The 56,838-nt window shown below is 33.5% G+C and overlaps 1 protein-coding gene across 3 annotated transcripts; it reads left to right on the forward strand.

Annotated features, from left to right (window-relative positions):
• The first annotated feature begins 16,644 nt into the window (after window positions 1-16,644).
• LOC147073124 (uncharacterized) lies at window positions 16,645-43,987 on the forward strand. Of its 3 annotated transcripts, none has more exons than XM_085945244.1 (4): window positions 16,645-17,123; window positions 19,998-20,143; window positions 22,427-23,105; window positions 25,442-28,040. In XM_085945244.1, exons 1-4 carry the CDS (start codon window positions 16,919-16,921, stop codon window positions 25,747-25,749), a joined length of 1,338 nt encoding a protein of 445 aa, XP_085801370.1. In that variant the 5' UTR covers window positions 16,645-16,918; the 3' UTR covers window positions 25,750-28,040. The 3 variants fall into 3 exon arrangements, with proteins under 3 accessions (XP_085801370.1, XP_085801372.1, XP_085801371.1); XM_085945246.1 differs by lacking the exon at window positions 25,442-28,040 and adding an exon at window positions 42,943-43,987 and having other exon boundaries at window positions 16,792-17,123; XM_085945245.1 differs by lacking the exon at window positions 25,442-28,040 and adding an exon at window positions 37,110-37,532 and having other exon boundaries at window positions 16,792-17,123.
• The last annotated feature ends 12,851 nt before the right edge of the window (window positions 43,988-56,838 follow it).

Here is a 56,838-nt window from a genome sequence, read left to right on the forward strand (position 1 = left end):
TTTCATGTCATGTTGTGAACGGCTTAAACTTATAATTTGTAATGTCCACAATAATATGTTAAAAAATAAATTAATTATATTCTTTTTTTGTTGTTTAATTTAATAAAATGCATTTTTTGTAGTAGATACTTATTCCACTTTTAATCAATAAATTAGGACCGGTTTCGTCCGCCTCAGAGGGACATTTTCAACTTTAAAAGTGGAATAAGTACTACAGAAAAACTGTGTTTTATTAAATTACAACAATACAATGCAGTTCCACCATGAATTGACAGTTAACAAAATAAAAGTAATTGTATTATATATAGAGAATTCTTGCAGGTACCGTGTGGTGTCCATATTATGCAACATTTAAGGGCCTAACATTATCAAATAAGAAATGAAGAATTTCATTCATCTTCAGCGGTACGTAGATGTCCGTCGTCCAGTTATCCTGACGCCCAGATAGTATCGTCCAGTCGGTGGTGTTCAAATGGCGGCGCCAAACCGTTGTAGATCCTGTCTGCAGAGTTTTTTTGTTCGTGCATTTAATGAGAACATTGGTTTTATTTTATAGAACTTTTTCTGATCTATAGTAGAGTAAAATCGTATTTAATATAATGATGTTTCATGACTGAAGGTGAAATTGCAAATTCAAAAGATTGTCTGACCAAAACGAATAAATTCTGCTGCTTCATTTGCAATTTAAAAGTAAAATTATTATTCCCCTAAACACGTTTGGAATTATTATGAAAACCCATTGACTTCCTTCTATGAAAGCTTGCGCATACGTAAACCATTCAAAACCAAATATTAAAAGCTCTACTTTTATTGTTTCTTTTTTTAACCGAAAGAGGGTTTTTAAATTCTAAATTTATTAAAAATCCCACAATCGTATTTAGTCGACACTGCTGCAATGCGCAAGTTAAGAAACCTCATGTATTTATTTATTTATTTATTTAAAATGTCATGGCATTACAGTTTTTCTACTAATACATTGTACAAGAAGGTACAAAGAAGTTGGCAATACAATGATAATATAAGAAAGAATGTATCTACAAAAATGTATATACAGAAAGAAAAACGGTGCTGTTCGGTTATCAGGAATACAGCGGAAAACACATTTTGAAAATAGCCGATAAACTGGATTATTTGTTAGGTTAACCTAACCAAACCTAACCTAACCTAAACTAACCCAAACTAACAAATAATCCAGTATATCGGGTATTTTAAAAATGTGTTTTCCGCTGTATTCCTGTTAACCGAACAGTACCAGAAAAACAAGATGCTTAAATAAAAAAAAATATCAAATTATTAATTTTGTAATATAAACTTCACATCATCATAAGCCGGGGTCGATCCAATGCTGGATGAAGACCTCTACTAGCTCTCTCCACTCTCTTCTCAGTCCCCATTTCTTTACTGCTACGTACATCCACCGAACTTTATGCCTGTGGGTGTTTAGTACCCCTTGGTTACCTCTGTATGACGGCGTCCTGTTTAGCGATTGTCTACTCGCCGAGCGACATGTCCAGCATATTGCCATTTCATCTGCTTAGCGACATCTATCACATCGCGTACTCTTGTCTGCTTCCTTATCGATTGGTTTCTAATGTGATATTTACGCGTTGCGCTACTCGTAATTTTTGGACCTATCTCACATTAAGAGCCCATGTTTCACATGAAAGCGTGAGCGTCGATAGCACACATTGGTTTAACACTTTACGCTTAGGCGCCTAAATGCACTTTATGCAAACTTCACATAATATAAAACACTATTAAAAAAAATCATAATAAAATACACCAATCTTAATGGTAGTAAGAAAAGCCTAAAGACAGCATAAGTAACGCATTCTTCATGCAGTGACGTTCCGTAAGATTAGACAGGTAATACAGAGCTAGCAATTGGCATATTCTTATAGATAGCAATTAAAGGAAGGGAAGTGAATAATTGAAAATAGGTTTATTGAGTGATATTGTGTATGTATACTAACTATAATTAACAGTGGATATGCTTATCAGTATATTGGTGGTAATTATCTATATTTTGATAGCTAAAGTAGATTATGAACTGCTATTAAAAATAGATGGGAATCTTAGACTATAGATACATCTAGACGCCACCCGTTGCATTTCTAAATGAAGCCGCGTGCCTTGCGTTTGGTTTGTGGGCGAGCGAACGCATTTGTCTACAAATGTTCGAGACCATAGACCATTTCGCTAGTGCTCGTCCAAAGTGCTCGCACTAGACGCTCAGAATTAAAATATAATTTTCTATTTTTTTTACGTTATATAGTATTTTTAAGCGGTCAGAATGCAACCATTATGTAGAGATATCCATAATTTAAGTTATTTTAAGGAAACACTAGGTCACTGATATTAAAATATATAATAACATACAAATAAATTATCACGAACATGTATCAACTTACCTCTGAAACGTAATACCATCTGCTTGCTTATTAGTAAGGCTACCACATTTTAAGACAACACACAGAACCATCTTTTCTACTTAATTAACTAAAAATATATACCATTGACTTTATGTTTAACACAGTGCTCGAAATGGAAAATTTAACGAACAGGAACGCTCGACAATTTTCCAAAAATGTGTGATATTAGATATAATAATATCTGTAACATAAAAATAACTTTTAGTTTTACATGATGTACTTTTTTCATCATCATCTTCGCCCAATACACTATCGGCTATAACAATTAGTGGTAACACACAAATATAGAGTCATTTTAGTTTACGAAATCGTTTTCTTAAAAATACATTAATAATTATACAAATATAAATAACTAAACGTATATGAATCTAATTGGAGTGGGAAACATTATTAAAATACATGAAATAATAGACAAACTAATCACAATTTCCCACTGGTTTCGTTAGCAGTTTGAATAAAAATATGCAACTAAGAGTGGATAGAAATATGAGTGAAGATACTTCGGCTTAAACAAAATACATGCGGCTTTTTTCAAAGCTCTGATTTTTCGTAAATTCGAAATATTTTGATTAAGGTAAACTATTGTTTAATCAAATTAAAATCCATCGTATACGAAAAAGCAAGGGCATGGTTTTTAATAAATTAATTTAAAAAATATGTAATATGCAAGATTTACAAATGTAGCATTCTTTATTAAATATGAATCATTTTAAACAACCTCAGAAGTGCAGGTACATATTATTAGAAAAAAAAATATTTACATCATGTGGACATGTAGGATAATTTATTCTAATAGGTTTCCAATGTTATAGAAATTGTTATATACAGGGGAATTTTTCATATATTTATCCCATTGGATTCTGATTGATTTATTTAAATATTTAACCATCAAAGACACAGTTCATTCAACCCGAAAAATATCCATATAAAATTAACGCTTTCGCTGCTGAAGAGATAATGAGATTTTAATTGCCCCCTTTAAAATGCACGTTAATTACATCGATCGGCCGCCTGGCCATTACGCGCCGTGCGCGTCTTCCGCGTCCAAAGTATTAAAACAATAAAAATATATGAGGTAATGATTTTTTTTTTGTCACTCATTGTAAAATATTATAATAGATTACGATAAATAATTATTATCTGGCGATTCCGTAACGTTGAGTAGGTAGGTAAAACAGCGAATACGTAGATTGTGGTCACAGGGAAAAGCATGACTGTATTTACTATTTAATATGAAATATTTTACCTCCTAAGAAATTATTAAACAACAATTTAAGCTATTAAGTACCTACAAAGAGTTTTTAAACGATGTCAGAGCACAAGTTTTTCGGAAATTTAAAAATTTAGCAAAGCAGCTGCAATAGTTAGGTTTTTCCATGTATGCAATAATAATTATTTAGAACCCAACCCATCAACCTTGGTCGATCCAGTGCTGGATGAAGGCCTCCCTTATTTTATTCCATCTCTCTCGGTACCTACTTAGTTTTTCACTGCAAAGTATTTCCGCTGAACTATAAAAATATTATAGAAATATAAAAAATAAATTAGTGTAGAGCAGCAAAGCATGGGGGTTACCGGTTAGGTAATGGGAAACCAAAAAAACACAACTTAAAATGATTAAATTTGGAAAAATAAGGAGTCTAATTTTGTCGCTTCCTCTGATGAAAACGCTTATCATTGGCTGCATACAACTTAATAATGATAAACGACCAATGAACGACCCCGATTGCATTATGAAATACAAAAACTATAAACGCGTCAAACCCATGTAAATTTCGTTAACATAATAATATGATAAATGGACAATTCGGTCAATTATGGTTGCCTCGATACAAAATTTAAAGTTTCATTACAAAAAACAATTGCCTACTACTGCCGTATTGATCATAAACGTGCTCAAGAATTTCAACCCTCGGTAGGACAGATATAGTATACCTATCTCGGTAGATACTTAGGTAGGGCACGTAGTTTTATTCACACTATTTTTACTATGTTCTTTTTGTGCAATATTTAACAAATTAATTATGTCATTTATACAGTAAAGATAATATATGTATTTAATGTGTTTCATTCAAAAATTTAAAAGTTCCAGTGTGCATTATAACTATTACGTTATTAACTCACTATATTTAGGCATGTACCTTAACCTTAACTGTATTAAAATAATATGTATGAAATTGAAAAAAATTTGTTTCTCGTTTTATAAATTAATACTACAGTAAATCTACATTCCAATGTAAAATAGCTTCCACCTTTCCTTACAATCATAAAAACCTTTTTTTTTTTAAATAATTATTGTCCCATACGTGCGTGCGACAATGCAATAAATCTTACCCAGTGCATTTTTTTGTATACAATTTTATTGTTTTATCACCATTGACGCAAAAGGGTCTGTCTATTAGTGCATTCAATGCCAAATTCGTTGAAAACAGTATTGTCTTGAAAAAGGTTAGTTCTCAAATACGTTGTCTTACATTTACTCTATCACTATTTCAAAAAAACTTAAGTACATTATGTACGGGTCATAGAAAATTCAGTGGTTCTAAACCAGTAAAATTATTTTTTAATAAAAAAAAATATTTATGTTTTTGTACCTTTGTACCTATCAATTCATTTTCGTAAATTTTAAATCTAACCTGGAACGTAATATTAAGTATGACGCTTGAGGATTTTACTAGACGACTCGCTGTCCGTCGGATATTTTACGAACCGGTACGCCATTTTCGAGGTTTTAACGAACAGGAACGCCATCCTTGGAAATCCCACGAACAGGAACGGCGCTCCGGGGCGTTCCGCTCCATTCCGAGCGCTGGTTTAACACAAAAAATATCAATTTTAGCAACACGAGCTCGCAAGTTATCGACGCTATGTGAAGCGTTTCGCCCCGATTTGTTGGCGATACTTTTGGAAACTAGCTCACACATGTATAGACCTTTTATCTTACTCTAGCGCGTGTCGCAGAGATTGTAAGGGTGCCGAATACTTTCTCACTCGCACTCATGCATCGTTTTTGTTCAGGCCTTGATGGGAATGGCATTTTCAGTTGAAAGGAGCCATTTTACCCATGGGCGTCATTGCTTTCCTGCTTAGGGTGGACAAAGATTTTACAGACAGAAAACACGAAGAAATTTTCTTTTGATTTTCTTTCTCATAAGATAAGTAAAGAATCAGTATTATACAGGAGCGATTTCCTTTGACTCATAATACGACGCAATCCACAATAACTGTATTTAACATTATGTGATTTAATTTGATTTATTTTGCTTTTCTCTCTGCTATTGGAACCTCCACACATTTTTTTATTTTATATTCTCATTATACGTTATTGATCCTGTTTTTACCTAAATATGTTAAAAAAAAATCATATTAGTTATAAATAAATTGTATTATTATTGCATATCTACTTCGATACAGTTCACACACAGTTTTAATTGGATTACAGGAAAAGCACTTAACAGAAGAACACAAAAATGTTATTACACCACATTAAAATTAAAATTAAAACAAACGTTCTGCACACTACACATAAATTATACGGAACAATTAAAATACATCATCAAACAATGGTTGCTATTATAATTTTAATATTATTTACGTAATAATGTGTATCAAAGTATATTTTAGTATAGCATCAGCGGATTAAATTAATTTAACGTGCATTTGAATATTCATGAAAAGTTCAAAAATAAAGCTCGACACTGGGCATAACGGTTTTTATAAATGAAAAATATTTATAACGCTTCCCAAGGGTGTGCTTGGTCACGTGTTTGCAAAACGAATTTCCGGTTTTTTTTTTTTTTTGAAAAACAGAAAACTTACCGATGTTTCATGAACCGGAATGATGGATTGGAAATATGATTAAAGACTTCGTGGAATTAAATTAATATATTATTATTATAATGATTTTTTTTTATATTATGTTAAGAGAGGCGCGCTCACAAGGGGTCTGAAAACCCCCAGATCCGGATCCCCTAGCAACGAAAAAAATATAAATAATTTCGGTAAATAGAATATTACTTCCTCTTCTTCTTCGCCAGGACTTCATAATAGTGACCCAGGTTCGGTTATGAGGAATACAGCGGCAAACACATTTTGAAAATAGCCGATATACTGGATTATTTGTTAGGTTAGCCAACCAAACCTAAACTAACCCAAACTAACAATTAATCCAGTATATCGGGTATTTTCAAAATGTGTTTTCCGCTGTATTCCTCATAACCGAACTGTACCGATGATTTAACGGTCGAACTACCCTTTCAACGAGCTGGCCCTTCTTCTCTCGTCATTATTCGACCCGCAATGCCTGTGCTAAATTCGTAGCACTCAAGAATAGGTGGAACCATCTAGTCAGCGCGGATGACACAAACGGACGCTAATAATCGCATTCGATAACCACTAATTTTAAAAGCAGCAGGCCATAGTAATAGCTAAAGAAGCTTTAATAAGTAGTAGAAGTGAGTTACACCCGCTAGATTTTGTTAATCAATTAATAATAATTAAAGTTAAATTTAAATTAACAATACTAATAACGTTCTAGAATCGCAACCAAGTGGTTAAACCTCTTTGATTATAATAAGTACCTACCTACTGGCTTTCCATCAGCATCTTCGTATCTTTGCGAAAGGTCTATTCTAACCTAAAAAATTCAATACTCAGAAGACCATAACAATGAATTAATTCCAAGATAAAGCTGAATTATTAAACCCCCATATTGTTCAGAATATTGTGAACAATTAAGATATAAAGTGCGTCAAGTCTGTTACCGTCTATAAATCGTAAACAGAGCTAAACTTGAAGACATTGCTTTGCCTTCCATACAATATAAACTCATAACAGAACTATAATGTGTATTTCTGAATACAGAATTGTGAATCGCTCTATATTATTATTGTAAACTTGATGTATTGTGCTCATAACGACTTATGGCCCGATAACGTAAGCTTTGTGCTTTGTTTACGATAACTTAAACAAAAGTGTGAGGCTTTATTTTACGAGGTGATGGAAATCATAGACAAAATATTACTATTCGTACCTCTATCATCAGAAGTTTCATAATCTTTTTTTATTCGACTACATACATTAATTATTTTAGTATCGGAACCAACGTTGCCAACTTTTTATTGACAGTTCTAGCATTGTGGAATAGGAATCTGGCTTGCATAAATGCCATAATATGGCGTTAAATCTAACATTTTTAGACACCACAAACTGCTTAAATTTTCTCGCAAATAGTTAAAATACTATAACAGATTTACGTCAAAATCGATAATAATATGCTGATCTTTAATTTATTTTAATACTTATATTATTTTAAATGTTAGATTTTAAAAACTTATTAACCAAACCAGAATACCATCCCTTTTATATTATTTAATTTCAAATTGTCTGCAAATTCGATAGATGGTAACCACTTAACTATCATTTATTTTCGGCCATCTTAAACAGCAAATACACCAAAATTCGTCAACCGGTTCTATGCCTTCAGCGAGCTATCTCGCTTAGACGGGGACCTCTTAAAACCTTCTCGGTTACATGTTATTCACTGCCATGTTATTCCACCGAACTTTAATATTTCATCAATCCGTGGCGAAGGGTGGACGTAGGCTGTTAAGATCCGACATAAATAGTGCACACTAGTCAAATGTATTTGTTTTCATTTAACTAATACTACAATATGTAGATAGTGTTTGTTAGTTTTTAAAATTCAATTAAGCCTTACATAAGACATGCCATAGTAGATAATAGGTACGTAGTCAAAAATTATTCATTTATATATAAATATCTATAAATATGCCATTAAACCATACATAATTTTAGTTATTTTATAGATAGAAGCTTGTTTTTTATCGATCATGGCTTGGTTTAGCCAGGGCTCAATGAATTAAAACCAAATTATACCGTCTGTAATACTATGTACCAATGCTTAATTCAACGAAAACAAATAAGTATGACTGAAAAAGTGTGCACAATTTTTGTCGGATTAGCCATAGCATACCTTAACCATTATTATGTTAGTATTTATTATGTTAGTATGGTTTAGGCAGGGCTTAATTGAATTTAAAAAAACTAACCAGCACCACCTTCACATTGAATTCTTAGTTCAATGAAAACAAATAATTATGACTGACAAAGTTTAGTGTGCTCTATTTCTGTGAACAGCCTACATCCATCCTTCTCCACTGTCGTCAATCCAGCGTATCTTCAGGTGATATTCCAGCTATTTTATACCCTACGGCAGTGGTTCCCAAAGTTGACTGGTCTCCGACCCATCTAACAAAAATTTCCAATCTTGGGACCCACCTCTTAGCTGTCTTAGAGAAAAGAGGGCATAAATATTGGTAATGCTCAGATTCCCTAGTGGCGAGTCGTGGAACTACTTAATGCTGTCTTATTTGTTCTAATTGAAATAAAAAAAAAATTATAAGTGTTACCACCAATACGAATGAAAGACTGTTGAAATAAGAAACACAACTTAAATAAAAAAAAAAATATTACTTAAATACCTACACCTGCAAGGTTTTTTTACAAAGTTATTTCAATTTTTAGGAATTATAAATAGCTGAATGAAATATCAGATTTATCACTTCCTATTTTTTTAAATTTATGTATACAGTGGCGAGGGCCCACTCAATATTCGCTCGCGACCCACTGGTGGGTCGCGACCCATAGTTTGGAAAACCATGCCCTACGGTATAACTTGATCATCGAATTCGTCTAGCAACTGTCCTGTCTATGAGCTATGTATCCATCCCATCTCCTTCATTCGCTACGTCATATAATATCTATCAGTCTGTCTATACATTAGAGGAAATATATTATGTAAATATGTAAGAGAGAGCAAGACAGGAAAGGTTATTAAAAGGGTAAGGTGAGAGAAAACATACACGCAAATGCATTTTAGATTTGAAAAATAAACTGACACACCATGAAAAAGTCATTTGTTTTAATCGGGTCGTGAAAGAAAACAGAATGATAGTATACTCTCATAATACTTTGACAGATAATTGTAGTGTAGTACCTACTAGCATATCGCTACATTCAATAATGGTGACGCCATTTTTTTTTTAATAATAAATTATACTATTATATATAATATCGAAGGTGCGACTTTTTATATTGCAGTCATCAAAAGATATTCCCAGCCACTTTGCATACAAAATGACGACATAGCAGTGCCTATAATATATAGGTGACCTTGATAGGGATTTCCCCAAATAGCTAGTCCTGTTCGCCCATCTTGCTCACATCGCGAAAGCTCTGTCTAAAAGGCTGTCACAGAGCTTTATGGTAGAGCTTTTATTACGCCGTGTACTCTTAGTACAGCCAACGTCAAACTTTTAAACGTCAGATTCACGCTTTTAAAACCTTTCTTCTAATATTAATATACTTCAATCCGGTGGTGTCACATGGGGGTAAGCAGATAATTCAAAACAGCGAAAAGCGAAAATTACAACTTCTGACCGTAGGTTTCATTGTAGTGTAATGGAGGATTTAAACATTAGTAGTATTGCCCCAACCTTAGAGCATAGGTACACCATAAGAGCAAGCCCTTACTCATACCATCCCTGCACGTTGTATATTAACATTGCAGCATCGCTGCTGGATGAAGAAGAGTCAGTCATGATATGCAACAAGTATGCGTGAAGTCAGTGATGTCCCTAGACAAAATGCCGCCCCATTTTTATACAGTATTTTTTATCATCCTTTCATGACTCCAATATCTACGATATGTGTTGTATGGATACATTACTAACAAAATATATACCTACCACTACTTACATCTTATTTAAATGCCATACTTCAATATACAATATTGCGTGTCCACGATTTCAGATACATTTAAATATTTACCTGACAACTTTCAAAATTCACGAATAACTGTCAAAAATATTTGGATAAATTAATTAGGTCAGTATGTACCTACCTATAATTCGCAAATATGCACGTGTCATTGATAGTCATCAATGATGTGACGCCCAAGGACAACGGAAGTAAACTAGACATCGCGAACGACAAAAAAAATCAGGCCTGGTAAGCCTTTTATGTTAATTAATGCATTTTGTTTCCAACCAGTGAGCTCAATATTTTAAAGGAAAGATATTTCCGTTACTACTAAGTTTATATAGGTACCTATTTATATATACAATGATTCTCCTCGATTTGCCGCCCTTCGAGTAACTGCCGCCCCCAAGCGGAGCTAAATCTGCCTACCCCCACGGGACGTCACTGCGTGAAGTACCTGAGTAACAAAGGCTAATAGGAAAATGCCGAACAAACTGAATGAAGGATATTCACGTTGGCAGTATGACACCGCAAGTTTTCTAAATGTAACAAAATTGGCCTTTCTGACGACAAGTTTGAACGGCCCCATGGACCCAACAACTGGTTTGATCGACTTTTTTGTATAATATATTTCATGAAATTCTCAGAGGTTGTCGGGTTCCTCAAAGGCGAGGAGGCGGATGTCGGAGAGTTTCATCTTACGCCATCTCCCTGAATTGCTGGTGAAAAACTATTCATGAAGAAGCGAACTATCCATCTAATGACGCTGGATGCAGCGTTAAAGACCTTGCAGAAAAAATGGGATGCTTCCACCAAAGGAAGGCACACATATATGTTTTTTTCAAAATATCAAAAATGGCGAATGGAGATAACCGCTTTGACTCCAGATCATTACACCAGTCAATTCTTGACTGGACATGGTAGCTTCGCTGGCAGGCTCTTTGAGCTTGGTCTTGTTTTCCGTTCAACATGCCCATGTGGCGGAGAAATACAGGATGCAAACCGCATCCTCTGGAAATGTCCTAAAATGTGTACGGAAACAGAAAAGCTGCTCAAGTCGGTACAACTAGCTTTTGGGCCCATCGGACCCTCACAAAGACCAATTTCATTGCATTTAGAAATTTTGCGGCGTCATACTGCCAACGTGAAGATCTCTTCACTTAGAATGTTAGGCAGTTTTGTATTAGCTTTAATTTGTTACTTACAACAATTTTTAATATTGCCCCTACGTGCTAATCTCTCACATGGGTACCTTAAGTTAAAGTCATGTAAATTCAATCAAAGCACATTTGAGTGCATGGCGACCTTAGTCTTGGATAACTGCTCCTGACACATTTCTAGTCATAAAAAATGATGCTTCATACCAAACGTAGAGTCCCGTGATTCGCCCGATTAAGACCAGGTATGGTGTGGTGCGGGTGTTGTTTGGTAGGGCCATTAACTTAAATGGTTCGGATGAGCTGGAGCGCACCGGAGCGCAGTATGTAGGGTAGGCAAGTCGAAAGTTTGGGAAACTATGACTTTAGGTGTTCTTTTTATTCCTTTTTTGAAAACTGCCATGGTGCCTCAGTTTGTGCACCACTTCGAATCGCGGCCTCTTGCCATTGTTTCACCTACCAAACAACATAATACGCAGAATGTGGATGGAAAACGTCGCAATGCATTAGTATTACTATGTAATAGACTGGTAAAAGTACCAGCTCGTTGGGAAGGATTTAAATCGGGAGACACTTTCTCCCCCCGACAGCGAGAATGTGAGAAAATAATTAATTAAAAGCAGATCGACGTATCTGTCTACTTTTCATAAAATATTATCACGACGTGGTTTCATTCATTAGTTACAATACTTAGACAGTGATGGGAGCGGATTGAAACACTAAAATGAGCCAAGAAAGTTTATCGTAATATAGTTTGTTTAATAACTGAGGATTTAGGATAACAGGGGCCTATCTACAATAACAAAGCTTTTGGATAAACGCGAGTAAGATTTTGCTACTATGAAATTCATTCAATAAAGATGATACATCAGTGAAACGGCAAATAATTTTCAACTATAGGCGCGACGAAATTTTGGACTCGCTCGCATTCTGAGAGAGAACGTCGAGCTGGAAACACGTCACTTTGTTTCGTGATGGCGACGGGCGTATTAATTCTTAAATCGTGTAAAGATGGCTAAAAACGTTACCCATTTACTTTAAAAAGAAAACATATCAATGAATATATTATTATTGTTACTAATTAAACAATAAACTGAACATAAAATGGACGTATGTTGGATTTATATGACAAATAACAATTATATTTCGTTTGGCATGCGTCATTTGCACCTGCGACCCGCAATCCGCGCATCGCCTAGCCACGATCTTTTTAGACCGTGCCTCAACTGAGATCCAGAGATCCATCCATTAAGCGAAATTGGGAATATTACAATTTTTCAGAGTAGGCTTCGTAAAGATGAGTTTTTTGTCGCCATGGGTAGTAATAATTAATGCCAGAAGAAATTTTTACAATGTTTGTATTTTAAGATATTTCCCTTTCGATAATTCGTCAAATGATTAAATTCCGACTGCCTTTCTTGATACATTTTTGCCTCTTATCGCGAGGGATGGTTCCCGATACTGATGTCCATGGGCGGCTGGCTCCTAGGGTCAAATAGTCAATGACCTCCCAAAAATAAATATCTTACAATCTATATACATTATACAATGTCAATTATCTCCTATATATTATTATCCTACGCCTTTTTCCGTTTTGGCGAGCGATCGTAACGTGACGCACGCTAATTTGTGTGTACGTGTATCTAACCACCATACACACACACGTATCTCAACTCTCACAAGCGTTTCTCGGTCAATTTCATGAACGCCAAGATTCATATTTCTTAATAATATTTCTTTCTCTCTCATTTCCCATATGCGAGACGGAAAGAAAGCACAAAACACGCCTTTTTTTCATATTGTTTTATCGCTTGCATACACTAAATTTTGGTCATTGCCGAAAACGAGACAGCTATACTATTTTCAATATGTAAAATGAACCAGAATGATATAAATTTTTCCTTAAATGTTTCAAGAGTTTTGTTCTGTGGTTTCAAGGTCTCATTTGTGCGGCAAACCTTTTTATTCTTATTTGTTGTCGCTTATTATTTCAAACTGACCATTGTTCTCTGAAAGTTTCATATTATTATGTTATTAATTTGTAGTTCAGTTTAAATCCAACCTTTGAGTAAAACCCATCGACTGCATTTTCTGTATTAAACCATTGTGTACAAGTTACCGATTAAAATGTAATCTGCTATAATAATCATAAAGTTACCTTCTAATGAGATCAGTGGAAATATAAAAAGTGTTTATATATAAATGATCCCGCCATTCCATAACACTAGGTATTATAACGGAGTTTTTATTAAATGTGTTTGATTGTTTTAATCTTATGTTCTTAAATAGTATCAAGTACAACAGTTATTAGGTGTATAAATAGACACACAAAGTTTATTTTTTGACCTAATTTACAAAAAATTATAACGTGTTGGGTGCAATTTCGGTTAACGATGAGTTGACAACGCGAAAAATGGAATTTTTTTAAGGGTAAGTAACCTACATATAAAAATTTATAGTACTTCTTCTATAATGTATAAAAAGCTAATTTGCAATACGTCTTTTAAGTATACAACGAAAAGGCAAATTAAAATAATATATTCAAAATTGACCTACCCCGTTGCCAGGCTTAAGGCCGCTATTGCTGATGTCATAAAGAATTTGAATTTACATGTGCCTATCAATGATGTGTACGCCAGTTTATAGAATACAGACTCTAGGCGACTGGTTTTTTGTTTTCAAAAAATTATATTTCTGTATAAAATTGTACTTACATATGTTTTTTTATGTAGGAAAGTATATACTTAATATTATTTTCTTCTTTTCTCTTGTGAGGGTAATATTTGTCATAATATTATAAATGTCATGTTGTGAAGGTCTTTATTTTAGATTTGTTATGCCCACAATGTTTTGTTTTCTTAAATAAATAAATACAATATATTCATACATCGTTCGGACTCAAATAATTATTGGTGTGTAGCATTCATTACCCGTGATTAGTTTAACATTAATTAACTACGCTTCACAATTTACCACGTTATAATAGATACTTTATAATACAACTGCATAATAATAATATTATATTTGTGTATGGCAGGTTTTTGGATCTCGCACAGGGGCGGATAAGTAGATACCTTGGGGCCGCCCCTTGTTGACGATAATAAAGATTGAACAAATTCTTTTAATACGATCAGGAAACAATAGTAAACAATAATGAGAAGTGAGTTGCCTTCTGGGCGGGACTGTTAGAAGGTTTAAATCTTGAGTGTGGAGAAATATCCGATAAATCTTAACACGTCGTGTTAAAGAACAGTTTAGTCTTTATCGTAATATGCATTACAGTTTATCACGTAAACGATAAGCGCATTCAATATTAGTAATATTTAAGGACACTCGGCGCGCTTTGTATTTGTTCATAAAGTAATAAAGCGATTCCGGCTTCAAAACCATGGTCCATGGCGACTGGCTTTCACATTTCTTATTAATCTGATGTGGATATCATACTCATTGTAAGTCTCGATTTTAAGAGCGAATAAATAAAAAATACCATATATACATAGCCGCAATGTTTATAATTCAAAAAATTGAATGGTAATAAATGGATTGTTCGAAATTTAAAAACGAAAATTGAAACTGACAGTGTTGCCACCGCGTGGAAAATTATTTATGCTATAATTTCGCCAATAAAATGGGTAGGTTATCGCTGACCGTCAACGGGCACTGCAAGCCGTTATCTGAAGCATGCATGCCGCTAAATTACACGCCTCAGCGCCACAATAAAGCCGTTTTGTCCCACCATTATTGTTTAAATTTGAAGGGGAAACCATTTTGGCCAGCCTATATTTTTTTTTAATTTGATGACGAAGTACATTTTTTAATTTACTGTTTTGTTCAGAATTTGGTACAAATAAAATACTTACCAGAATTAAAATAATGTGGTATTAGTTTCAAATAATAATAATATCTTTTTAATTAACTATTTCTTTTATTCAATGAATAATTCTCAAGATTTAAGAATGTACGAGTACCATTCTACTTATTGAACATACATAATTTTGAAAAACACTTTAGAGGACCGCTGATGATGGTGTTAAAAGGCCAATAGTTAAATTTTATTAGCATAGGCCATAGAGGATAATGCGCGGGCGGGAAGGGGCGTAAACCCAAGAGATGTAAGTTCGATTCCTGCCGGGTGGCTTACTTTTTTCAAAATGTTTTTTTCTATTGGTTATAATATATTTTCTCAAAATGTTTTTCAAAATTATGTATGTTCAACAATATCTATTGAGGCATAAAATATAAAAAAGAATCATAATAATGTACATATTTAATTAAAATTTATCTGTACTTATATTGTATCTACCTACTACAGCATTTGATAGCGTTTCAATATTGGTAACAAGATTAAAAATAGCATAACGAAGCATTTTTTCACATTTTGCCATGACTTATTGGGTAGGTACTTATCCACTACCTACTATTTGCAATTTTACGTGATTGTTCATAATAAATAATATAAATAAAAACGTTTTTTATACTCGTAAAATTAAGTAATGCAAAACGTTTCAATTACATTATGAACAGAAAATAAATCTCATAGCATATAAGTGTGTTTTTTTTCTACAATAATTATTGAGTCTGTAATGTGATATAATTTCATAGGCAATGTAATCACTTTAATATATTTAGGTTCCCTTTCAACGTAAGATTTTTTTTATAATCAATTGAGTAACAGTGATTATAATATTATATTCACCTAAAATTATAATTTTATTAAAACTGACTGCTAATAATAAAATTAGGAAAAATAAATATTTATTTTCTATGTTGGGGGGGCTCCTAGTACGGCTCTCAAATAATTAAATCCGCTCCTGTCTAAATTATATTATATTCAAACATTGAATATCTTGGGGATCTCCAGTAATAATTATAGATAAAATTACTACATTATAATAATTGCCGTCAATTTATTTAATTTAATTTATTTAATGTTAATTAATTAATTCATTATGCTATATATACCACCTATACGTTCCCAAGCAATATGAATTTCATTTTCAATCGAACTTTGTTGGCGCCATTTTTTCGGTCCATAGACATTTTATGACATTTCAGCACACAATAATTTTTCCACTATAAAAACATTTTAATATTAATTATTATTCATTTATTTTTGAAATAGATGGTAAAATTGAAAATAAGTAATAAAATATTTGAAAAACCTATTTAAAAGTGAAATTATCACACTGTAATAATTGTGTAATAAAAGTTTTTAATTATATTTTTCTATTCTGGCAGTACTAATATTCGCGAAACGACGCATCTTTCAATTTAGACAGATTGGTGTCTATGGTGTCTCCGTGAGTAATGTCAGCTTCGTTTTGTTGTTATTTTTGTGCATTATCCTTAATACTTCCCTTTTATCCTATCTCCAATCATCTGGAGTATATTATTATTTAGATTTATTGGCACAGTACTATTCAATCGATGATTTGTTGTTTGAGAACGATGTTTTAAATACGCGAGTTATTGTTATGCAAATTTTGTAAATGCTTTTGAATTTGGAACGCTGAGTCGCCGGACTTGTGACGGTGTCATACGAATGAAATGGATCAACAATTTTCATTATCGTGGAAGAATTTCCACGGGAATCTGTCGAATGGATTCGCTGGACTCCTCGGCAGCAGGGAGTTCGTCGATGTGACACTTGCCGTCGATGGAGAACTCCTTCAAGCTCACAAAGTCGTCTTGTCAATATGTTCTCCTTACTTCAAAAAAATGTTCCAACTCAACCCGTGCCAACACCCCATCGGTGAGTAGTTTGAAATATTTCAAATCTCTTTGTTAAAATGTAACTAATTTTGCAACATACCATTTTACTAATTGCCTACTTTGTCCTAATAAATAAATACCATTCCTACCTATATACAAAATACTAAGATGACAGACCAATAAATTGTGCAAACAGAGACCATACACCATGTAAATGTAAACCAAAAATAAGTATGTTGTGTTAGGTTTTGTTTGTTTTTCATACTGCATAGGTACTGCTTTATTATACTATTTAAACTTTTGCGGAAGATATCAACCGTTGGTAAAACTATGATACTCCATATTGTTTTTGTGATCGGGGTGTTTTAAGATCAAAAACCTAACACTGCCTAAGTACTATGACATTGAGCTACTTTATAAGCTGCTTGTCGGCGAGTTTAAAAGCGGGCGAGTGACCTAGTGCGATTGTAATGATGACACACAAAACTTTCCACTCGCTCAAAAGCCAACAAGCTAGCGAGTTGAAACCGTCATTTTTGGTACTATTTTGACAGGACGTATTGAGTAGTTTGGTTTTTTCACCGGGAGATCGCCACTATCGCTTTACTGCGCAGACGCATATCGGCCCACACGCCAGCGTGTAGCGTGTAAAGTAGCTTTCGACTTTTCTCAGTAGATTGTTTACAATCTGCTTGTTAGCTAATTCGATGACGACACTAGGCGAGTTTACAAACAGATTGTAAATTCGCTGGCTTGTAGCTTGTAAAGTAGTTCAATGTCATCGACGCATAACCAAAAAATAAGTAGGTTGTTTTGTTTTGGCTAGGTTTTTGGTCTCTAAACATAACCACAATGACTCACCCACCGTACTATTATATTTCTTATAATTTTAGTGGTAAATTTTGTTTATAATGTTAGTTATTCTTTGTCAATACAAACTTTTCCTGTATTAGATATATTTAATCTGTTAATACAAACCTACACTCTGTGGAGGCCCATTTGATCTTATTAGATAAGACATGGTCAAAGAAGATATATTTAAGAGCATACATCATTGAAACGGCAAAAATTTTTCAACAATAGGTGGGACAAAATTTCACACTCGTTGCCAATCGGAGAGCGGTAGTCGAGATGTGAGCACGTCAATTTGTTTTGTGATGTCGTCGAAGAAATATATTCTTATATTGTGTAAAGATGACTAAAAAACGTTACGAATGTACTCGAAAAAGAAAACATGTCAATAAAATATTATTATTATTACTAATATAACAATAAACATAACATTAAAAGGATGCATGTTGAATTTTTATGACAAATTATGTTTTGTTCGGCACGCGTCGTTCGGCTAAGTCACAATACATCCGATTATTCATAATGTTCTCAAGCCTAGATATTTCTGTAATTGTTTGACTATGGTAATTGAGCCTTTGGCCTGTTGTAGTGTTAGATAAACCCAATTGGTAGCCAATTTTTACATCATCGGAGAAGAAGCATCTGATGCTCCCGATTCCTTTATAGTTATCATGGAGACATAAGTCAATAGCAGCAAGAAGGGAAGAATTCTCATTTACACTACGCATAAGTTTAGAATGCTACAAATCAGTGGCGAAGGGTGGAGGTAGGCTGTTAAGATCTGACATAAATAGTGCACACTAAACATTGTCAATCATACATATTTGTTCTCATTGAACTAAGACTACAATTGAAGAGTGTTAATTAGTTTTAAATAATTACAAGATAAAAAGAACTTTTTATATACAATGTTTTTAAATTCTGTTGAATCATATAAACTTGACAATTCTATTTATTAATAAATACTTTTTTTTAATTTTTTTGATGAATTACCCCATCAACTTGAAAGAAAATGATCAAATGCTTAATAAAGAGAGCAATTATAAGAAATTTTCAAACATTTATTAATTGAATAACATATATGAGATTTTTAAAACTTGTACTTGATATGAAGTAAAAAACAAACAAAAAACAAGAAAGCGAGTTAATTCTTTTTTCAAAATCGTCGAACGCCGTTATGCAAAAGTGCAAGCATTGAATTCGATCGAAGTGCTACCTTGCAGATTTGTTCCGAACTAACTTTTCGTACAAAGCAGAATTAACTGAAAGTGAATTCAATTCTGCTTAAAGATCTTAAAAATCCAAGCCATAAGTAGTAGACAATTAATAGTCAAAAATTATTTGTTTATTTATAAAATATCTAAAATTATGTCATTAAACCATACATAATTTTAGATATTTTATAGGAAGAAGAATATTTTTTATTGATTATGGTTTAGTTGGTATAAGTCTGGGCTTGATGAATTTAAAAAAACCAACCAACACATCTGTAATGTATTCTTAATTCAACAAAAACAAATAAATATGACTGAAAAAGTTTGTACTGTTTTTGTTGAATCGCCCATAACATACCTAAATTATTATGGTTTGGTTTAAATACTTAGGGTTTAATCAAATTTTAAAAACTAACCAGCACCATCTGCAAATTATATTTTTAGTTCTTTCTTTTCTTTTGACCATGTCCGATCCTAATAGGATCTATGGGCCTCCACAGAGTGGAGGTTATTAGGAGTATAGGCATTAACTGATTTTTGTTATTACGAGAAATTGATGTTAGCCACTTGCTCAACCTATTAGACCCATACTCTGACTCCAAACACAAATTAAAAAACAATATGTGTATTTGCCAGACCCAGGATTCGAACCTGGGACCCACGACGCTATAGGCCGACGCTTTAGCCGTGCGGCCATCGCAAAATAAATAAGCATGATTAACAAAATTTAGTGTATGATATTTATGGAATCTTAACAGCTTTCGAGTTTTTCTCATTCTCATCTTAATTCTCATATATTAAAAAGGATATCGATTAACGAAGAACTGATACTTTTGTATTGTTTTCAGTTGTTCTGCGGGATATAACCCACCGTGCCATGAAAGATCTCATTCAATTTATGTATAATGGAGAAGTCAGCGTGAGGCAGGAAGACCTCGCTAGTTTTATCAATACTGCAGAAACCTTGGAGATTAAAGGACTTACCAATAGACATGTAAGTAAATTAAGACCCTATCCATTGATACCAAGTAACACCTATGTTGCAAAAAAGATAAGGAGCCGTCTGTATATGTCACACCCTAAGGAGGAGAGGAGAGAGAAGAGACCAGAGGTCTGATATAGTGTGACAATTAGTGATCAAGGGGTTATAGAAAATAAATGATGTCAAAAAACCAACACAATAGACCGCCATAGACGTACAGTTTTAGTAACAGGTTCAACATGCCAGTTAATACGTAATGGCGGCCATACAGTTATGTTTGGTAGATAATCTGCTGCGCCCATAGACGGACAGTTTTCGACCTGCCAGATGTCTGCCAGGTTCAAACTGCCAGCGACCCCCCACTCCCGTGTTTTTGTAAAACTGTTGGAATTTCGACTCGCCGAAAGTTCTCGGGTGACGTTAGATGTTGGTAACGTTAAGTAGAATATACCGCGATACAGCTGCGGCTGGTGTTGCTTGTTATAAAATACAAATTCATTTATTATTAATAATGTGATAATATTATGTACGCGGAGATCGCAAATATTATATTTTATTTATTTTTACGAGGGTAAAACAAAGTTATAGTTATTTATGTAAACATATTATTTTATACAATATAATATAAATGTTAAAACTTTAGAGAGCATTATAAATATTAAGTTATTGTGAAAATATAGACTAATAACTCAATATTCAAATTTTATTTATTGTATGTAGTGAATATTACAAATTATTAATTTAAGACATTCACAACATAAATTAATATACCTAATTGTGAATGACAATCTCGGTGAATCTAAATAAAATTTACGTATATATTTTAATAATATTATCATAGTAATTAATTATTATACTGATGATTGATGTAAATATAATTTTGTGGCATGTTTAAATTTATTGTATATAAAATCAATACCTATATAAATATTACCATATTCTAAAAATATGACCAAATAGATAATTAATACTGTCCATTAAAGGGAATAATTTATTCAAAAGAAAAGATTATAGTTCATATTTTATATTTACACGAATGTGTATAATAATGTTTCGGTGAATCGATAAAATCCACTAGCAAAATCATGATTTATTTTACCAACGTCATTGGTGTGTATTTTATGTCAATTTGTTTCTAATAAAAACAATTATAACCATATAAAATTCAAAGTAAAATTATTTGTGTACTTATCAATATCGTTCAAGTATACCCTACTTAAAACTAATTTAAACACTACCTCTGTGTATTATCTTCGCGAACTTAACCTCCATAGTTTTTTACTCTTGCTCTGCCACAGACAATAACTGTACGTATATGGGCACGTCTGTTGACAGTTCGAGAGATTTAAATGGGGTAGTTAAACTGATCTGTGGTGTGCCCACTAACGTACAGTTTTTGTACAGTTATTGTCTGTGCCAGGTTCAACCTGCTACTAAAACTGTGCGTATATGGCCAGCTAATGTAAATTCTTTTTTTTCCAAGCGTAATACTGAAATCGATCATGCTCCACATCGGATTTACAACGATAAAAAAATATTGCAAATATGCATTTCTTATGATTATAGTTTCAGCAGTCTCCTCTATACTTTAAGTCTCGCTGTGTACGGTTATTAATGAGTCATGTGTTAGATACACATATTTCCATCCTTAACTAATCCTCGTAAAATAACCTCTGAATTAATTTCATAGGTTGCTCGCACATCTAATATCATTTCATATGCGACACAGCCATAAATCAAACCGTATAGGAATGTCGCATTTATGTTTCATAGTCGGCCGCAGACATAGGTGCTTAGCAACAGTGACGATCGCAATATCTCGAAACGTCAAAGTCGTCCACAAAAATTAAACATCGTTGCACAAAAATGCCATCAGATGCCAAAACAGCAATTATTATGTATTGGTACCCCAGAAATCTTTTGGAGTGGTCTCTACTTGTATAATCGTAATAGATGAAATAAATATTGGTGCGCTCGTCTGCCATTTTGAATGCGGGTGTAGGAGATACGGCGACTGACGAGTTTGACGTTTGAATTAGAAATGGCTGACTTGTAACGTTTGCGCGTGCATAACTGCAACATGGCGGACGAGCAACATCCAATGCGAGTCATTGCATAGCAAGCACAGTGCATTCCAGTCTACGGAGTCCTACATTATCTACGTGTGTTTTGTGAATGCCAACAAAGTCACATCGAGGTGAATTTAGATGTGCGAGCCGGCATAGAGTTGGATCTCGCGGGAAGCGTTATTTTCTAGAATGATATTCAGTCTTTATAATGATGTTTTGTTTTCAGAATGATTCAGAAAGTGTCGATGACAACCGCAAGTTACCATCGCCCGCGTCGACGGCCAGCCTTCCGTCGCACCGTCCCGAAATCACAATCGAAGACAATCTCAACAAATATGACGAAGCTCAGCTGGAGCTGACCAGATCTCAAATCGAATCCATCAACCGACTGAACCGATTAGTGGCCCTCAAGAGGAAATCCGAAGAGATCCTCGCAAACAACTACAGCATGGACGCGCACAAAGACATGGAGATGGCCTACCAGCCGGAGAAACGAGCCAAATTACGCGAGAAGCTAATTTTAAACAGTCACAAGTTATCTAATAGTTCACAACCGATCGGTGGAATATCGGTGAGAAAATTCAATAGGCAATACAGAAATGACACAATACATTCGTCTCCCGTTAGTATCTTCAACGATGCAAGTAGACAAAGTTGTATCGTAGATACTGAATCAGAGAGACGTAATTCTTACTCCGATATAAACAACTTGTCTGGTGTCAGGGAGGATGTGGCCAGAAACGCAGCCGATTTGCTCGACGATATAAAAACTGAAACTGCAGAAGCCGACAATGATTGTGCCTTTGACGATTCGCCCGTCAGAAATCTGAGCAGCGATTGCGGAAACGATCTAAGTCTTGACGAGCCTTTGCCGGTGTTGCAGTCTCCGCAGCATATACAAACAGGTTAGTCTGATTGGTTATGAATTTCTATAATGCTTAAGAAGAAGCTTCATTGAAATGAAAAATCCCACAACGTCTTCATGTAGAGAACGTCTAATTAATATATTGAAATGTGATGGTTTCGAAAGATGGATATAATTTTTTTAATTTTTGATGGTTTATCAATTAATGTGCAAACGTTTTGTTAACGTTAAATATGTAGCAGTAAACATAAAAGACAAATTACACTAACAGGTTCTCACGCCGATCATGAAATGTCACCTTCGATCATTCACTGGAGTCATATCTAAAATAGTATAATTTCTATATTTGCTGTCAATTCAATTGGGTCGACGATTATCGAGAACACACAGCAATTGTCGAGCCAACTATCACCAATCTTCGACTGAGTCGTGAGCGTAAAATGGGAATTACATAATTCTATTTGTGAACAATGCAAAGTGACATTTCATGATCGGGGACGATCATCGTGAGAATCTACCAGTATATTTTGGCCTTATGTATGTTTTGTTTTAAGTATACTATGTAACGTAATAATTGTGAACAACCAATGGAACTGCTTCGATGTTTCCTTCATTTCGCGATTGTGGATTGCTCTCGATATTAGTGAATTTGTCAGTCAGATTCCAATCAGAAGTCAATATAATATCTAAATACATACATGAAAGCATTGATAAGAAACTTTCATTATATCAGATTTAGTAGATGAAAATTCATGATTTAATAAACCAATGATATGTACATAATATCGTCTCTGTTCTGGCAGAACACACTAACTGGAGAATACTAGTTTTGAGTAATTTGACTTTGAAGTTGTTAAAATGTTTGAAATGGTCTATCATGTGAGTTTATTAAGGAATCGTAAAAAGGATGACTTTAAAATAAAGACTGTTTATTTATTAAGAAGGTTTCCAGACAGTAAAGTTTGAAATAAAGAACATTTTGGTATAACTAACTCAATATGTAATTTTTTCGAATTAGTGTCTTCTGCCAGAACAGTGACGACATAATATCATACATTTTGCCAGGGAATTACATTGTTCAATCTATTGAAATTACTAGTGTTGCAATTCGAATATGAAAAATGCTCTATATGGGGTTGAAAAATTTGAATTACAGCATAATTCTTGGGTGTTTGAATTAATAGATTTTTTTTAACTTAGTCTGCAAACTGCCAGTCTATAAATTAATGAAATTAATTGTTGAAGAATACTGCTTCTTTTTGATTTCTTTGTACCTAATTGACAGGGCTTCGCATTAGAAATATTAAATCAAAATTTCGATCAATTTGCATTCAGATGCATTCCAGATAATTACTAATTAATTACCACATTTCAATATCATGTTGATTATATTTAATGGCCAACTAATGCGAACGCGCCAGTCGTGTTGTTAAATGAGTTAAAGGTTTTTAAATAATGTAAACAATACTTGTAGACTGCAAAAACTTTAATTTGAGATGCGGCGGTACCTCACAATTATTCACCGGCAATACTCACATAGTATCACTGCCGCTCCTCAAGTTAGAGTAGTTGTCGGTTTCTAGTTGGTATATTGTCATGACGTAATAATACCTAGTTTTTATGTAGTCTTGCATGATTTTTAATTAGATATTATTTTGTATGCACGCCACGTATCTTTATTATCTTCTGCACTTTTATTTTTAACATTATCACTTCCCGTATTGGTTATATATTATTATTATATTATCTTAGTTGCAATAATCCTACCTCTCCCCTTAACCCCCCCCCCCACAAATCAAAACGTAAAGGCATTTTCAATCAGACAAATTATTTACTAAACACTTATAATAACCCCCCAATACAGCAACAATATCATTCGATGAATCTAAATAAATATATATTTTAATTTATCATTCGATTTTAAAATACTTATTCTGTAAAAAATCCTCTTAATCTGTTAAATTCATTACTTCTAAATTTATAGTATATATTTACACGTTTTTGATTGAATTATAAAAGTGCAGTGGATAATGTATGCAACTAATATTAGATAAAAACTTGAACGTTGAAAGAGTTAAGCTTTTATTGTTATCAATATAAATATTTACCTGTAATTTTCTACATCTTCAATTTAATTAACTACCTACTTAATTAAAATATATTTATTTTTAATATAACTCAATTTACGATTATTATTTTTGTTACGTTTGTTATCAAGGGTTGAATAAGAATTTCAAAGTCTCAGATATTCATATTATGGTCTATCCAGTATTTATTTAAGGATGAGTCTGTATTTAACGTAAGATAATTACCATTTCTGAAGTATGATAAGTGATACATAGACCGAATTGAAAATGCCTCTGCGTGTGGTTGCAGATCCCATTATCATCTCTGAACCGCCGTCCGTGTTCGGGATCCCGTGCCCCTGGCTCCGGGCGGAGTGCCCGCAGAAGGAAATGGGCATCAACCCCCTCGCGGAGCACACCATCGTCACCATTCCGCAGAAGGAAGACGGGAAGAAGAAGTATCCGCAGAGATCGTGCCGTTTCTGCTGGCGGGCCGGCAAGCGGCGCGACACCCGCTTCATGTGCCGGCAGTGCTGCGTGCCCCTATGCAAGACAAGCTGCTTCCAGAGGCACAAGACCGAATGGCCCCGCATCAAAGCGACAGATCTTACCATATGAGAGGTGGAATCACGATACAGACAGCAATCTTCGTCAACAGTCTCAAATGAGTCTTCGGTCGTTGCTAAAATAAGATTATTATATCAAACAAACAAGCTTGCTGACTAAAGTCTGGACGGTGTGTTGATTTGTATGAAGCTTAATGTTTTTTTAGTCACAGGAACTTGGGGTTTATCTAAATAGTAAATGAAGCCTAGAGAACCTGCCCGCAGGTAACACCACAATCTAGTTGTCAAATAGCTTCATTTATCTTATTGGCGACACTTGGAAAATTTGTAAGATTGTAATCCTATGAAAGTGTCCTTATATGTTAATTGAAAGGGAAGAACCAATGAAGTCTCTAATGCCAATCCACTATCGCTAGCCATCCTCTATCTGAGGCCATCATCAGGGTGAACTTCACTCTTCACTGTTGTCTGAAACAGTTAGGTAGAACATCAACCGTACCAATCATGAATGATGTGTCCCTCTATCACGCGTACTGTTGATTTTCTTCAATTGTAATTACCTGTCAAAATGCTCTAGTTCTCTACTTCTAATTCTGTGCAAAAATTTCTCAGTTCTTTCCCATTAATTTAAGTCGATTTCCATGAAAGACAATTTGTGACATCATTGATTGATTCAATAATAGAGTGGTTAAAGTGGGAATTCTGCATATTACATGTCGTTCACAACTACGTCAATGGGTACCTTTTTCAGAACCAGCACAACTTTATATGTACGACCAAAAATATTTTAATGAAAAAATATGTCTTCAAGAAACAGTTTTCTTCCTGGCTCTATGTGGATCTTGGCCTTCTCCAGTATTTATGTCTATTCACGTCTGCCAAAATGCTTCCTTTCAGTTTTGCAAGTTTCGCAAATTCGACTTTTCTATGTCTTTTACAAGGTTGACCAACAGTCTCCGCATCAAAAAATTACAAGCTTCATACAAATTAGTACATTGTTTAGAATTGGTTATATTCTTACAATTGTGTTAAATGATAATATTAGATCAATGTAGTAGTTAACACAACTTCAAGAATAATATTAAGAAACTTTCGCAGGCGTTTGTAAACAAGTACATGTACATACCTAAGTCTGCGTGTTCTCCAAATAATTTCAGCTAACGTAAGAAACAACGTTTATCATCAACATCGACGAAACGTTTTCGCCATTCTATTAATTTTTGAACTGATCAAAAATATTAGTTTGTAGGTTTTTAACAATATGTCTATCGCTAGTAAGAAAATATTTGAACTTGATCTCTTGATAAATTTAAATACTTGAAACATAACAGTTGATGGGCTATCGTAATGACAATTCTTCAAAATATTAGGACGAAAATAAACGTGCAATATTGTAATAGGTAAATTCATGGCCCCCACATCCTGAAGCGGGCCCCCAGGCCACGACATTTGGAGGGTCCCCCAACCTATCACTAAGGTTAAGGGCAGTGTAATGTTCTATAGTAGTGTTCCCCAAATGATATTCCGCGATATATTAACTCCAGGGTTCCATAAAATAAAGGGTATTCCGTGTCTTTTTAGCGATTTTTGATGTTTTTAAAAATAAATCCACTTGAATTGTTGGCTCTCAGCATTATATTATCAAGGACTGATCGCGATCCCCTTTTTTTAAACACACTAAAAGTAATTATAATATAAATTTTTTACTATTAGAGCAAATTTGTGGTGTGTGTTTATTTCACTTAAATGGTCGACTAGCCACTCGGGGCGCCCCCTAACCCCAGGCCCCCAAGCTAGAGCCCCGTCAGCCCCCCTTTGTGGGGGCCATTGGTAAATTAGATGAACTCACTAATTCATGCTGAATGTTGTAGGTAATTTGTCAATCTTAAATAACTATTACACGCAACGATTCAGATAGCAATTGGATGCTCTTGACGCATGCCGTGATTGGCTTATATTGAATTGAAGCCCAATATAGCTAATGTCTTGATGGTGCGAAGACTCAGATGGACCGGTCATATTGTTAAATGCGGTGGATCTAGGTCTCTCCATAAAGCTTATGAAGAAACCGGTGTAGGCACTCGCCCCCTAGGCCGTCCCGGAGGAGTTGGACGGATAACGTCAACAGGGATGCAAAGATAAGAGTCCCTGGTGGACGATCATGGACCTGAATGATCGGTAGTGCCGTCTTAAGTATTATTTTAAGCACACCTATCACTGTTATGTTTCTTCGAAATGAATAAATTATTTTTCTACATGATCTCAACGTGGTCTTTTTTACAAAGACTATTTTTACATCATGAGTATTTTTAAATTTCCATGGTGCAAGCTGCATTTACATACAAATTTTAAAAATAAGTTTTTAATTCTCACTAGTTATCGCCAACCTTTTTTGGTACACAATAATATATACGTTTGCCCCGCGCGGCTCGTCTCTCGCGCAAATGAATGATTATTAAATATAAAGCCATATTAATCATAGAGATATTTTTTAACGAAATCAGTGATTCCAAAATATATAAATATTGTATCTTATATAATACTGTAACGATTAAATCTGTGTTTGTGTGTCAATTAATAATAGATATTTTATACATAATAGTAATTTTTTATAAGTGTGTATCTATTGAACTACATTATTACACTTTAATACGTCGATCTCAATTCTCGGTCGAAGTAATGATTTTTTTGAAATCTCATTGTATTGAAAAAAAACTGCTAATATAAATTAGCTCTGTATACTTACTCAAAATACATATCTATTTTTGAAATTAACCAATTTTACTGAAAGAAAGATTATATATTTATAGAACTTTTATAGACTTTTACATCGAGTATGTATGTTTGTATGGCAAAAATAATGCCACATTGAGTATTTTTTTTTTTTATTGTGAAATTTTGAACACTAAATATTTTTCTATATTTTATGAAAAAATTGTACTAAGTAACATAATACTTTTATATTTAAGGAAATATAATATTTACAAAAAAAAATTATAATTGCCGAATGAAAAATATATTGTTTATCGTTCGATTTTGTATTGTTGCAGTCTTGCATTGCATTTTAAAGACTAGATGAATTATGCAATATAATATTTGAGGTTAATGCTTTCAAAGTGCGTTAGTTACCTTCATGAACCGCCGTTTTAAGATAGTCATGAAAAATTTTGGACGAAAATAAACAATCTAAAAACATTAAAATTATTAGACAACCATGTTTAAAGGTTTGTCTACTGTCTGGGATTTCATAGTTGTGATCTCGCCCATGGTTGAAAAGTACTTAGAGAATCAAAATCATGAAAAATATAAAAACAAAAATGGAAGTAACCTACTTTGAAATTAATAGCCTCATTTAGGCCTTCTTTTTATTTATTTTTTCAAACCACATAGCTCTTTTTTAATACTCTCGCGTGCATGATGGTTGTAACTGATAATATGTAATATTATTGTCTTGGGAGCTTTTTTTAGGTGTTAATTTTTTTTAAATGTTAACTCTTTTACTCCCAGCTGATTTAGCCTAGCATATGCGAAAACTCCCAAGCGTTTTTTGACAAAAAATCGTCGATTTAGTTTTTTTTAAATAACTAATTCTACACATGTTTTAAAAATTTGAAACTTTTTTTGTGTGTTCTCAATGGTGTATAAAGCAATAATAAGTAATAATATTGATAGTTTACATCAATAAAACAAAAGAAAAATATAATGTATCAATATTTATTTAGAAATGAACGGATAAAACTATGTTTGAACAACAAAACAAGTGTGACAACATTTTTTTATTTATAATTGATATATCAAATTTTATGATATAATCTATCCTTATGTAGTAACATTAACAGGAGAAAAAAAAATAAACATATTATTATTTCTCTATGAAATAGAATTTTTATAAAGTAATCAAAAAAAATCGTATAGTGTCAAGGTATTCAAGAATATTATTCAATTCACGAAATCGCAAGAGAATTCGATACAGTATCGAGGACTAACTGATATGGGAATGAAGTAATTTCAAAAAATAAGTCTCAAAGCACTAAATCATTTAAAATAATATTTATATTCATGTATTTTTTCACCATCTTACCAAAAGTACAGTGGCATCCATTGTTAGTTCAAAAATTACAAAATCCATTTTGTAATGTGATATATGAATCATAAAACAACTAAAAGAAATATCAGAATTTAAAATGTGTCATAAAAATAATGTTTTATTATTTTTATGACCCTCTTTGAACTCAAGTTTGACAGCAGAGCAATTATGACTTGTGAGTTAATAGAGTATGACATAATTATAAATAAAGCTGACACTAAAATAAATGTTACTCACACCCAACACACAGTGAATATAATGCTTTGTCTACACGAGACGAAATATGACGGGAAAAAATTTGGAATAAATCGTAAATTTGGTTTCAAACTTTCGGCCGATGGAGTTTTCGCATAGGTATGGTGGGCCGAAATATCGGCCGAATGGGAGTAAAAGGGTTAAGGAATTTTACAAATTCTGTTCAAGATCACAATTTTTTGGTGTTTTTAGCTCTTTCCTGTAAGTTTGAAGACTTTTCGGTGTCAAAAAAATCGAGTTTTAACGCTATTAGCCAGATGAATTGTTAACAATCTAGATGCTTACTCAAAAAGACTAGATCTGGCACGACTGCTATAAGTTATACCGTGAATGAATCGTATATAAAGTTTATTTCGTTCCTCATCAATTGAACCAATAAAAAATGAGGAAATTATTTGAAGCCGGCCACTACAGAATCATTGCAATGACAGGTTACATACAAATATAATGGGAGTCCAAATCCAAATCTGACCATTTCGTATTTCATTCATTCAAAAATAAATGAAAAATAATATTATTTTACATTGAGATGTTGAAATTAAACTGTCAGCTCATAGTGTTATTTGATTGATGATAAAATACTTTGATTATCGAGAAAGTTATAGTCATATGCATCAAGATGGTTATAGCTGTGATTGTATTAAAAATGATTATAGCTGTCATCATATTTTCCACTGAAAAATCCCATACCCTTTGTTGGTGATTCCTAACCTAGGACTTTGATCAAAAGTTAAATATCTCCAAGGTTGTGATAAGCTTCAGCACCGGTGCACCCTTCAATTATTCTGCGAACATGGTAATAGGCTTCTTGTAATTTTTTACTGAATACTTTACTATTTATTGGTTATGGCGTAGCTGCCAATAGCTTGATTTTGTGACACTATATCAATTCGTCGAGTTACTGCCAAAAGTTGGTAAGTCTCAAAATCATGTTATGGAGTAATTGCAATTTTAAAGTTAGACATTCCCTCTAAAATCAGACATAATGCTAATTTGTCTGTCCTTTATGTTTATGTTTTATACATCGGATGACCTTGAATATTTTTTCTAGCATACATACCTACAAAATTCGTTATTAACTCTAAATACCTAAATTATCGACTTACCAACTTTTGGCAACAACCCACGATATAGTAAATATGACATATTGCGAGTGGAGAGCTACAAGGTTCTAAGTGTTTGTTTTTGACGAAACAAAAATAACAATGAGGCAGCTTAGAATACCACTTTATTGTTGGGTTTATTTTCTCAAGAACACTTAGAACCTTCTAGTATTAGGCTCGCGATATTCTTATCTTCTACCTTTGTCATATTGCAGTTGGAAAACTATAAGGTTCTAAGTGTTTGTTTTTGACGAAACTAAAGTAACACTGAGGCAGCTTAGAATACGACTTCACTGTTGGGTTTTTTTTGTCAAGGATGAACACTTAGCACCTTGTAGTATTAGAGTCGCGATACATGTATATGAAGTATGTGAGAATTTCTCTTATGACCAGAAAAGAGGTAAATATAACCCCAGTATGTCTTTTTTGTATTGTAATAATAACTAAGCTATTATTTGTGTGATCGTTTTGAAAACATTTATATTAAATTTATAGGACGATAACTAACATCTGTCTTTATTGATCAAATTACTTTCTTTAATGATACATATTATTATTATGGATTTATTGTATTAAAAGTATGTGAAATTTTGTAAATTTAATATTAGCGTGTACTAAAAAAAGCATTTATTTACATTCGATTCTGTGTGATCTCATTGGCAATAATGAATAATTTAAACACATATTATGTATAATGCATGAGAATATAATGTAATGTGCCATATATAATAATTAATATTAAAACTAAATAACCATCATTATCATCGTCGGTACATCCTAGATAAAGTCTTCCCCATTTTCATCCCACACTTCTCGTTCCTTAGCTTTAAACTGCCACACATTTCTGCTGAATTTAATCAATTCGCTGATCCAACTGATCCAGGCCAAGCCTTTCTACACTGTGCCCAAAATGGACTATTAAAAGTTCAGCTAATTTTGAGTTGGATAATGCCTTTTTGAATAAAATTGTTCTTGGATCTGTTTTACATTTGGTAGCATGATACATATTATGTAAGAACTTGTAGCACACGGTGGTTGAACACATTAAGCTTTACGTTCAAATTTGAGATTTTTTTCACATATTGAAATTCCTCGCATACCAGTTTAGTTCTGCAATACTCAATTTTATTACCTAGAATTATTGTGCCTCAAAAAGTTTTTTTAACTTTTTCACTGCCAGGCCAGTTTTACTGGGTCAATAGCTGTAGGACAGCTTCGAATAAAATAAATCAATTTAAATTCCATTCCATTTGAGTCATTTTTTGTGACATTGGTTTTGCCTATCTACATCTTCAGGCACTGTGCGCGCATTCACCTATTAGTTTATTATATAAACGAGAATTAACTGTGTTCGTTGTCAGTGTGCATTTGCCATTGGTGAGAGTGCATAGTGCCTGACGATGCCGAAAGGCAAAACCCAGGTCGCAAAAAATGACTCAAATGGAATAGTACATAACTTGATCGATTAGAATTTAAATTTAAATTCCATCAAGTACCCTCGATTGATAGTATTGAATTGCTTTAAAATTAATATGAAACGCTCATAGAATAATAAAATTTACTAATTCAAACGTGTTTTCACACGAAAATAGTAAAAATATTGTTTCGAAAACATACTTACAATGAAACTGACAGACAATAGACATATGTACATATGACACGGTACATATGAACAAATTTTGGTGATTTAAGACGGTCAAGGCAATCTCTGGGTTAATACATACTCCTAAAAACACTCATTATTCGTAATTATTTATATCATTATAATTGAATTATTTGTTATTTTCAAGTCAATTTAGTAATGAAAACAGTAATGTCGCGAGCCTAATGCCGGGTCCACACCGAAAACAAGTCGCGCGACAACTCGTTAAATTTTACGATAAGCATGATAATTATCGTAAAATTTCTTAAGCAATTATGATAATTATCGTAAAATTTAACGAGTTGTCGCGCGACTTGTTGCCGGTGTGGCCGCACTTTAATACTACATGGTTCTAAGTGTTCGTCCTTGAAAAAACAAACCCAACAATGAAGTAGTATTCTAAGCTGCCTCATTGTTACTTTTGTTTCTACAAAGACAAACACTTAGAACCTTGTAGTTCTCGACTCGCGATGTGCTAACGAGAAATTAAGTTATTGTGTTAAACTCCACAACTCTGCCTGTCCTGTGATGTGGTTATTCAATTTTGAAGACCCATGTGGCGTCTCTATTAACGCAGTCAAGCCATCTCAACTGGGGTCTTCCAATTTTACTGCACTTCACTCATTGGGCACCCTTTTTTACCATTAGAACAAAATCAAATTATATACATTTTTATTGCCACTTAAAAAAATTCTTAATGAATAACATACATCAAAACTATGGTTAGAATTTTTTATAAATTTAGCTAGTGTTTTTTTTTTCTTTTTACTTAAATGATACCATATTATATTATGCCTTCTGCATGAAGGAAATATAAAATAAATTATTGTGATTTCTATAACATTTTCTTGTCATTAATATTTAATTTTTTTTAATTTGTGTGTATTTTAAAATTAATTTTATACATTTTGTGTGACCATATAATTTAGATAAAAAAAAAATTATGAAATTCTCTTGAAAGTATTCGTAAAAGCTTTCCAAAATCAATATGATGGAGTAATTATTTAATAATCGTTTTGTGTGAATTTTTATTTAAAAATCATGCCAAAATATTGTTTATAGAAGATTTTGCGAGGTTAAATAAATCTGTGGGCGAAAGGAATAGGGCGATAAGTCTTAAAAATTGAAAAATTACTTTAATACATATTGTCATATTGTCGAACAAGAACTTGTCCACGTGTTAAAACTGTGAACTAAAAATCTGTTCCAGTGCAGGTGATTGCACTTCCGTTTTCAATTGAGAAACGCCCCCAAATTTATCATTTCATTTTACGCTCTCGTGGAGTACGAATCAATCAATTTACGTAATTTGAAGCTTTTTATAATAAAAATATGTCTAAAACTATCAGAAGTGATGTTTGAATTATTATTTAATAGTAAACTTTTGATTCATTGCGAAGAAGAAAAAGAGTTACATCTAAAAGGAGATTCAATGAATTATTTAAACATGCCTCTAGCACACGTTGCCGCCATGACAGGTATGTCACTGAGAAGTCTTCTATATGCGACTACAGTGACTTCCTGTAATCGCCGATTTCTTGTTGTTGGACAGTAATACATATATGCTTAAATGTGACAAGCGATGAGTAGAATCAACGCTTCTGAATTACTAAATTCCACGCATGAAACATTGGAGTTCCAATGTCCCAAAAACTATCTTCTTTTTGCTTATCAATTTAGACTTAATGCCTTCTTTCTTTTGCACCCAGAAAAATACTATATATTAAGAATAACAATGTGTTTATAAAACATGAGATTAGTGTGCCTATAATAATTAATTAGAATTAAGAAATATTTTTTTAATACAGTGCAAGTCATTTTATACTCATTGCATTGATATAAAATATTTTACCTATTATGCATATTTTGATAAGAATTTTTCTACTGTTTTGAGTGCCAATAAATATATACAGATGAATTTGTATTGAATATTTTTATATTTTATTTCAAAATGTGCCTTCTAATCCTGATAATATTGTAATTACGACAAATAATATAGATTGATTTGTTATTTCATCCGTAAGTATTGTATTGTCTTCCTAATTGAAATTTGTTCAATACAAATTTTGCTTATGGTAACTTTCTTTTTTGTGATACGGAACTCTAAAAATAAATTATTTGATTTAAGCGTTGATGACATTGAGCTACTTTACAAGCTGCTAGTCGACGAGTTTAAAGCGGGCGAGTCAACTAGTGCTATTGTGATGATGACACACAAAACTTTCCACTCGCTCAGAAGCCAATAAGCTAGCGAGTTGAAACCGTCATTTTTGGTACTATTTGATAGGACGTATTGAGTAGTTCATTTTTTTACTGGCAGGTTCGCCACTATCGCTCTACTGCGCAGACGCAGATCGGCCAGTGAGTAAAGTAGCCCGGCTTTCAACTTTTCTCGGTAGATTGTTTACAATCAGCTAGTTCGATGATAACACTGGGCGAGTTTACAAGCAGATTGTAAATTCGCTGGCTTGTAGCTTATAAAGTAGGTCAATGTCATCGAACTATAAGGACGTGATATCAGCTCACTTTTTTTTGGAATTCTAATTTCAAATTGACTTGGTGTGAGTCATACTTTGTTTATACGGAGCATCATATCTAATAATTATTAACATGGCAATACTTGGTGTACCATGGGAGGAGGCCAAGTGTGCCGCTTTAGTAAAAAGGTTTAAAATCACTGGTTTCATTGTAGAATAATATGAAAGACTAAGTTTTTTTATTCTGCTTAAGGGGGGACATGCTCGTCGAAGGTCAAAATTGAGTTTTTATTGTATTTTCAAACCATGATCCTGGACACTCCTTAAACGTTGTACATAATCTATTTATATAATTTTGAAGCCTTATTATCCTTTATAGTTATTTTAAACATTTGATGACTGCATAAAGTATTTTTGTTACATAAAATAGTATTCTTTTAAACCTCTCGCTTTAATGTTTTAGAATATAGTCATATTTCGGTATATAACTGTGCAGTGGTGTTAAGATTTTTTACATTTATTAATTTTTAAACGCATTTATAAAACCATTAGTATAATTTATTACGAGATAATTTTTGTAAAATATTCACGATAAAAAATTATATTGATAATCTCTGTGATCCCAAATTTGACAAGAATTAGGCATTTTATTATTCAAAAAATCGGCAAGATTAACACATTTGAAGATGATTCTAAAGATACTTATTATAAGCTATGTCTTTGACCATTCAAGTGTGATAAACATCTTATGAATAATGATTGCTTTATAATAATTATTGACCTAAGAATAAGGTAGTGTTTTTTTGAAATACGCCATTTCTTTTGTCATTCCTCAGTGGTTAAGCTACAACATACGGCCGTAGCCATAAATTGACAAACTATAATTAAAGTAGGGAGTAAAATTATGTTAACGCGCGTGTTTGAACATTTACCTAACCGAATTTTTTTTATTTTTTTTTTAAACGGTACATGTTCAAACACGCGCGTCAATATCATTTTACTCCCTACTTCAATTATAGTTTGTCAATTTATGGCTACGGCCGTATGTTGTAGCTTAACCACTGAGGAATGACAAAAGAAATGGCGTATTTCAAAAAAACACTACCTTATTCTTAGGTCAATAATTATTATAAAGCAATCATTATTCATAAGATGTTTATCACACTTGAATGGTCAAAGACATAGCTTATAATAAGTATCTTTAGAATCATCTTCAAATGTGTTAATTTTGCCGATTTTTTGAATAAAAAAATGCCTAATTCTTGTCAAATTTGGGATCACAGAGATTATCAATATAATTTTTTATCGTGAATATTTTACAAAAATTATCTTGTAATAAATTATACTTATGGTTTTATAAATGCGTTTAAAAATTATTAAATGTAAAAAATCTTAACACCACTGCACAGTTATGTACCGAAATATGACTATATTCTGAAACATTAGAGCGAGAGGTTTAAAAGAATACTATTTATGTAATAAAAATACTTTATGCAGTCATCAAATGTTTAAAATAACTATAAAGGATAATAAGGCTTCAAAATTATATAAATAGATTATCTACAACGTTTAAGGAGTGTCCAGGATCATGGTTTGAAAATACAATAAAAACTCAATTTCGACCTACGACGAGCACGTGGGCCGTTAAGCTATAAGCCTGAACCAATTGCCGCATGTTATTTGGCGCTACTGTCTACATAAATGTACTATCTGGGATGCAACCCTCAGGATAGCCATAATGCAGTACAATATTTACACATTTTTTTTCTATTTATCTATTGAATCTATTACGCAGTGTCCATTTTCAATATCTATGAATATTTCAGCAGTCTTATTTCTCTCTACCAGGATTATACTTGGACCCGAAGTCAACGCAAGACTCACTCCCGGCTCGGTACCAATACATCTATAGCCGAAAAGGCCACAAGCAGCTGATCCACATGAACTTTGTCTACACGAAGCACTCCACGAGCCACGGGAAGACATCGTGGCGCTGCGTCCAGTACTTCTCGCTCAACCGATGTCCGGCCACCGTGGAAACTGTCGGTCCCACCATATACACTGTCAATCATGTCCACAACCATGAAGATTGCCTCGATAAGATAGTCAGGAATAGTGTGTACGACATGGACGATACCAACGATTAAAAATGATTAATTAGAAGTATTTTATTTATTTTTAATTATAATCTTGACACAATCTATGAATCAGATTTACTAATTACATTTCGAAGATGGTAGCTATCTATTGATAAAGTTCAAAATCCATACAAGGAAGGCACTTTGGTCGATAGCTCAATAACCAGAGCACTCGCCCGGCAAGCGAACTTTATGCTTGAGATAAATTCAGACTATCTATTATCTGTATAGGTAACTAGATCTTGGCCACCTCTCGGTACAACTTCTTAACAGTTTAAATGCCACCAATCAGTTAATTGGCGTAATTAACGTAAGAATTGGTGTAGCTACGGCCGCGTTTTCGGCAGTTAAACTGTTAAAAGATTTTTTTACGTGAAATGGGCAGCTATTAGCTTCTTCCATAATTTTTTTGTCGTTTACGTAATCGATGTCAGGCGACATTTTCACTTAAAAATAATGTAAACACTAATATTCATTCTACTGAACCAAATACTTTTGAGTACATGTCCGTTACTTAGTTGTATCATATAGACAGCACATGGCTCCTCCAAGAATCCCTGTCGCTCACCAGTGATGCCAATAGCTCCGTCGTATACAACTGCTAAGCGATATTTAGCGGCCTTCCAGCTGTCAAAGTTTGGTTGAATAAAATACTACCCTACATAAATTATATATCGTCTATGTAAGTGCAATACCGCGTATGTGCCAATATGTTCAAAATACGTATTTTTGACGCTCTCGGTTAAACGGCACAAGCCGCATTCATTGGTGCATTCAAATTTTGAAATTGATAGATATTAATAGACTACTTGCACTCGGTTAAAACCAATACTGCGCATGAATTATCCATACTAAAGAAACAAGCAAGACTGCGTATATCCCTAGATCCAATACAGCGGACCTGCGGAGTTGCAGCAATACCGTGTGAGGTCCAACTGATTTACAAAATAATCCTATGGCAACTATGACATTATTAATGGACAACGCACTCAATACAGTAGCTAGGAAGTAAATTCACGCACATGTATAGGTAGATGTCATGCAGTTTCCATTATGCGATATCACACATTGGGAATTTATAGCAATATCACCTTTATTGTAATGGCGTTAGAACGGTGTTTCTAGTGTCAATGTTCATTTGTGCGAACCCGTTCGAGCCGAACCGTTCGGCAGACCCGACAAAAAGCATCTGGCATTTATAGCAATATCACCTTTATTCTCATGGCGTTAGAACAGATTATGCCATTCGGCAGACCCGACAAAAAAATGAGTGTCATTTTTATTCCCAGATGCTTCGTCCATATTAGTGTCATTGTATGGCAATTAATTTGCACAGACGCATACGATAGTAAAAATATATTTTCTAATATAAAATAGGAAGACACAATAAACTTCAATTAAATTTATTTTTTATCTTTTTTATTGACGAAAGGTTTTTTGTCCCTCCTGAACATTTTGACAAATGGTTCTTCCGCGGCATTGAACTTAGATAGACGATATTGCAGTAATAGAAAGATAATGCTGTTAATAGAGTAAAATAAAATACCACAACTCTCTTGAATTCACTTCAACATTGTATATTTTGACATGGAGTTTATGTCTATTCATCGTAATATAATAATAATTATGATCAATCAGACATTTGAATTTTTTTTTATTTCTTAAATAACTAATCCTTTTTTTCCATTCCTTTATTGATTAATCTCCACATTTTTGTAGTAGATAATATCGTTTTGTTTTGTGTGCCTTGTTATTATTTATTTTATTCATTAGTTTATTTTTTTAAATTGAAATAGTTTTGAATTAGACCCATTTTGCTTTTAATATTTAGTTGATTATTTTAAACCACCATTAGTTAGTTTTATTATTTAATTTTTATTTGTTTACAATATGAGTTGCTAAACGTTTATATATATGAATACGTGTATTAAATAAGGCTCTAAGTACCAAAAAGTAGTATTGCCTGTAGTTACAAAATACCGAGTCATTGCAGTAAAATTTCATGAAGCAGACCTTTTGAAAAATGTAGTTTTACAGTGTGAAGCAATCACGGCAGCTTCTATAATTTTAGGTATTAAAAACTCGCAAGTGTCAACACACCATCGTCAGCTATTTTATATTGAATGCCGTTGACCACTGCAGTGCTACTTACACCATTATAAATAAAACACGCCAACGGACTTACAACGTCGACAGGTTTAATTATTTTGCTGTATTTTTTTGACTTGCTTGAGGCACTTAGACTATAGTTGAAGTTATTGGCGTTGGTATGTAGAACATTTTTCTATAAAAATTTCAGTTTTTATTTTTTTGGTACTTAGCGCCTTAATTAATACACGTATTCATATTATTAACAATAGATAATTTCTCATTATAACTATCTTCTGTATAAACAATATACCTACTTACCTATTTACATAATATGTAAGTAATCTCCCACCAAATGATATAAAATTCATACCTATATTATTTCTGATCTCAATATTTAAAATTTTTTAAATTAAACTTAATAAATTTCTTCCTTTCTGTTAATATTTTATGTGTTTTTCTATGAATTATAAAAACATTAACATTAACAATAACATTATAGTAAAACATTTAAAATAATTATTTCATAACATATCTATACCCCATTTTAATAAGGAAACAATTCAAAATGTCACGGTTTTGAGTTAATGCCATTCAATGTAGAAAGGTTTTAGAAAGAGTCAAAAACTTCTTCAATGTGTCGTAAAATCGAAACACCCTATCTGAGACTAATCATTAATTCAGTTATATGCTAAAATTTCTGGGTCTTTTCTCTTTATTAAATTGTAAAATTTCATTGTCCATTGCTCATTTCCACTAAACTAAATATAAAAAACATATATTTTCCTCAAAATCAAGACTTTAAAGTTAAAATGAGAATATCTGGAAAAAATTCAAACACCAATATCTTAGAAGAAGGTTTTTTGAGTTGTTTCCCTATTGAAATATGGTATTGAATTATATTTAATTCATCTTTGATTCCATCTAATTTTCTCTGCACCAAAATTCTTCAACTGATTACATATTTTGTTTTACGTGATTGTGGAAAACATACCCACCAATAATAAATTTTGCACAAAGGACACGGATGGTTAATTCATGGATTTCTAAAGGCTGTAGCTTTTTAGTTTTTTTTATATGGATACATTAATTGATTAATAAACACGGAACTATTTTTATGGTTGTTTATTGTTTCATACTGCTAATGCGTCAATGACATTGGGCTACTTTACAAGCTGCTTGTTGGCGAATTTACAATCTGCCTGTAAAGTCACCCAGTGTCATCATCGAACAAGCTAACAAGCAGATTGTAAACAATCTACCGAGAAAAGTTGAAATTCGGTCAACTTTACACGCTACACGCCGGCGTGTGGGCCTACTGCATCTACGCAGTAGAGCATAGTAGCGATCTCCCGGTAAAAAATTAACTACGTTCTGTCAAAATAGTCGCTAGCTTGTTGGCTTCTCAGCGAATTGAAAGTTTTGTGTGTCATCATCACAATCGCAGTAGCTGAATAGCCAGCCCGCTTTTAAATTCGCCAACAAACAGCTCGTACAGTAGCTCAATGTAAGTGACACATATGTAATAGTATGGCTTTATTATTTTGGTAGTTTTGTCTGTTCTGCCCTACTACGTAAAAAGACAGTGTTTTTGGTTTTGGTGAAATGAGAACCCAAGTTTTAAACTACCTTTTTTCTCATATTATGTAAAATTATTGAATTGTTTTGACGTAATCTCTAAATAGACACTATATGTGTCGCTGAGTTTCAAAACCCGCTATAACACTTTTTCAGTATGTTGAATCAACAAAAACTTTTTGAACTAAAAAGGTTTTTGAATGTTTCAGTAGTGTTATAGCGGGATTTGATAGACACATTGATTTTGTTTCATAAATGACAGTTAATCGTAGCGGCTTTTGAAAAAAGCGATAAAATTTTCATGTAGAGATTTTAATAACGAATCCAACGATATATATCTTAATTATTTCAAAAAAGTATTATAGCTGGTTTTGAAACTCAGCGACACATATATTGATTGGGTCATATGTGTTGATTGTGTAGTAATGAATGGATATAATAAAATTTGTAGTATGAATGAGTAGATTTAATCAAATGCCTTGGTTGATAGTTTTTTGAATATAGTAGAATGGATATATCGCCAAGCCAAGTAACATTTTGGTCATTTTGGGTTAAATATGAAGTTAGGGTTTATAAAAAGAAATATCTACAAACTGGCAAAAGGACGTTTTTCGTAGATTATTGCAAACAGGATTACGATTTTCCAATTTGGGTGTAAGGGATAACCCTACAGAAAGCCAATAAGAATTAATTTACCTACCACTAACGTTTTTTTTTTTTTTTTTTTTTTCGACCATGTCCGATCCTAATAGGATCATATGGGCCTCCACAGAGTAGAGGTTTATATTGACAGATTTTTGTTTTTTACGAGAAATGGATGTCAGCCACTTGCTCAACCTATTAGGTCCATACCCTGACTCACACAAAAATTGAAAAACAATATGTGTACTTGCCAGACCCAGGATTCGAACCTGAGACCCACGGCGTGATAGTCCAACGCTTATGCCGCGCGTTACGGAATTAAAATGATTATAATAAACAAATAAAACAACAGAAATAGAAACAAAATAATGAAGAAAAAAAACAATTCGGTGTTTTCTATAAATGAACTTTGCATATTTTCTTGGACAGCCAAAATGAATTAGTGATTTAAAAATTCTAATTGCAAATAAATAAATAAATTAACACTACATACTCCAAAACAATATTATTCTACCATAAATGAGAAAAAACTCCAATACTAAGAAAGAGGTTATAAAGAAACGAAGTTGTTCTCATTAACATGACAATTTTTCACACTTTCTACTCTCTTGAATGGTAGTGATTTGTCACTAACGCCCTCTTTTGGCTTGGAACGGTCGATACAATGAATGAATATAGTAGAATGGATATACATATTATTATGAATGAAAATAACTAGAAATTTACTTTGACTAATAGTTCATAATATATTTTATTTGCTTTAGTTTCAATAAAGAACTTAAAATATTTAATTAAAAGTATGTACTTAAATTAGATACGTAATAAATTACAATAAAACAATTGAAAATTTAAAAAAAACTGCTGCAATGTAAAGTCGCATTTAGGCCAAGCGAGTGAATGCTTGTTCTTCCCCCACTCCAGCAAAATTCTCTTGACGTAAACGCTTTTTGTTGAGCGAGCATAAGAATTTCGCTGGAGTGGGGGAAGAACAAACATTCGCTCACTTGGTCTAAATGCGGATTTAAGATATCGACTATTAGTTGTGAGTCACTGTCAGCTACCAAATTTGACCAAGAGAACTACTTATAACTTACACTTTCATGCGATTGTCCGTTTCCTAGTGCAGGTCATTTATTAAGAGGTGAATTTTGGTCCAACAAAACTATTTAATTCCCACCTAATATTTTAATATAATAGTGTATACTCATGTCTTTTAATTGTCTTTTGTTACATAGGAACTGATTGTAATGGTGGCATTCTTCAATATATACTGAGTCGGAAAGGCCATAGACAACTCGTGCACAAGAATTACATTCACACTAAATACTCCGGGAACGACAGCAAGATTAACTGGCGATGTATTGATTATTACACGCATCTTAAATGTAAGGCTTTCTTGGAAACCGTCGATGATACTATTTCTGCGGTGAGATACGGTCACAATCATTCTGACCATAGTGAAAAAATTTTCGGTATAAAATTCTGATTGTTTATGATGTCCAAAACTTGTCTCAATGTAAGCGAAAACCTCGAGGAAGTCCCTAAGGAAGTAGACTGAATATATCGTTTTTCAGGATGGCTTCGAAGATATTAATGGATTTGTAAAAAGCAGCTAAAGAGTATGATTAATATGTAAGATCCAGTAAATGTACTTTATGGAATTTCTATGCAATGGAGAGGTCTATGTTTTGTACTAGGTATTCCATTTGAATAGTTTTTAGTAGCCTGAGTTTCGCCTTTCGGCTTCTTCAGACACTGTACATCATTTGCAAAGGGTGGAAGTAGGCTAAACCAAACCATAATAAATAAAAAATATTTTTCTATCTATTATGGTTTGATTAGACAGGCTTTAATTGAATTCTAAAAACTAACCAATACCATCTGCAATTCTAATTCTTAGTTCAATGAAAACAAATAAGTATGGCTGACAAAGTTTGGTGTGCACTATTTATGTCAGATCTCCACATTCTACCTTCACCCATATGCGCTCTTCCATGGCAAATATACGACTTACTGACAGACTAAAGTTGTTTTCTGATATTATACTAAATTTCGAGGGTATACTGACAGAAAGCATTAACTCGTTAAAACAAGTTCTGAGATAATCGGAAAAAGAACTTTAATTTTTTTTTCAAAGCGTTCTCCCACGTAGATTTTTTTATGGTTTAAAAACATTTTTTCTACATTACAAAGACTAACCTTTATGGCAAACACAATATACGACATGTTACAAGTCCTGTATTTTGTATACGCAGAACGCATTATGTCATTATCATGCTTTCTATCAGAATAAAAAAATAACAACAATATGATTTAATAATGTTTCTATTTTCTCACCATTATATCCTATGCCTTTGTGCATTTTACCAGGACGTAGAGCGTAAAATTGTATACATTTTGGCATTTAAAACAGAAAAACAGCAAAAACTGAAATAATGCGTTCTGTCAGTATGCCCACGATTTATTGTAACGCTATTTACAGCTGAAAGTCTGTTGTATAATAAAGTAGGTTTTTCGAATGTGTTTGTAAAAAATTGACAAATTTGTAAAAAATGACTAAACATAAAAAACCCTATTTACACATCGAAACTGATTAAAATGCTGCTGAAAGTTACACCACACGACAACAGAAGGAATGCTGTGTGTGGTTTTACTGTAATGTCTTTTATCGATCATTTAATAATAAGTATGTTATAATAGTATAATATAACTTGTAAGTAACTCTAGTCTGTGTTTGTTATAAATTTGCTACGAGTGAATGTGCATAATGCCTCAAGACGCCAAAAGACAAAACCACGGTCGCTAAAACGTTCAAATATAATACCCAGTACTAATACTAAGTAAAAATTGGTGATATAAGTCGCTTAGTCGCTAAACCCGCTCTGGAGGTTTTTTTTGAGTTTCGAGTAAATCATGAAAAACTGTTTTGTGCATTTACGATGATGTTGATGCTAGTAGTGGTGACGTTTGTATAGCGATTTAAATGTATGCTGCTAAAAATCATGGTTTGAATTGCGACGTCTGATTGGTTGGCTATGTAGAGCTGATTTAGTAACCTGTTATTTATCCTAGAGCGGATTTGGCGACTCAAGTCAATATTCATTTTGATTTTTTGACGGAACAGGGCGGAATTTAAAACTCGCACCACGATAGGCTGTTCGACCTATCGATATAGCACATACATACATTCAAAACTAATTTTATTGAAAAATCATATTAATTGAATTAAAAGAAAACTGATAAAATTATTGATGGTAAACTTTAGTAGATTTGATTACAATAAGAAAATATCTGTATTGTCACTCCGTTTCTATCTTGTTGTAAAGAAAAAAATACTTTTGAATTTCTCTCGGTTAACACAAATATACATTTGTACTGCCAAAACTGGGTAAGTCTCGAAATCATGTTATGGAGAATTTGTAATTTGAAGTTTGACATGCTCTCTAAAATCAAGCATAATGTTTATTTTCTTTGTGCTTTATGTGCATGTTCTATATTATATCAGACGACCTTGAATTTTTTTTCTAGCATAGCTACATATTTACATACAGACACGTAATCCGTTGTTACTCTAAATACCTAAATTATCGACTTACCAACTTTTGGCAGTAACCCCACATTATGTAATTTTGGTCTTCAGTAGGTATTCTTGTCATATTTATCAATAGACTTAGGTCTTTGTTACCCAGAATTCTATTCTTCCGTAAATATATACCAATATAGCTTATATTTGAATCTAATTGTCAATTCGATTAACACAAAATATAAAAGTTGCTATAATGAGTTCAAACAGGGGTGACGTTATATTTTAAATTATTAAAAGAAAACGTATATACGTAAATTATTGCCTTTTTGAATATTTTTAAAGCCTTTTTATTGTAAAATGAAAAACGTAGATAACTCCTATTAGTAAAAAAAATTGTACTCGATAGGACTTAAACTCCATGTAATGTATGTTTCTCAAGTTGTTCCAAATTATGCATGTCCAATAAAGAATGTTATCGTATGTATTATTTCTTATGTGTCAATATTTCGCTTTTGTATTCAATATAGACATAAAGTCTGCCATATTCAATGTGTTTCTATGAATAATTAATTTTTTTAGTTAACACGTCAAGCACACATAAAATTTCATGAAAATATAACTGTATTTTGCCAGCGTATTTAAATATGAAAACAACAAAACAAATTATTGCTTGGATTGATCTATTTAGTATTTAGGTAGTTACCAACTTATTGACTAAGTAAATAACTACCTTCATATTTTTTATCATTCCTATATAATTTAGGTGTCGAGAATTAAAGGAGTGCAAGTGACGCAAATGTATAAAATGAGTTAGTAGCCGGTTTCACACGATACCACATATTTTATTTATGTGTGAAAAGAAACTCGTGTTTTACCGCTTTGTACGAGGGTGGGTCAATAATTCCTTAGAAAAAAGCATTAAAACAGTTTTTATTTTTGTATTTTTTTTTTATTTCTCAACATAATCTCCTTGGAGAATACACTTGGTTAGACGTTTCTCAATTTTTTTTAAACCGTCAGAAAAATAAGTTTTCGGAAGGTCCTCAAAATAAGCATTTGTCCGATCGATGACTTCTTCATTTGAAAAAAAACGTTGTCCACTTAGCCATTTTTTTAAGTTTGGGAAAAGGAAAAAGTCACTGGGGGCTAAATCTGGCGAATACGGTGGGTGGTCGACCAATTCGAACTTCAATTCTTCAATTTTAGCCATTGATCGTAAACATGTGTGAACACGGGCATTGTCCTGATGAAAGAGGATTTTTTTCCTGTTTAAATGAGGCCGTTTTTCTTCAATTTTGTTTTTTAGCTGGTCCAATAAAGATGCATAATAATCCCCTGTTATTGTTTTTCCTTTTTCCAAATAGTCAACGAAAATAATTTCACGTGCATCCCAAAATACAGTAGCCATAACCTTACCAGCTGATTTTACGGTTTTCGCCTTCTTTGGACATGGTTCGCCTTTCGCAATCCACTGCTTTGACTGTTCTTTCGTCTCGGGAGTATAGTGGTGTATCCATGTTTCATCTACAGTCACAAAGCGACGAAAAAATTCATCCGGATTGCGTTGCATGAGCGACAACAGGGCTTTAGAGGCCACCACCCTATTGCGTTTATTGTCGACTGTGAGCAAACGCGGCACCAATCTTGCAGAAATTTTTTTCATGCCCAATTTGTCATGTAAAATAGAAATGACGCTACCTTTTGAGATCCCTGTAACCTCAATTATCTCACTCAACTTTAATCTTCGGTCACTTAACACCATATCGTGGATTTTATTGATCATTTCTGGTGTAGTCACCTCTACAGGACGTCCTGAGCGTGGTTCATCCTTTGTTGATGTACGACCACGTTTAAATTCATTTAACCAGTTATAAATAGTTGCAAGTGAAGGAGCAGATATGCCGTGAACTAAATCCAACTCATTTTTTATTTCCTTTGCTGTTAACCCTTTTATATTAAAATGTTTAATAACAGCTCTAAACTCAATTTTCTCCATTTTTGTAAACAAGCAAATTTTTTTTTTAAATGTACGAAAATAAAAAACAACAACCCGACCAATCTGATTGAAACTTCGCAGCATACTGAATCGGTAGTGCCGCTGCATGAAAACAAACCGCTTACAATACTAGTCGCGCCACCTGTCGGCTTTTCTAAGGACTTATTGACCCACCCTCGTATGAAAAGTTATAATCATTTTATTCTTAACCGGTTCTATTCCTTAAGCAAGTTTTCTCACTCTATGAGGCCGTGATCGACAGGCTGCACATAAAAATTTTGCAAATTATCTCGTCCCACTTTAAACTCAAATTACTAGCCACTGTCAATTGATTTGCATAATCTAAAAAATTAAACACACAGTGACATCTGTTTGAATAATTATAAAATACTAAGCCACAAATTATCGGTATTACAGCGATTGTAGTAAGAGCTTCACTCTACATTCAACATGTGTCTTTAAAAATCTGTGGCCTGTCAGATACTGCCATAGTAATATCGTGAGGCATAGAAAAGGTTTAAATTTGATTACAGTCATGAACTCCTTTGTATTTGTATAAAATGTTATTATTTTCATAGTAGCGTATCTATTTAATTTAAACATTTTTGCCTGACTTGTTTACACATGTATAAACATAAAGAAACATGAAAATTTATTCTTGGAATACCTAAACCTAATCATTTGAGAATAAGACCTAATTTTTTACAGAATGTTGAAAACTGTTGTATGTAGAAGTCAATTTACTCAACTCTTAGACACCTCTCAGTGACGAAGAGTGAAGGTAGGCTGTGGAGATCCGATAAGTATGACTGACAAAGTTTAGTGTGCAATATTTATGTCGGATCTCTACAGCGTACCTTCACCACTGATGCATATGGACTTAGAGCCTTTTAATCTTCAACTTCGCAATAGTTGTCGTATAAATTTGAGATTTAATAATTTTATTTATAAAATATTTTGTGTGTTTTAATAAAAGTATTTTTGCATTTCAATTATCATTGACTATGTGTTATTTATTTTTTTCTACCTAGTACTTATGTTTAAAGCTAATTTTATTTTAATAGGTACAATAGTAATTTAAGGTTCGTATCATTCAACCTGAATTGTACTGAACAATTCAAATCGCATGGTTGGATTTGGGACCGTTTGGTAGAATGTCCACGGAAACGCTTTTCTGACATTTGACAGATCGTCATTAGTCTATGAACCGTCCGAATTGGTTTGACGTTTTATGTCAAACCATTTCTGATGGTCCGAGAACGGTTTGATTTTCAATGATACACAACCAAACGTCAAATCTCTAACCATTTCCGGTGTATTTTGTACTCATACAATTTGTACGTATATTGTCTATGGTTTTGTTTGATTCAGGTTGAATGATAATATGAACCTATAATTATTATACCTACATATTGTGTTGCCAGTATGTATGTAAATATAAATATTTTAATGTGCCATGTATAAAAAAATAGCTCCATATTTTTATCAAATAATATTGTAACTTCTTGTAAGTATAATAACTTATTATATTTATGCTAATTTTATATTAGAACTTCAGAAAAATCAGTCAGTTTACTTTGTATAGGTAGTGAAAAACTCCATAGTTCCTATATTAAATGAATAATTTTACCATTCATGATTAATAATATTGTAAACATATCTGTATGAAGAGTGTAATATTTGTATTGCTTTTATTTTTAATAAAAACATAAATATATTAAATTTGAGCGCAATAAAATACTTGGTGTCTTTTATTATTTCTAAAATGTTTCTTTTTTCCGACCATGTTCGATCCTAATAGATGGGCCTCCACAGAGTAGAGGTTTGTATTAACAGATTTTGTTGTTTACGAGAAATGGATGTCAACCACTTGCTCAACCTATCAGGTCCATACCCTGACTCACACACAAATTGAAAAACAATATGTGTACTTGCCAGACCCAGGATTTGAACCTGAGACCCACGGCGTGATAGTCCAACGCTCAAGCCGCGCGGCCACCGTGGGTGTTGAAAAATGTGTCTTTAACCTTCAAATAACAACATGTGAAACACTGACTTACGGGGGAGTGTAGTGCAGCGGCGAGGTATCTATACATGCTGTGGATGCAGAGCATACTCAGATATATCAATAAAATAGTAGGTACTTCATAACATCGTTTGAAATACAGTATAATATCCATATTTTACAAGCCAGTTCCTGACCGGCCATGGTGACTTTGCAGCCAAGCTGTACAGTCTTCATTTGATAGGACATGGGTCGGAATGCACATGCGGGCACGACCATCAAGACGCTGAACACGTCCTCTGGGACTGCCAACTAATGGGATCCGACCGAGCAGAGCTGTATGCCAGGGTCCGTCCACACACGGGCCCGACTAGCCACACCGTTTAAAAAAAAAAATATTTTTTTTCCGGTTAGGTACATGTTTAAACACGTGCGTTAACATGATCTTACTCCCTACTTCATTTATTGTTTGTCAATTTATGGCTACGGCCGTATGTTGTAGCTTAACCACAGGGAAATGCCAATAAAAATGGCGTATTTCAAAAAAATACTACCTAATTAGGTCAATAATTATTATAAAACAATCATTATTCGTAGGATGTTTTATCACATTTGAATGGTCAAAGACATAGCTTATAATCACTATCTTAAAGAATTATCTTCAAATGTGTTAATCATGCCCATTTTTTGAATAATAAAATGCCTAATTCTTGTCAAATTTGGGATCACAGAGATTATAAAATATAATTTTTTATCGTAAATATTTCACTATATGATGTTAACATTAATTTTCCTAATGGTTTTATAAGTGCGTTTAAAAATTAATAAATCTAAAAAATCTTAACACCACTGCACATTTATGTACTGAAATATAACTAAAACATTAGATCGAGAAGTTTAAAAGAATACTATTTTATCGTCTCTGTTCTGGCAGAACACACTAATTGGAGAATACTAGTTTTGAATAATTTGACTTTGAAGTTGTTAAAATGTTTGAAATGGTCTATCATGTGAGTTTATTAAGTAATCGTAAAAAGGATGACTTTAAAATAAAGACTTTATTTATTAAGAAGGTTTCCAGACGGTAAAATTTGAAATAAGGAACATTTTGGTATAACTAACTCAATATGTCATTTTTTCGAATTAGTGTCTTCTGCCAGAACAGTGACGTTATGTAAGTAATAAAAATACTTTATGCAATCATCAAATGTTTAAAAGAAATATGAAGGATAATAAGCCTTCAAAATTATATAAATAGATTATCTACAACGTTAAGGAATGTCCAGGATCATGCTCTGAAAATTCCATAGAACTCCATTTTTGCGCACGTGGGCCGTTAAGTAGGTACCTAATTGGTGTTTTCGCTGACAATGTTGAAATAGTATCCACGCATATGGTTGAAATTTCATGTAAAAAATCCAAGCTGAAGTCAGTAGTTCAAACAACTCTTTTGTAGTTTATGAATGCCATGCTTATTTCGGGGAAAATTCCAATTGTGTATTTTTGTTTGAATTGCGACTTTTTGTGTTATGTGACAGCTCATTTAAAAATACCTAGTCTCTGATATAACGAATAATGCTTATAACGAGCAAATTCAGTCAGTCCCATCTTCCTCGTAATAACCAAGTTCGACTTAGTTTAATATATTCTCTCCGATACACCAATGCCAATTTTCAATAATTCATTTTCTTTTATAACCTCATCTGAGAAAACTGGTTTGACTACACCTAACTATTATAATAGGAAATCTTTTCTTTTTGATTGATTTTTTTTGTGATTTTCCATATTAAACCTGCCATTAAAGCAACTGAATCATGAAACTGATTATGTTCACCGAAAATATGAGGTAATGTAACATCAACGACTGCGAGGAACAAAAGGAACTAGTGATCCTACAGCATCAGATAGTGGATCCACCTCCGTTCATGATTATGTATTAATATTTCGTGGGTCGGGATGTGTAGTCAGGTAAGTCACAAAACAGCAAAAATGAGATATGAATGCCACTATACTAAAAAAAAAATAATCTTTCGTTGTGTGTAGTCAGTTAAGCCGTACGTCTCACCATTGGCGAGATGCAGTTTCAGTCAAAACATATTTTTTATTTTACGGGGTGTGTACACAGTTAAGTCACATGAGTAGTCAGATAAGTCAACATTTTGTGTGACTTACCTTATTACTCATAGTTGGCTTACCTTCAAACGTCATACCTACTCAGTGTTGATTTTGGTGAATCTAACGTATTTTTAAAGATATTTTGAGAAATTTTGAAAAAAAATAACAACAGAACCTAAGTAAAATAGTCATATTATAATAAATTATGACTTATATAAATAAGTATGTGTATTATTTGTAAATAATAAAAAATATACCAGATTTATCGAATTTGATTTATTTAAATCTAAAAACACGTACACAATATCCAAACAAATAATCTTGCTTCTAGGTTCAACCACATACTCCAATAACTTGTATGTTGACGATTCAATTGACAGCATAAAAGATCCAGATTTTAATATTCAAGAATTATTACAGTCTAATTTACCAACATTGAAGAACCCCGCCCTTCATGCTCAAATAGTGCTTCCACGATTACACATCACAACGATGTTTTAACCTGTTACCCTCGTTCTCGATTGAGAAGTAATAATCACCAAAAATGTAACTTAAGGGATGATACAAAGCCTTCAGAAATGATAAAAAAGTTGCACGAAATACTGGCAAAAGTTACACAACAAGTACCTACAATGGAAGTTATGAATAAGAAAAAAAGTCGTATCAGGCAAAGCGAACCAGGAAAACAACATTATCGCCAAGTAACAGTTCAATATTACTTGACTGTTGAACTGCTACGGAAACCGATTTGTAAAGGTTGTACACTAAAAACATTAAGTGAAAGTCACAATTTTTTTGAATATATTTTGAAAAAAAAAAGTGCGACTACTTCCGGTAGACTTATTCAAGAAGATGCAAGAGGAAAAATATCTCTAAAAACAAAGATAGCGAAGAAGATAGGCAAATAGCAAATGAGATCCCCGGGGTTCCAGCGGCTAGCTCAGGAGTCCATCGAACCCCGGATTCACAAAAAAAGAGATAATTTAAACGGTTGGAGTGTAAATAAAACACAGTCCTTCGTGCTCGTAACGTGATATTGTTTATATTTTACATTTTCTTAATTTTTAGTTTTACAAATTATATTTGGGATTTTTACAGTTGTAGTCGTCAGGTCCGTACCTATCGGAAAGGGGACGCTTACTGCCTTTTCTTTTCTTTTTTCAAATCTCGCGTACTTACGCCGTCCAACAAAAAGGACTCTCGTGATTGGCCAAATTTTATCGCCTGATTTTGATTTGACGAATCACGAGGACCACCTCGGCGCAGGCGCGCAGGGATTTTTACGTTGCCGGCAAGCGCGGCAAAATTTATTATATTTAAATACTTATATTTAGTCTTAAAATTATCTCTTTCATACATCATCATTTATACATTTTAAATTAAAAAAATTACTTACGTGGTTGAGCAAGGAATCAGATTAGATGTTTTATGAAGCCGTTTCTAGAGGTCAGGGTTACGTTTCGACTTAAGCTACTAAATGATTATTTTACACCGGGAGAAGCCCGCCTGTAACAGGGGTGTATCATTCGCCCCATCTGGATTAAAGTCGAAAGGTACGCCCTGATCTCATCGGCCACCCATCCAATTCCTTGTTCATCCGTTAAGTACATGGCATGATAAACAGTTTATAAAAGAATTCAACTACAATCTAACTATTCTAACATAAAACTCTATACTTTAGCTCTATTTTTATTATTTTCTATATTTATTTTGGATTATTATTTTCAGCTCAAAGCAATGCTTTCGCGATACTTTTGAATAGGTCAGAGTTTGATTTAATTTCAGTGTAGTACATTTATTTTGTGTTACTTTGTTTTAATTAGGTTTTCTTGTTATTTTATTCGTTTTTATTAGTCAGCGGAGGGGTCGCGGAGCTATAGTCTTTGACTCTTGGGCTGTCCAGTTTTTTTGTATTCCGAGAGGCTACATTTGTAGACGTTTAGCCCTCGTTCGGAATTATAGTTTCGTGTTACGTTTTTCTTCTTCTGGTGCAATAGGAGCGTACCTCGTTTGGCGTCGTCTGCCTTTGCAACCAGGGCGTGGTAGTGGCGTTACTATTGAGCCAGGCTCGTTCCGAGCAGCGGATATCTTTCTGTGGAAAGTTTTCCACTGATCTGCTGGTCTCTGGAGTATCACCTCATAGATGGACAGGTACTGTGTCTCCATCTGTTCCCATTACTGCGGGCAAGGCATCATATAGCGGTACAACGGCCAGGCTCGTTGACGGCGGCACGGCTCTCCCACAGGTAATAGGATGGATGTTTACAATAAGTATCCTTTTCCCTTTCTTTTTTTTTTTTATAGATGGTTACACTTCGGAAGTACCTCTTGTTGTTTCACGATCTTTCAGGCGTCACGTCCCTAGTCTCTCCATGAACCTGCGCGAGAAAGGAGAGTGCGCACTCTCCACTCCATCAAGCTTTGGTATCATGAATTTTCGGCTACGCTGCCTTTGGATGCGCTTACTTCGAGAGGTGGCTCCCTTTGTGCTTCCAAATTGTCTTCATCTGTATTTATTCTTTTTCTTTCTTTAGTAATTTATTCGTTCATTAGACTTCCTGTACTTTAAATTTATTCGAATTTACTTTATTAATTCCTCCTACCCCATACATTAAATAGCTACTAATTTTATATAAAATCTTCCCATTGTACTTATGGTACTTACTATCACATTTAATATTTTACCCTAATACCCATAATTATTTTGCAACATTGTATTGACTGTATAAATCACATTGATATTAAAAATTGAAATATTCCACCCTCTCATTATATTTATTTCTGAATCAGTACACTTAAAACTGTGTAGTTAACTTTATTTTTAGTGAAACCTATTTTATTTAAAAAAAAAATTGTTGTTTCGTTTTACGCGCCCGACATCCTATTCCAAAGGCGCGCCGCGCCGATTTACGGTGCCTCTCACGTTTTATTATTATTATTATTTTTTTTTATTATTGAAACCCCGTTGAGAAATTTACGGCTTATTGACTCATTTTTTTTTTTTTTTTTTTATCACAAGCATACAATCTCTACTTTCATCCTTTTATACCTAATTTTAACTTATTATTAAAATTTAACATAACAACTAACACTTTGTCGAGTGACGCCTTATTATTCCCGTTCCGGTTTCGCTGTGTTAAATTTACGATTGGTAATTTGTAAAGAAATAATAGGGACGGTAGTGTACTATTTTCCTCGTTTCTCTTTGGATTCAAATTATTAACACGGCGTAACTTTGAAACAGGTTTCGCGCTACTGTAGAATATCGTCTTTCCCGTTTATAAAATTGTTTGCGATTTTCAATGTTAATGTTTTCGAATTCATTCATATTTACTTTATTTGAACGGAAAGAATTGGCGTCACTTTGCGGAGCGTTATTTTTAAAACTAGAATGTACATTTTTCTTACTAACGAACTTAAGATTATAGGGCTCAGAAAGTGGGTCCTTAATTAACTTTTTATCCGTAATTAGAAGAATTTCCGGATATTTACGATTATTATCTTCACTTTTAACTACACTGTTTACACTGAAACTTCCAACAGCAACTCGGCGTTCACCCTTGACTAGAGGGTTGGCGACTGGTCCTGCTTCATCTCCTCGTGGTCGAGCCTGCGCCCGTACAGCTTCTTCGATTCATCTCAGCTTGCGCGCCTTCTCAGCCCTCTTGTGAGGCTCCCTAGCCTCGCGTTTCCTTTTTCTCTCCTCACCGAACATCCCGTGGTCGACTAGGGTACACGACATGTTAGTGATACCCTAGGAAAATCGGCATTTTGCTCGCCGTTTTTCGTCGTGAGTGGGCCGTGGCCTCTACGAGCCCTCCTCGTTGGATACCGTCGATGATGTGTCTGGTCTCCATAGGTGGGATTTGTGCAGCCATTCGTCGTACTGGAGACGCGCTGGAGCTACGGTCTCCAGCACGACGCTAGGCGCGGTCAGCTCCGTATGTGGACTGTCTTCGAACACCAGAGGGCTCTCCCGGTTTGATGTTGGAGACAGCACTTCTTCTTCGATAAGGGTTACGTCGGAGTCCACTTTTTAGTTAACCATTTCTTGGTTGTTCCGGCTCCTGGATCATAATGATCTCAAACTTTTATTTAGCGTTCGCGGGTTCGGAAGAATTAATGCGATTCTTCACGCCTCATGTTGCTTGGGCGCCATTGAGATCCCCGGGGTTCCAGCGGCTAGCTCAGGAGTCCATCGAACCCCGGATTCACAAAAAAAGAGATAATTTAAACGGTTGGAGTGTAAATAAAACACAGTCCTTCGTGCTCGTAACGTGATATTGTTTATATTTTACATTTTCTTAATTTTTAGTTTTACAAATTATATTTGGGATTTTTACAGTTGTAGTCGTCAGGTCCGTACCTATCGGAAAGGGGACGCTTACTGCCTTTTCTTTTCTTTTTTCAAATCTCGCGTACCTACGCCGTCCAACAAAAAGGACTCTCGTGATTGGCCAAATTTTATCGCCTGATTTTGATTTGACGAATCACGAGGACCACCTCGGCGCAGGCGCGCAGGGATTTTTACGTTGCCGGCAAGCGCGGCAAAATTTATTATATTTAAATACTTATATTTAGTCTTAAAATTATCTCTTTCATACATCATCATTTATACATTTTAAATTAAAAAAATTACTTACGTGGTTGAGCAAGGAATCAGATTAGATGTTTTATGAAGCCGTTTCTAGAGGTCAGGGTTACGTTTCGACTTAAGCTACTAAATGATTATTTTACACCGGGAGAAGCCCGCCTGTAACAGGGGTGTATCACAAAGACACATATACTCTCAACTCCGTCAGTATAAGATTCATAGCTCTAGAAAGGACTGTCAGAAAATACTTACCGCCACATTTGACAATAATTGTGATGTATTCTCAATATTTGAAGAGTTATTAGCTCTAATCCCATCAATATTCGTTTATACGCAGAAATATTCCATGGCATGAACTCAATATTCAAACGGCCAAATAAGGATACTTACCAAAAATGCGATAAACTTAACTTAATTAAGAATTCCACCAACGATGAAGAAAGAAATAAAAATCGTTTGGAATAGAAAGAGCATCATGACGAAGCTGACTTTGCATATTCAGCTAAAAGTTGTGATAAAAAGTACTTGCAAGATTCCTCTTGCCAAATTGTAACATTTGACATGCAGCAAAATTTCCTGGCCTTTTACAAACGTTATTTGACAGTGCATGATTGTGATAATAACCAGGGATATTGCTATGTATGCCACGAGACTCTTGCTAATAGAAAAGCTAACGATATCGCTTCATGCCTGTTTAAATACTTAACCAAGGGGATACATTATAATATTAAGCATTATGATCATGTATTCTGATAGATGTGTGTGTCAAAACAAAAATAGCCACGTAGCTATAATGTGCATGATAGCAGTAAAACATTCTGAGACTTCAAGCAAAATTGATCACACTTTTTAGTCCCTGGCCACACAGATATGGAGTGCGATAGTGACCATCACA

Source organism: Rhyacophila brunnea, unplaced genomic scaffold (assembly GCF_057557595.1).
Source record: "Rhyacophila brunnea isolate RB1 unplaced genomic scaffold, BYU_Rbru_1.0 scaffold_18, whole genome shotgun sequence".
Classification (NCBI taxonomy): Eukaryota; Metazoa; Arthropoda; class Insecta; order Trichoptera; family Rhyacophilidae; genus Rhyacophila; species Rhyacophila brunnea.

What these genes read in the sequence shown, in the direction of transcription:
- LOC147073124 (XM_085945244.1), top strand. Translation starts at nt 16,919, where the DNA reads ATGGATCAACAATTTTCATTATCGTGGAAGAATTTCCACGGGAATCTG. An exon ending in AAGGACTTACCAATAGACAT is followed by an intron (nt 20,144 to 22,426) that starts GTAAGTAAATTA and finishes TTTTGTTTTCAG; the next exon opens with AATGATTCAGAAAGTGTCGA. An exon ending in TCCGCAGCATATACAAACAG is followed by an intron (nt 23,106 to 25,441) that starts GTTAGTCTGATT and finishes GTGTGGTTGCAG; the next exon opens with ATCCCATTATCATCTCTGAA.